This window comes from Hyalella azteca, unplaced genomic scaffold, assembly GCF_000764305.2.
Source record: "Hyalella azteca isolate HAZT.00-mixed unplaced genomic scaffold, Hazt_2.0.2 contig15685, whole genome shotgun sequence".
In the NCBI taxonomy this organism is placed as follows: Eukaryota; Metazoa; Arthropoda; class Malacostraca; order Amphipoda; family Hyalellidae; genus Hyalella; species Hyalella azteca.
The window spans coordinates 4,840-76,928 of NW_025945527.1; the positions used below are offsets into that span (position 1 = coordinate 4,840).

The 72,089-nt window shown below is 38.2% G+C and overlaps 2 protein-coding genes across 2 annotated transcripts; both read right to left on the minus strand.

The window, feature by feature from the left end:
- Positions 1-14,042: 14,042 nt before the first annotated feature.
- Positions 14,043-16,762, minus strand: LOC108666834 (blastula protease 10). Its single transcript, XM_018153764.2, has 5 exons — positions 16,638-16,762; positions 15,954-16,049; positions 15,305-15,443; positions 14,737-14,891; positions 14,043-14,168 (listed from the first exon to the last, which is right to left on the minus strand). Exons 1-4 carry the CDS (start codon positions 16,729-16,731, stop codon positions 14,744-14,746), a joined length of 477 nt encoding a protein of 158 aa, XP_018009253.1. The 5' UTR covers positions 16,732-16,762; the 3' UTR covers positions 14,043-14,168; positions 14,737-14,743.
- A 438-nt stretch (positions 16,763-17,200) lies between these two features.
- Positions 17,201-27,023, minus strand: LOC108666833 (hatching enzyme 1.2). The gene is made up of 8 exons (XM_018153763.1): positions 26,989-27,023; positions 25,388-25,488; positions 21,849-22,005; positions 21,143-21,339; positions 20,363-20,430; positions 19,162-19,288; positions 18,262-18,397; positions 17,201-17,328 (listed from the first exon to the last, which is right to left on the minus strand). The coding sequence occupies exons 2-8, from the start codon at positions 25,478-25,480 to the stop codon at positions 17,201-17,203; spliced, it is 906 nt and encodes a 301-aa protein (XP_018009252.1). The 5' UTR covers positions 25,481-25,488; positions 26,989-27,023.
- Between the last annotated feature and the right edge of the window lie 45,066 nt (positions 27,024-72,089).

Consider the following 72,089-nt stretch of genomic DNA (forward strand, 5'->3'; position numbering starts at 1 on the left):
TAACATGTTTTCAACATCCATGACGCTAATTTGTACAATTAACATAAATTGTATAGAATAAATACTGGAGACTCTGAGGGTATTATTGCGAAATGGGCCGACGTCGCAGACTCTACAATAATAAAAGAGTCCTAAGCTTGCATCGAATTCAAATCATGAGGGGAAATAGAATAATACTCAAGTTGCAGTATATAATACCGCAGACGAGAATATAATAAAGTTACTTCCAGACAAATCGTGCCGACCCATTGAAAAAAAAACGGTACAATTAAATAAATGTTTGATATGAACAATACACAACTATGCTCTATATCGTGTAATTTCCAGCTTTATGCATCATCTTAATCCATGTTACCGAATGCACCATAGATTATGAAGATGAATTCATGATAAACTAGGACGATTAGGCGTCAAGATGGTTAAGTGATGAGGCCCAATGAAAGTAGGAGGAATGAACGTTAGCAAATGGAAAATAAATAGTTGAGTGGGATACAAATTAATAATTGAAATAAGTAATAATGTCACTAGACTGCTTGAATCGCAGATTCACTAGAAATTTCACTAGATTCACTAGAACGTTTTCAATAAAGAAATGCTGAATTTTTGTGGCGTTTTCTTCGCTTTTAAATTTCTAATTGAGATAATAGATATATATGTATTCGATTATTTAATACCTTGTACAAACTCAAAAATAAGTGGTGCTATAATTGATTATTCATTAAATATCAGCATTGTCATTGATTAGATATTTTAAAAATTCTACAAGAAGTTTTGCTCCGTTTTAATTTAATAGAGACGAAAATATTATGCTGAGATCGATAGTCGAGTTGGAGAAGAACGGTGAAGCGATAGCAGGAAAATTCGTCTGGAAGTAACTCTAATTATATTCTTGGCTGCGGTATTATTTGCCGCAACTTGAGTATTATTCCATTTCTTCTTCTAATATGAATTTAATGCATGCTTAGGGTCCTTTATTATTGTAGAGCATGCGACGTTACCTTCTTGGTCCGGCCTAACATTAACGACGTATTTGACGCGTTAATTGTTCTTGGCGATGTTGTTGAGGGACTATACTTTCCGTCTCTATGCTTATGCTCTAAATCTCGGTCATGAAGGTTCAGATCATATTGAAAAGCACGGAGTTTTCACACTTGTATTTTACTGATCTTATCTGTACAATAGCGTTATGAACTCGTATAGTCTTCTAAAGGATGAAACTTAACCCAAGAATCAATTATACCCTAGGTGGTACATAAAACTTGAAGTTCGGAAGACTCTAAACTATAAATGAGAAATTGCTATCACTGAATCATTATTTAAATTAGTACTATTCCCTAACAATATTGCCGACATTTACGCCACCTTATGCGCTATTGCGCTTATTCTTTTACTGCTACCAATGACTATAGCTGGGCGGCCGGCCATTTCTGCAATAACTTGCATTTTTCTGCACCTCTGAACAGCAGCGATCATTCCGCTTATATGTTGAGCCAATAATTCAGGAAGTTATTAATATAAATATATTATATTACCTTCGAAGTTGAAAGTTATATTGGACCTAATTTTGGTTTAAATAAAGCCTGCAGGCATCTGACGTTGAAACAACGTTGATTATTGGTCGATTTCAGAATAAAATGTTGAACAACCAAAATTAAACGTCATATCAACGTCGAAATAGGACAAACACTATAGAAGCAACATGAAACAATTTTAGTTCAACGTTGAAATAACGTCGATATTGGTACCTTGAATGCCTATTTATTTTAAAACGTTAATTGTTAAATTTAAGTTAAAAGTTATATGTAAGTTAAATTTATTTTAAAACGTCATTGTAATAAGATGCTCATGTATAATGTAACTGTCACGATAAAATATGTATAATGAAATCCGGTTGCAACGTTTCACTGCAAAGTCAGTACGACGCTTCAAGAATAACGTTGCTTCATTTTCGATTCTAAACAATTTTTTCACTGCGTTGAAAAAAGTTGTTTCTTCAAAGTTCATTCAACCAGAGAATTTGACGGTGCAGCAACGTCGTAGTAGCAACATTTATTCAATGTTGCATTGTAACGTCAGTACGACGTTTTGTGAATGACGTTGCTACAATTTTCATTCTAAACCTTTTTTCAACGCGATCCCAACGTCGTAACAGGTAGTTGTTTCAACGTCGATTCAACCAGCGAATGCCTGCTGGAGACATATCATAGCACGTATCTAAATCTCATATCTATTTATTTGTCACTTCACAGAATGAATTCCGGAATTCACATCCATCTCCATCGCGCTCACTACGTATATATAACGTAATACTTGCGTGCCACAGGTTGCCATCTCGTCTGGGTATTTCTGCTATGCACAGTGTTTGGTCGTTAAAAGTTAGCCTGGGAAATGCAATTTCGCTACAATCATGCACCGCTTTAATTGGAAACATTTGTTTCAATTTATAAAAATAAAGTATTGATTTGTTTAAACACATATAGATTCATTTTTAAGGCTTTTCTTTCTCTAATTACAGTTCGCACTTACAGAAACTCCACTGAATTTTCAATCGCTCAATTCTCTACGCAATACCAGGGATAATCCAAAGGATTTCCAATAACACTTATTTTCCCTTTTATATTCGTGTGATTTCCGTACAACCCACATTACCGAGAGATGTTCTCATTTCCGTACAATCCATGTTACCGGGAGATGTTCTCATTTCCGTACAATCCACGTCACCGGGAGATGTTCTCATTTCCGTACAATCCACGTTACCGAGAGATGTTCTCATTTCCGTACAATCCACGTTGCCGAGAGATGTTCTCATTTCCGTACAATCCACGTTACCGAGAGATGTTCTCAGAGGAAACAATGAAGGTCGGGGACGCCACCGAAAGAACAGGGAGGTATATCCATGAGTCGGCCAACCTCCAGGCAAAATAACAATTGAAATGAACCGCCAACCGCAAGTTTTCGTTCTTTAATAAATGTTAAATCTATTAGACTCCGCCCGCCTACCGTCTGCCTCGAGTACCTCTTCTGCCTGTACGGCTAAATCGGTGAAAAATTGAAAAAACCTGCAGAATATTTCAGGAGGAGTGGCCAAGTCTTCAAGTCGTCGGTGATGAGGTGTGGGCTGTGAGGCCGTTTTTGGGAGAAGGCGCGTCTGGCTTTTGGTGTAATCTGTTTCATAAGCAGTAGCAAGAGCCCTTACGTCTTCAGTTAAGATCTGCACTTGATTCACGTCACGAGGCCCGTAAGAATCTCCGCTGAGACAATTCAAAGAGTAACAGCACGTGTGGACAGCGTCATTTCATTTGCCCCGTCATGGCAGAAGTTACAGTGCATCACGTCGCGGATTATCTCGTGAATGTAAGTTTTTATCATCTTATATCAAATGGATAGATAGCATAGTGATGATCGTTTCCTTTGTATAAAACTTCTCTTTAGCTTCACTTCTTGTTGTTTATTTGTCTGTTACGAATCTTATAGTCTATATATAACACGCTTCTACCTGTCCAGTCGATCTGAAATTTTGCACACTTGCGTAAGGTCGGATACAATGCTTGAATCAATTGACAAAATAAATAATATAGAAAATGTAATTTTTCTAATATTAAAAAAAATATTATTTTATCTAAATATCGAAAAATAAAAAAATAAATTCATTGTACTTTAGTAATATCGGAGACACTGGCCTCTTTAGAAGCGCTGTCTTCAAAAAGTAATTTTTAAGCGCATAATATTCTGTTAGTTTGATTCGTCACCGCTCATTTGCTTCTTATCTTGACTTAATTTATGATAATTGTGCCTGAGTGTCATTATAAGTATGGCCAATGCGGCGAAGCAATGAAATTGCCAGCATTAAAGTATTACCACTTCATTATTTGTTTGCTGTTAGTTTTCTCTTGTAGAATTATTCCTGTTTTGACAGTCACTATTTCGTTCACAGCCCCAAATTCACCATTACGAGTACCCTGACCGCATCACGTTTACATACGACATCAACCAAATTAGGCAAGATTTGGCACAGCAAAGGTGAGTGAAAGTAATCATAATATATTAAATATTTGTGAACGTTGATTTGGGTGTTGTTGGGAGCCCACCTCGGTAGAGTGGATACCGCAACTCCCGTAGAGGACCTGACGTTGTAACTTGATCGAGGCTCGGGCTAAAATACTGCACATTTCCGTGCAGTTATTGCATTCTCAATAATTAACCGCGGAGTCTTCTAACATTATAAATAAATTCTAAGTTCAAAGTCCATACATAGGTCCTTATTCTTGGGTATAATTTCAATAGACTTTCAGCTAGTGACATGCATATGCCTGTAGTCATTTTGTCGGATATTTTCTGACCAAAGTATTTCAGAATCCTACTTCTTTCATACGCGGCGTGCGTTTACATTTTCCTACATTATTCACTGAAGTTTTCCTCTTCCTCAAAAGGCATGTTCGGATCATGTTTGAAGAACATGTACCGAACATGCCCTCTGGAATATCGCCCATATGCATCTCCTACTACTCTCATTTTAATTCAAAAACAATTCCCTTTTACTTTTATTATTCCAAAAGCTATAGTTCATAATATTTTAACATTTTCAGATGCTTCCTTAAACATTTTAATAAAATCTCTTCTCTACTTACTTACTCTTTGCATGTATTTCCCTGCAGATATCTTATGCTTTTACACAATTTTCATTAATGAAATGACAATATGACTGTCGTGTCAAAATAACTTTTGAATTTGTCACTATATTAATTTGCTTTTCTAATACTGTACATCTGCCATTCATTTTAAGCGAGTTTTTACTACGCTTCACTTGCATTTAGCTTTCTTTTCTTACATTTTCCATGAATTTTTCTAGATATCATCCAATTATCTACGGGAAATATAATCTGCTGTTCCTGTTTCCAACAATCTTGATGAATCCATTTAATTCATTTCACCAATGTGTTCATGGAAAACATTAGTTGTATTGCGCATTCATCAGATTTATGCAGTTCCATATCTTTCATCTCTCTTTCTCTCTCTCACTTTTCACGCATTCTCCTTGCAGTTTCATTCCTTCACACCTGTTGTACACATTACCTATTCGCTATCGTTAATGTTTAATTTTTCCGCTTTACATTTCTTATTCATATCCTAGACATTTTTCATTCACTTTCCAGACATCATAATTACATTATCCAAATATTCTTATCGTCGTTTCGTTTCTATATAGATTAAATTTTCATCAATTTCCTGCAAAGCAGATATGTTTGTTTGTTTGTTTGGCATGCATTTTTAATAGACCTCATTATAAATTTACAACTTCGTATTATAATTATACCACAATTTGCACAAATCCATACAAATTTTGCTGTGAATTTAATATACATCTTTCCTGCACTCAATTAACATAAAATATGAATGCATCCAACATATGTTTGACGTTCATTCTACATCGGCGTGTCTTTCATTTTGCATTCAAATATCAGAAATATAGGAAACATTTTAAATAAATTTCTCGTTCATTTTACAACAGTTTCCATACATTAACGTAAATAATTTATTGCTTGCATTAGAGATTTCTGGATGATATTTCCATATATTTTCATTCATGATCTACTTAACATCATGTGCAGTTCATTTATTAACTACCATTAACATATTTATTCAAAATACTTCATATCGAAACGCGGTATAACTTAATTGAAAAAGATCCCTGTTTCATTACCATCCCTTTGATGTTCAATAGAGTTTTGAAGCCCTCATGATTAGATATCAATAACAACCCAAGCGCCATTCGTAGTGCGCATTTCTTGGCATGACAGCAAGGCTTGCGAGGACTGCATTCTTCAACGTACTCCTCATTTCTGCACAGGATTCAAAAGAACTGCAGTCACAGGCCTAACAAAACCTTGGTGCCAGACCCGACTGCTCGGAAGAAGTCCAGGACGCCTGTCACCGCATCACAGCGGCAACACACCGCCGTCACCGCATCACAGCGTTAACACACAGCTGTCACATCACAGTGGCAACGCACCGCCGTCACTGCATCACAGCGTTAATGCACCGCTGTCACATCACAGTGGCAACGCACCGCCGTCACCGCATCACAGCGGCAACGCACCGCCGTCACTGCATCACAGCGTTAATACACCGCCGTCACCGCATCACAGCGGCAACGCACCGCCGTCACTGCATCACAGCGTTAATACACCGCCGTCACCGCATCACAGCGGCAACGCACCGCCGTCACTGCATCACAGCGTTAATACACCGCCGTCACCGCATCACAGCGNGCGTGTAGAGACAAGGAGTTCAGGGAACGCTGCGTGTTGGTGGGGCGGTGCTGCTTCGTTTGTATACTTGAAGAATGTCGTCGCTGGATCTGAGGGCATTTGTTTTGTTGGATAATATTATCTCTATATGTAAATATGATACGCCCCTGTACGTTTGGAGGCGGCTGATATTTGCTCTATGAATATTCTAAATATATAAGAAAGAACCTGAGTAATTGTGTTTTGTAACCCTATAAAGCATAAGCCTTATTGGACGATAACATGCTAAGTTATTATTAATATTATTTTGACTCTAGGAGCAACATCGTTCGGTAATTTCACGATGCCAAGTAAATCGGGAATTAGAGATGTGAAGAGGAAGCGCAGTATAATAAGAGGAAGTTCAAAATGGAGCGAGAGGACAATGAACCCGTACACTAGAAAAGAATGAACATTCACATTTGATTGTCAATTGATTAACATATCACTCAGGTATTCTTATTCTTCACTCGTTTTGTAAGATCCGAAAAATAACCTAAAAATTGTCAAACAGTAATTGAGTGCAAGTACAGGGTGTTTCAGAATTAAGTAACCCTTTTAATTTGTTAATAAATAAAAAACTAAGAACGTTATGAAGTTGAAACTTGTTTTATTTAAAAGAAGAACATTTGTATGGTAATATTGTATCCTAGTTTTTAAATATAATATCTTTTAATTGCCCACCACAATTGTTTTGACAAAATAGGGCTCTTCTCTTCGTTGCTTTCATAACCTTCATTAGTGTTTCTGACGAGAGTGCAAATTTTTGATATCCGCAAATTTTCGATAAAGATATTTAAATGTGTTTTTTGAAGGATCCTTGTTTTGAAATGGATCCTGTAATCACGTTGAACTTCTGTTATTGACATCGTTATTGACTGTAGCGATAATTTTTGTTCTTTATTCTTTGCTGTAGCGAATCATGATGAAAATTTAAGGCTTGATAATTAAACACAAATTTAGCAAGCTATACAGGATAATGACGTAACTATGATACAATATTACCATGAAAATGTTCTTCTTTTAAATAAAACAAGTTTCAACTTCATAACGTTCTTAGTTTTTTATTTATCAACAAATTAAAAGGGTTACTTAATTCTGAAACACCCTGTATATGATACCAAAGTATATGATTCCAGCAATCTGTCGTTGGCAAATTCAAACACTGATAGGTATACGATTGAGCAGCGCATCAAAGTTGTTCAAATCTTTACGAAAATGGGCGGTGCATTAGCACCAAATGCATTTAGAGCACTTAGTGAATATTTTGGTCAGCATAATCGCCCAAACGAATCCACAATCAGGCGTCTTATTCACAAGCTTGAACAAACTGGATCTGTAGATGTGAAAACACCTGAGCATGTCCGTAAAGTTCACAATGCAGAAATCATTGTTGTCGCCGATAGTGTGGCTGAAGAGCCCTCCACATCGACTCGTCGGCGTGCTTAACAATTAATTGCACATGTCATGAGGAGCGTGCACGCTCCTCGCTGATCCGTATTTTACATAAAGACCTGAACTTGCATGCTTACACCCTAACAAAATTCGAGGACCGCCTAGGCTTCGGCCGAATATAGTCACTACACTCGGCGCAAAGTTATTCTGGGTCAGTTGGCCAACTGATCGCCATCAGCGTCTAGTCAGAACCTCCTGGCCGACTTTATGGTCTCCTGAGAGTAGGGCAAGAGTTGGCAGAATCCCCTCAGTCCCCTCACCAGGCTCTGGTAGCCGTCTGAATCGGGGATCGGAATGTAGACCAAAAAGCGGACATAGAGAAGCTGATTTACGTTCGGTCCGAGTCCTAGGCGGTTCCTAATTCAGGCTCGCCATGCAGGCTCGCCAAATTTTGATAGGGCAAGGTTCAATTGACCCAAGAACTGAAGCCTATACGAACATTTTATTGCGTCGTGAATGGGCCGATTGGTGGTTTGAAATGGCAACAGTGAATGATGAATTTTCGACGAAAATCATCTTCACTGATGAGGCGCATTTTTGCGCCAAAAGTTTAATGTCAATTGGCTGCCAAGATAATGTGATTTGATACCGTTAGACTTTTTTCTTTTGGGTTAGTTGAAATTAAGAGAAGGCGCATGTACTTCGCTAAGCCAGCAACAATTCAAGAGCTAAAGGATGAGATAATTTGACACATTAATGAAATCGAACCACAATTATGCCACAGCGTCATTGAAAATTGTGACCATCGAATCAAGGTGTGCCAACGAAACAGTGGCGAACATTTAGCCGATATTGTATTTCACACATAATTGACATGAACAGTAGTAACATTGTAAAAAGTAACAAAATATTTCATAATTACAGTGTGTTTTGTTCACAATCCACTTTCTGCGCTGAAAATGGTTCTCCCATTGTAAGCAACTAAAAATTATTGAATATATATATATATTTTTTTTGAAATCTCGCAACTTGCAAAACTTTTAATCTTGTCCAAGCAGTTCGTTTCAAGCTATTAGGCGTTTGTAATAAATTACATTTTTTCGTCCTAATATTAAGTAGACGTCTTCGGCCCAACTCCGCACAGCATGGCAACCTGTGGTCCGAAGAACAGCAATTCTTGCTACATGAACGCCTGTCTGCAGCTCATGACATCAGACCCGGTTTTGTGTAAGACTTATCGAGAAGACCGCCTACCTGCAGATCGCATGCAGTAGAAAACACCTGCAACATACGCGTTTTATGTAGCTATAGACCGTAGACCGCTGTTTTGTGTGGTGCTAAATCTATTGCATTATCAAATTACGCAACATTAATTTCTAAGTCTAATTTAGTAAACTTCACAAGTGTTCACCAAAGATCGTTGAGAACAAAGCTAGTGTTCCTATGCCCTTAGCCGACGAACTCCAATTGTGGCCCCGACAGTCGGCAGTTCTTGAAGAATAGCCGCGGTGGCCTCAAGAAGAGCGTGGCAGCGGTGGCCTCAAGACGCGCGTGGCAGCGGTGGCCTCAAGACGGGCGTGGCAGCGATGGCCTAAAGACGACAGCGGTGGCCTCAAGACGGGCGTGGCAGCGGTGGCCTCAAGACGAGCGTGGCAGCGGTGGCCTCAAGACGGGCGTCGCAGCGGTGGCCTCAAGACGGGCGTGGCAGCGGTGGCCTCAAGACGGGCGTGGCAGCGGTGGCCTCAAGACGGGCGTGGCAGCGGTGGCCGCCGATGCCGTAGCCGACGTGCTGTTCATGTCGGGGGCCTTCGAGTCGGGGCGGCAGTCCGACTGCCTGGAGTTCTTGCTGTTCCTGCTCAACGGGCTCAGCAGTGAGGTGAGTCGGAGGGGCGGGATGGGCAGCAATTGGTGATGGGGAAAAAGTTTGTTTATTCAACTTTCTTTTTGGAAATAGATAAGACGTTTTTATTGATTTCTTTTGATCTTGGAAAATAATATTCAACGAAATTAAAAAAATATCGCCGCAGAATATCCGATTGGGAGCGCAAGATGAAAATCCGCCGCCGCATGGAGGGGCGGAGAGAAAATTATCTCGGGGGCAGCCGATGGCGGCATCAAGATGGCGGCAGACAAATTCCTTTGTCTGACCCTGCCTCTTGATGGATGCTTCTCTGTTGGCGATGCTCTTGTACGAAGCAGCCAGCCTCGCTTCATGAGCGATGGCAGCAGCGCTGAAACCCAAGATTGTGGCCATCTCATCTCTTCTATTGATCGCTTGAATATTTATACCATAACCTCTTATATGGCACGGTACAAAAGTTATGGCAATACATCACCGTTGAAGAAGAACTAATAATCCAAACTGGTGAGTATTTGTGCTGCTGACTGAAATCATATCAATCTTGACCAGGAAACTTCTGTTATATCAACACCAATTCTCGAGCATTCAAGACGACCCAGCAAACTTTAATTTTATTTCTTGGTATTTTTTTCACTCGTGGCGGACCATGACCACTACACAGCGGGGGTACGTGGTACGTATGAAGCTTCGTACTATTGCGACAATGGCAGTACTTGGTACTATTGCGACGATGAGACGATCAGCTGAAGTACTCGACACTATAATGTGTTACATCGGGTGCCTGCGTCATTCCGTATTGTCTGCTGTACAGGCGAAGACTATAGCGTAGCACTGTGTTACATCGGGTGCCTGCGCCATGCCGTATTGTCTGCTGTACAGGCGAAGACTATATAACGTAGCACTGAGTTACATCGGGTGCCTGCGCCATGCCGTATTGTCTGCTGTACAGGCGAAGACTATAGCGTAGCATTCCATCTGCATGCACGAGGATTTTGAGCAGCACCGTACGGACTGGCTGAGGAGGCCAGTTTTATAGCCTCGCCTCGGTTCGAGTGAAAACAGCTACCGTAGATAATCTCAGCATGCACGTTCCATATGCTCCGTGTAAAATCGGTTCCAGTGAACGTTTATTACTCAATTCAAACGTTCTGTGTATATATAAACAAATAAAATAATGTCCGTCAATGCAGGCATTTGTCGTTTAGCTCCACCGTCCATTCTATGTGCACCCTTAATTATAAGCGCTTGGTTTTTAATAGTTATTGCGCTACAAGTCTTGAGGCAACAAAAAACGAATGGAAAATTATATGCAATTGAAGTGCCTCAATTTATTCTACTGTTAGTTGATCTTTCCCGTTCATACCGTTAGCCTGGCAATGCAATTCCCAGATTAAATTACGCTCTATTTTAACTTTACCATGTTCGTGATCAACGCGAGCTTAAAGTGGCCTGCGCGAAAATTTGAACTACGGAAGTTATAATTCTTCAGCTCCTAAGTATTTGCATAGGTCTAAGGAAGGAAAAATATATTGGATTGAAACGAATTATCAGATTTCCAGGAATGAAATAAAGATTTCGCAAGATAGAAGCTAGTTGAACATATATAAAATTTCGGGCGTTTATGAGGCCATATAAAGTGAGTTCCGAGGTATGACGAGGAGAATGGGGCTCCTGGCAGCATTGAACAAGCTGATCGACACGCTAGTTCCCCGAACACATACCGAGCAGGAGGCTGATAGTGTTTTGTACCTATCATACAGTTTTGACGAATAGCCAATTATATCTAAGTGATGGCCCAGGCGGGAGCGCAGCCGTGCACCATGATTTTTTGCACCATTAAGCCCTGAATCGAACGACGTGGATCTCTCCGGACATCCACTAATCAGCCGTGAACCACTCGGCTTTGTCTTCCTCCGGCCTCGCATAGAACCTGCCGTGCACCACCAGGCCTCGGATCGAATCTGACTTCCGGGCATCGTTAAATTACGTAATTTTACGTTCACCGCATCTGAGGTTAGGTTTAAAATAGGCTAGACTCCTGCGTCTCGAAATAATTTTCTCGAAATGAACCGGGACAGACGAAACGAGACGAGAAAATTTGGGAAAAAAATAACGGGACAGAGGGTAAAATTTGCCCCGGAATAAACGTATGAACCGAGACAAGACTGCTGTCCCGGACTTTAAAACTTGTGTCCCGGTAAATTATGAACCGGGATGAGACAGACAGCTATGAAACGAGACAACGAGGCGAGACGAGTTTTGTCTTAATTATTTAAGCCAAAACAAGTTTTTCTATTACGATACGAATCATTTCGATAACAAAGGTTGAAGAATGACAAGTTAGCCCTTTATTGTTAATTGGGCCATAGACAATTACCAGTTAAATTGAGTTAATTGCAGATTTAGCAAAATTTGTCTGACTAACTGATATGGCAGTTAATTAATGTTCCGACAAACACCGCAAACCTGTCGATGTATGCATGGCGTAGTATTGAGTCAAAAATGTTAATCTTAAGTCTTAACTAAGACTTTGATGGCACTTATGGGAACCGTACGAATTTGAGTCGAGTTTATTTCGTGTTCGGAACGAGTTCAGGCGCTGTACGTGGAGCGCATAGGGAGTAGGGACGCAGTGTCTAGATTAGTCGGCCAATTAGTATAACCCTCGTTATCTTGATATCTTCTTTACGTTATTATTTTAGTTGAGTAATAAATTAATCTTTCAAATCAGCTTTTTAGAAACGTTGGAAGCCAGAAGGAAGTTAATTATTCATGGCTCTACTAATTAATTTTATTGATTGGTTATTCATTCCCAACAGTTTGAGCGTTGAATCAATATGACGTAATGTCCCATCACATTAAGCTTGCAGCGTAGTCAATCTAATGTAAAGCAAGCGAATTAAGGATTCCTTAAGGCTTGGAAATAAAGTAAAAGTACAATTTGCAAGTTTGATTGCAAGCAAAAACGCGGTTAATTATTCATTACTGGATACAAAAAATTTCATGTTACTGAAGAATTTCAACTTATTTTTACAGTAAGTAGCTTTGCCACTCAGTTGATTAAGGTTTTCATATATTTCATAGATTTAAATGGTGAGCATCTGTTTGATAATCTGAAAGCTATTATGGTCTTAGTAGTTTTCATCGCACAGTTCTTGGAACTCGGTAACTGGCATAACGCAAGCAACGTAATCCACAGGATGACTATTAATACCGATAAAACGGGTACTCAATTAGGATTAATAAATTGAAAATTATTTAAAGGTTTTGCATTGGTCTTATAAATCTAGATAGATTTCTTGATTAATGACTGCAACAACAGTTGTGGTGCCCTGTCCATACTAACATCTGATCAACAGAATTATAATAAATGTTCGTATATTTATAGCGATATTGAATTGAATTTTTCAAGATCATAGTGCTTCGTAGGTGAAGAAGCAATATTTTAAAAATATTCATTTCTACATTTCGTAACGCTTAATCGTGCATTGACAAAATCCGAATGAATTTGACTATTACTATCGGAAAATAATTCAATGACTTAAGATTTAATACATGTCTATTATCCAAGCCGTTCGATAACTGTTATTCAGGGCTGATGGGTTGATATGCAATAAATAAAGAAGAACTCAAAGTCAATCAAGTTTCCAATTGGAACATTAGTAGCAGCAATGTTTCTTCTACACTTAGGTCTCCCGACCATAGTTCCCCTCCAACTTAAAGAGGGGAAATACAAAAAGATTTTTCTGTTTATTTTAAAATTGTCTTTCCTCTCGTGGAGAAATCTTTAGTTATTTTTTTAAAATAATCCTCATTCTTTTTCTAAAAGTAATTTACATAAATGATAGACTTTAATAGAATAATTAATCTCTCATAGAATTGGAAGGTTGTCTCAATCGAACAATGATTTCACCATGAGTGAATTTTATTTTTTTACCATCATAGGTAAGGCAGAATTTAGAAAAATATTTTCATTTCCAAAGTTTTGAGTTGTAGTTTTATAGACTCTTTGATTGATCATTTATGCTTTTAGCACAATTATCACATCAATTTTCGATAATGATTAATCATTTCCGTTCTCATACTTTCTCGTGTATATTTATTAATAGACTTATGTGAAACGTTCACTCGAAGTTCGATTGAACCAGTCGTTACGATAGCTGATTCGCAGAATAATAATAATAGAAATAGTAATAACAATAATAAAATAATAATAATAACAATAATAGTATAAGTAATAATATTATTAATAATAATAAACAATAATAATAGTAATAATAACACTGATAGTAAAAATCTTAGTCAGTCATAACGAGGCACTCAATATTAAAAATTTACGAGGTTTTCATGAAATTTTCTAGCATAGGATAAGAAAATTATTTATTATTGAAGTTAAAAACTGTACCTCGTTATTTCAGATATTTATGTACTGCCACTATGCCAATTATGTCATTTTTCATGATTGAACTAGGATAATGAAAGTCCAGTCAATAATTGCAACTCATTATTATATTTTTGAGGTAAAACTTGTAGTTATTGCACACAATTTACGGTAATTATCCAAGTCATCGTCCCAATAGGCATCTCTTCTCATGGATTTCAGTCAGTAGACGCACCGTCATCAACTTAAAAAAATAATATAAATTAGTGTTGCTGGAATTAATTTTGACTAATTGGAACATTTGTCTAATTCTGCTTTATTTAATTTGTTATTATAATTCATTATAATGCTAACGCACGACTATTGGCCAAGAAAATAGATATTGCAGATTTGAATTTCGTTGGCCCCGTTGGACAATAATGTAGGAATATAACAGGAAAATACTTTCCTTAAAATTTATTTTGAGAATCCACGGCGGGCGCTCACTGCATGGGTCATAAAATTTGTCGGGCATATTCATTTAATAAAAGGAAAGCACTTCTCGAATAATATTTCAATGATTATTTTTAGCGCCCAATGTACAAGGAAATTTCAGAAGTTTACCGCTACAGTGTTGGAGACAGATATTGTCTTTACAAAGGTAATTAAGACCGGAAAAATATTTTTCAAAGGTTTGTTTCAATTATTTTAATCGAACGGTGTTGGAAATAACTAAAGATTCATGTCATAAAATTAAACGGATGCAAATATCCGCCGCACAATAATCAATATATCATCTTTATGCATAGAACCATACTACATAGAATGCGTACCTAGCACCTAGCTGCATTTGGGAATGGCCTCGGTGGTGAAGGTAGCCTTGTATCCAGCTTCCGGCATTTTAGGGTTTCTGTTCTTGTAGTGGAAGATCAGCTCCGACTTGTCACTCTTGAAAACTGTTCCCTTTGCTATTCCTTCACCACAGAACCTGCATCAAGTGGAAACGAGAATCATTTCATATTTCAGCAACAACAGTTGAGTCACGATTCGTCGCAATGGATTTTATTTAAACAGTTTATCACATTAGAATATTCGTTTATATTAAACTCCCGTCATAGCTACACTTCAAGCTCGAAAACTTGCGAAGGGCGTTTTTGTGACCTTATTTTAGTTCAGTGATTGACTCAGAGAAGTAAAAAATGCAGTTATTCAAACACAAACATGTATAAAAGTAAGGAATCACAGATGCAAAAATTTTAGTATTTTTGGTCGGCTTATTTCTCCTTTAGTAATTTGTATATATTTTATTATTTTTTAGTAATTTGTATTCTGTAGTAATTTGTATTTTTATTTTATTATTCAATTGCATTTGCAAGTAAAAACTGCTTGTATTTCCCGTACCATTGGCCATTCGCAACGGAAACGTCAGTGCGGATCTCCAAGGAGTTGTCGTTGCAGTCGTCTTCGAGCTGGAAGTCCGTGAACGTGACCACGGCCCTTTGGCACTTGGGAGCGCGTATCACCTGCGTGCTTCGCATCGCTGGAAAACGAGTACAAATATGTCAGGAAGTGCATTTATGCAATAATTACAGTGGTGTGTCTTATGATGAAATACAGATTACTTTGAGTAATCTTTTGTGACGTGTCCATCCATTGTGACGCCTATTTTCGTTAAGTGTGACGAATGATAATACGCGCTAGATTGTTTAAAAAATCTTAGCCTTCAAAATCGAATATTTAATTACGATATTTGGAGCGATATTTATTTATACCCTGTGATATTAATTATTTCAATATTGATGTATATTTTTATTTAAATTTCCATGATTGTCAATCCAATGCTTCGAGAAACGCAGATCCCCGAATTCAACATACGCAATGATTTTTTTTAAGAACGAATAACGAACATACTAATGAATTTAGGTTCTATTTGGGCTTCACGAATTTGGGATTTGACACCAGCGTCGGTATGATTATATCATCAATCAACGAACAGCATAGAAGAATAAATATATAAATATTTCAATTCGCATTCATTTTTTGAACGTACCTCCCAGACGGAGAGATTTGGGGTAGCCAGGAGAGGTGACTTCTCCTGGCTTGGTGATGTTGGCGCTATGTGGGGTCAGCTGCTTGATCAGGGCGTCTGCGGTGAAGTGAACTTATGTTAATGATTTTAGAGTAAATATTCGAGTGCTTAATCACTGCTTATGGGCATCTCTGAGTTTGAATGGAAAACTAACATGGGATCATTTAATATCTCAAGCCTAAGATTTCCGGATATTACATTCACAATGATACCCTATTAAGAATACGGGAAATTTGTTGTGATGGTGACTTGCTCAATTGCTTGTTTATTCAACACAATCTGCTGTCATGGACATGAAAGCGGAATGAGGATGAGAATGATAAATACCAATTCAACCTAACTGTGTAGATTACAAGGAGTGCGAGTTCTCATTTCTTTGATTAATAAAAACAGTTGTTTAAACACATGAGCAGACTAACCTGCACGTCCACCTGTAAATTCGCGTACAAACTCTCTCGACCTTTGATTATGCACTAATCATGCCATTTGATAATGCATGTGTCATAGAAGAAAAATCTTGTTTGGACCTCTCTTCAGGGAAACGGTTGGATTCAATTTACGGAAATAAAATTTTCGGTCATTTTCTCAAAATTTAAGCTCGGTATTAAGCGACTATAGTTTTCTAATAATTGCTTCGAGCCTCACCGTTGTAGCTCATGACGAAGTTCTCACATTTTGCGCCTGTCGTGCCCAACGGACAAGCACATTTGCAGTTCTTCTTGGTGTAGCCGCCGTTCATGCAGGGTTCAGATGACAGCTTGCACTTCGCCAACCAGTCATCAGGCACACATAGAAAATAAATAAGTACAGATATCTTTTCCCTTTTTGCACATGAAAAATTTTACTCACTAAATGAAAAGCGGTTGTGCAAGTTCTTTCCAGCTTACAATTCCAAGTAATCCATGTTGTCGTTGTTTTTCCACCTGACCTAATAAACTTTCAGAATCCTAGCATAGTCTATTCGCTCTAGTGATGAAGATGAAAATCAATCTCTATGTAAAGGAAAATATTGTAGTGGAACATTATTTATAATTAGAGAATATGGAAATATATGATCATATATTAGTACAGAATAGGAACATGAATGGATTCATATAGAATACTATGTTACAGATCATGTGTCGAACACATCACCGCTACAAAATATACACTGTACAGTATACAGGCCTCACCTATGCAGCCGTACATTGTGTTCACGAGCTTCAAGTTCATGAAGGTAATTTCACTGCCATCGCCGTTAGAGTGCCCAACGGACAAGCACATTTGCAGTTCTTCTTGGTGTAGCCGCCGTTCATGCAGGGTTCAGATGACAGCTTGCACTTCGCCAACCAGTCATCTGGCACACATAGATAATAAATAATTGAATTGCTTAAGAGCACGCCGTATTATTACTGAAGTTTCTTTTACTATCCTTCAGAGTTTGTGGGTTTGTGTGTGGTTGAAGCCTGGCCGCTGGGGCGCGTAACCAGAATACTTGGTATATTTCCAGAATATGAAATTAGTTTTTAGTGGAAGAATAGGAAAGGATTACAGGAAAGGATCAGATCAAAATTTAAATTCGATTCTTCAATTAGTGTACGTGAATGAAATTAAATGTTCAATTTCATAATATTTTTCCGATATTATGAAACGAGAGTAAAATGAAAGTCATATCTTCTATTTAAATGTTGGCTTTGAGGGGTATTTATATTTTCAATTATGTAGGAATAATTGAAATGAGAGGATTAGGATCATAAAATTGCAGGAACTTCATAATTAATTTATTAAATTTGCAGGAACCTCAACCTTTGCAAATTGACGATATGATTCCTTGTTTAATTCAAGATGAAATACAAGTCGAGGAAATGGGCTAAATTAAAGCATCATCTTTTGGAAATTTCTTAATTCCGTCCATGAATAAGTAGAGATATCTTTTCCCTTTTTGCACATGAAAAATTTTACTCACTATATGAAAAGCGGTTGTGCAACTTATTTCCATTTTACAATTCCCGAGTAATCCATGTTGGCGTTGTTTTTCCACCTGACCTAATAAACTTTCAGAATCCTAGCATAGTCTATTCGCTCTAGTGATGAAGATGAAAATCAATCTCTATGTAAAGGAAAATATTGTAGTGGAACATTATTTATAATTAGAGAATATGGAAATATATGATCATATATTAGTACAGAATAGGAACATGAATGGATTCATATAGAATACTATGTTACAGATCATGTGTCGAACACATCACCGCTACAAAATATACACTGTACAGTATACAGGCCTCACCTATGCAGCCGTACATGGTGTTCACGAGCTTCATGTTCATGAATGTAATTTCACTGCCTGTGCCCATGGCGCCCATAACTGTTTGAAACCGAGGGTCTCTAGCGAGCATCACGCGCTCAGGGCCCTGGGAACCAGCCTGGGCAAGTCAAAACCATAGAAAATTAATTTAAATCCCGCATATTGAAAAAACAGTTTCTTGAGTATTGATATATGGGATATGTTTCCTGCAAATAACATGTATCCATTAACATACAAAAAATAGAGTGAACTAAGTAGAAGCAGGGAATTATATTTATGTATTATTCTCAAATATTCAAAATTAACTTATACTCCGAAGCAAAAAGAATAAATACTTAATTTGGAGCTTCAAAGGATCAGAAAGATATATTTAAATGGTATTCGACCTTCCATCGAAAAAATTCACTGTCGTTTCCTATATTTCATGCAGGAAACAATACTGAATAATTTTATGACATCTTTTGGAAGTTATGCTTTGCAAGTGAACTATGTCAATAATGTGCCTAAAAACAATAAAAAATTCTATGGCATCTTCCTTTTCATCAAGGTAACGAAATATTTTATTGGGATAATTGCTGTTAGAATGATCGTTTAGCTGCTAAACACGTTGAAATCCAATTTTATTATTGATATGAATAATAAAATATTTTTGCTTTTATATGAACATATCCTTATGAACATATCGTCATATCCATATATTTTATATGAAGATATCCTTTATATGAAGATATCCTTTTATATGAAGATATATTTAATATGAAGAACAGAATAATAAATTGAAAATCACTGCACGGAAAACTTAAAATGTAAAAAAATTCGAATTGGAAGCAACGATTATTCGGCAAGAACATTCGGCACTGCAGCCAATTTTGGATGTCTTACAGTATCTTGGTACTGCATGATGGAGTAGTAGTCGTAAGGGAGGCCGAAGTTGACGGTATTATCCTTATTAAAATTAACTTCTGCGCCAGGCCTAATGTTAGCTGTAACCACGATGATGTTGTCATCCCTGAAAACAAGTCCACAATCAATTTCGAAAACTCTTGCTGCACTTCCTTCCAATATAATCGAACCAAAATAGAAATTTCTACACAATTCTATTTATTTATAGTGCCAAGAAGTGCATTCCACGTTCATCTGTGGAATAGTTTTGTCGATTAAAATTTTCTTTCTTTATAAGATGGGCCTTTAAAGTGATTAAAACAAACGCTTCTGACTAAAATTTAACTTGAATTCTTGCAGCGATCCAGGTGGGGCGCTGCCGTGGGCTACAAATTAAACTCTTAACAAGCCTTGAGCCAATGTCCAGCCCAGCATGCAATTATATACTACCCTCTGATTGCTTCAGAGCTGGGAATACGCAGACTGCGCTGGAAAACCGTTATCTAGTTCGTTGAGACGCTGCCCAAAATTTTGACACGATGATCTTCAGGTGATACTTGAACGTGCTCGCTCATAAGCAGGGCTTAAGAGCGGTTATGCATCTCGAATCACTTATACTCCGGCCTAACCTCTACTGGCCTAACCTATTCACGCTATTTACAACCTTCTAGCAACTATTGATTGGCTCCAACTGCTCACTAGCTCCGCCTCTCTAACTTTCTGCAGCCAATGTGGTTACGTTAAATTCGGCTCGGGCTTGTTTTGAGTGGGGAAATGTTGCAACGTGAGTACTGAGTAGATTAGGCCATAAGATTTTAGGTCGGGAAGGTTAAGCCAGATTCAGTGTTACTATGCTTTTCTTAAGCATGCTATAGCGTTGATTGTGAACATACAACGCTATAGATTTAAGCACTTAACATGTTTGTCTGCGCAATATCAACGTTTCCGCAAAACTAGCATTTCCACGAAAAAAAAAACTCACAGTAGCTCAAAGCCTATGTGTAAACCGCAAAAGATACATAAAGCTATTCAAATTCACATCACTACGGCGTTCAGCTACCACGGCACAAAACAAATCTCAGCGTAAACTACATTAGCTACACCAAAGACCAACTCAGCGTAAGCAACATTAACTACACCAAAGACCAACTCAGTGTAGACTACATAATTTCATTCCTTGCTCGGCAATTCCAACACTAACCTGTCACTGCGGGACTGTTCGTGTAGCAGCCCCATCGCGTGTCCAAGCTCGTGGATGATTCCCCTGAGCTGTTAATCGGGTACCATGCGTTAATGAGGTACTAACAGGAGGATGAAATGCAAATAAGACACTGTTTTGTAATCGGAGTTCTGGAAGGCTCCTGTCTATTATGCGTTCTTGCATAAGCAACAAATTATGTCAACATAATCTACTGTATATCATCTGGCAACCACTGACTCGTGAGAAGTTGTGAAATATTCATAGGAAAATAGGCGTCCTTGGTCATACACAAAATTTGTTGTACATAGGCGTCCATTTATATTACAAAAAATCCGAAATTTTCAAAATATCGTTATGCGATATCAAACTACATGTACAAAAATTACTGCAGTTTATTAGGTCAAATGAGGAACTCAAATAACCTGTTAAATCAAAAATTATACACAAATTGCATTTGTAGTAAAAGACAGTGTTTATCATGAAAATCAACGATACAAGTAAGTACTTTCTGAAGCGATATTTTCCTACAATGATGTTTATTCGTATTTTTTACATAAACATGCGATGCTAATTACGTTTTAATATCGAATATATAATATACCTTGAATATAATTATTGGTGTCAATAAATATCTGAAACCATTTAACCCATAAGAAGAGCGTAGAAGCTAATAATTATATATTGTGAAAAAGCAAAGCGAAAAAAGTTACAAGCTCTGTACAAAATTATTTCTTATAACCTAGAACAAAATTTGAATAAACCCTTCTATGTGGGACGCACATTACATGCAGAGCCTGCGATGCTGATATCCGTGATCTCGCCTTGCGTGTAGCCCACGCTGGACCAGCAGCTCTCCTCTATCATCAAATTGAGGTACTCAGCCGTGGTGTCAGCCGCAGACAACTCGGGGAACTCTAAGCACGTCTTAGACTCCCAGGCGCTGATGCCCAGCTTCACCAGAGTCGCGTTTATCTTCGCTATTAAATTCAGGAAAGGGAGTTTGTTTTATTGGGTTCGTTGAATAAGGAAGTAGTAACATTTTTGACTGTGGAGTGTCTAACTTTGTCACTAATACACGATTGTCAGTCGAACGTTTGTAGGGAGAATAACTCGTATGATTTTGTAGTAACAGGATAAAGCAAATTAAAGTTTGTTCGATGGACAAAACTAATTTGAAGGACAATTTTTTTTCAAATGTTGTCTCAGATATCTGAGAAGCCGCTGATATCAACCCTAGCATGTAATGTTATATGAGGATAACTTACTCGCAATATACATATATTAGAATATCTCAATTTGTTTATCTTAATTTTTTGGCACAAATAAACGAGTGGTTAGTTAAAATTATTTCACGAAAGAGAATCACTATTAAATGAAGCTAACGTTGATTTTCTAAGTTGAATCGAATAAAATAATAAGATGTGTTAACGATTTCTATTGCCACAGTAACTATTTATCACAACGTATTCAACATGTATACACTCACGATCTGCTATCTTGTATGGAAGTTTGACAACTCCGTTCGTTTTCGGCCAAAGCACTTCTTTAGACTTCAAGTTCCTAGCGAGCAAACTTTGCCACTGTGCCGCGGAGTAGAGCATGTCGCCGACCAACACAGACCCGTCCGCTCGGTTAGGCACGCCCTTGTGGTATCAGACATTTAATTTACTGGTTAGTAGGTACTGATGCGATGTTAGCAGACCGTTCAAACATCTAAACAAGTAAGAAAACTTCAAAACTAAGGGTATTTTATTGTAAACAACTTATTTACGGCTGGATTTGAGAAAGAAAATCCAATGAATATATAGAATTATTTGTACACGCTCTTTACTCATAATTCTTAATATACGCAGGCTTCACAGTCTATTGCAGTTTATGGCACTATAAAATAAATATTACACAAGTTTCACGCTCTAAATTCGCCGCTAAACATTCAAGCGATTTCATACAAATGAGAATTTTTTCTCGCGATTGAATGATTAAAAAAGTTGTTTTTTAATCTCAAGGGGATCGGCTACCCCTACGGAAAACTTCTACAGTTATTATCCGATTGTCATGAAACTTCACATACATACGTAAAATGTAAAAAGAAAAAAACATTTTGCTCATATGAATTTTTCGGAAAAATTGATAGAAAACGTGAAATTCATAGAAAACGGCTAAAAAGGGGTACTTTAGAAAATCTATCTCCTCCCACAAATAACATCCTACAACATCGAGACACGTATCAATCGATTCGTAAAGACCTGGGTCTATACTTTCAAAAAAAGTTTGGAGATCGTATGTTCATCAGCCAATCATTGATGGCCTTTCAAGCAAAATCCACCAATCATAGACAAGAAAATAGAGCGTAAGTACTTACGTTCACTTAGCGAGTTTTGAAAGTATGGCCCCATATCTATTGACTCTAACATCACTTTTTTCATTTTCCATCTAGTTTTTTTATTGCGTTTTTTCTTCATTTTTCCCATTTTTTTCTCATTTTTCACCCCTCCCCCCCCTTCTCCCCCATATAAAAAACGAACCAGACCGAAATTCAAAAAAGTGATGTTAGAGTCGATAGGCCACCCCCGTTCTATGGGGCGTGGTGCAGTAGAAAATGGAGGTACAAAGATGGGTGTACCACCAATCGATGCGTAAGAAAGTGCTCTTTCAAACAAGACTATGCCCACTTTAGTGCCATGATTGGCTGCTTAATGCCAGGCCTTCCTTTGTGGAGTGACCAGCGCGTCATTTATCCTCGTAGAGTTTTGTTAAGGGACCTAAAACCCGCCTTCCTTTGAGGAGCTGTCAAAAAGTCATTTTTCGACGTACAGGGACGATACTTATACCGTTCGATGCGCAAGAAAACAACCTTTAAGATGAGATAAGAAACAGAAAAACTCAAAATTTTTCAAATTTTAGGGTAGCCGATCCCCTTAAAAAAAGTCCCTTTTGTATTCTGTGTCTAAGATAAATCGCATTTATTGAAAGATGGTGACTTAAATCGAAGGACATCGTCTTGAAAACTAACATTTATGTTACGCGTTCTCACTAGTATTTATTACTTGACCTGCACGATGTACAGATGACGATGTACAGATGTAACAAAAAGTTTTAAACAAAGAGAACTGAAGCATCAAATATCATCAACCATAGACTCTATATATTCAACAAAAATTTATTTTTACAAGCATTATGGTTGCCCGGGCACCATCCATTTTCACAACCATTAATCGAACAGAACATCAGAATCTTACGTCTGTGCAGATCAGTGGTTCCCAAACTTTTTCAGGCTGGCGCCCCTTTTGGCTCCCTAGTGAATTTCTAGCGCCCTCAACAGACACATATGAAAACATACGCCTATTTCTTGAAATTTAATACGCTGCATTTTAAAAGAGAAAGGTTAAACACAAATATGTATTTCACATATAGAACCCCATTTAGTAAACCAATATGTTTTTCAGCTGATTTAACTGTTCCTGCACTAGAAACCTAGGACGTCTCGGGCAAATTTGCGGCTGGACTCGTGGCCGGTCTCACGGTAAATCTCCAAATTCAATGATCAAGGAATATCTCTCAAACTAATGAACGCAGCTCAATGAAACTTGGAACATGTATTCATCAGAACCAAAAGGTGATGTTTAGCTCGTGCAAATGTTTAAATTGCACCTTCACTCGTGAGTTATATTGCGCAGGCCGAAATTCGCAGTGATCAAAGAATTTCTTCCTAACTACTGAACAGATTTGAACGAAATTTTGAATGTACACTCCTAACTACCAAACGGTGATTTTGTTTTCTGTTCAACTTGTAAAATTTGTTTCGATTTTGCCTTCGTTTGCGATTTTTTTTTTCATTTCACCGTCATTCTTGATTTCACAACTCCTTGTAGTAGGCCCGTATCGCCGGGTAATTTGTCGCTTAAATTAACGGCGATCAAGAAATTTCTTCTAAACTACTGAACAGATTTCAACAAAACTTTATATATAAATACCTAACCTCCCAACAGTGATGTTTAGCTCGTGAAATTTTTTATATTTCACTTTCGTTATCGAGTTATTCAGATATAGGAGAAACGACCGGCTTTCTACCGAGAGCCGTTCACGTATAGCCGTATAACTCGCAAACGAAGGAAAAATAGAAAAGAATTGTAACGAGCTAAACATCACCGTTGCTGAGGTTAGGTATTCAAATACTAAGTTGCGTTCAAATATGTTCAGTAGTTTGGAAGAAATTTCTTGATTACTGCTAATTTAAGCACGTATTGCTGTTTAAATCACGAAAGAAGGAGAAATGAAAAAAAAACTCGCGAACCAGGGCAAAATTGAAAAAAATGTTCACGAGTTAAACGTTGCCGTTCGGTAGTTAGGACTGCAAATTTAAAATTTCTTTCGAATCTGTTCAGTAGTTTGGAAGAAATTCCTTGATCACTGTGAATTTCGGCCCGTATTGCCATATAACTCACATATGAAGGCAAAAGTAAAAAAAAATTTACACGAGCTAAACATTACCGTTATTTCCTAATTTATACGTGTACCAAGTTTCATCGACTTACGTTCATTAGTTTGAGAGATATTCCTTGATCGTCGAATTTGAAAATTGGCCGTGAGACCGGCCGCGAGTCCGGCCGTTAGTTTGTCCGAGACCTAAGCCCAGGAGAGGTTAAAAAACGGATCTGGGCCAAAAAATCATAACTGGGAGTCATGTGCTGCACGTGTTGTGTACAAATCGTCAAACAATAGTTCGAACTTTTGACTTCGAATTCGGACTGTCACCCCCCTACCGCCCCCTATCGCCCTATTCTTCCTTACCGCCCCCTATCGCCCTCTTCTTCCTTACCGCCCCCCAAATTCTTTCCACCGCCCCTAGGGAGGCGACATCGCCCACTTTGGGAACCACTGGTGTAGATGAACGCCTAAAATTGAAGGATTGTGTACCTTAAAAACAGTTCTTTTCTAGCTGTTTCAAAAATAATTAAAAAATGGCTTCATTTTCCTTGAGAAAAAAAAATATATTTCCGAAAGGTTAGAATAAATAGACTGTACCATTGGCGCGGAGATGGTCTCCACAACGGCGTAGCATAAGCACAGCGCCAGGAGCGATTGATAGGCCTTCCCTCTTGCCATTTTGAACGCCATCCGAGTATCTGTTATGAATGAAAACATGTCAAAAGTCGTAATATTTCTTCTGTAACATCTACAATGGAAGCCTGTATAGTGTACAAGCAACAAGGGACGAAAAGAAAATTTCCTCGATTTACTGGAAAAGCGTGCCAAACTGCGTTTAGAGTTAATTTAGAATTATACAAAATATTTTTTATCGATAATATTATTCAGACCAGTTCCGTCATCAGTTCAAAAAATCAAGAATACGAGTAATCAATCAACCGACCAAATGTTATGAATAATTTCCAATTAATTAGTCGTACATTTTATTCAGTTCAGATTGAGACGCGGTGGAGATCAGTCGTGCGGTATAGTCGCTCCAGAGCCTGACCGAATTTCAGTTGCCAGGTTTTGATTGCTTTCATAATTTAAACGAAGAGCAGTGTAGTAGAGGTGTAGCTCTGTGGGTTAGAACCTTTTATGGGGCCCAACAAGTGAAGTTATCAGCAGAGCACCAGTCAGCTAGAGAATCAGTGTGGTGTGAGCTTTCTTTAAAAAGTGCTATACAGAAAAGACGCCTCGGAAGCGTGAACGTCTCAACTTTGCGAAAGGCGACTATGTTAAACTTCGTGAATCAGTGAGTGCAGCGAACATTTCGTACTGTATCACGAACATGAATGTGGCGGAGTCTTGGTCATTCATCAAGAACATAGTTATGTCTGCAGTTGATGCGTGTGTACCTAAGATAAAGCTCGGTGGAGTCAGAAAAACACAGTGGATGAACCTGTCTCTTATACACATCTAGATGTGTATAAGAGACAGGCTATAAACTAAAAAAACTGCGGTTCAACTTATCCACGCGACAACATTTCTTCTCGCTTCGAGTCACTGACATGTGGAACAGCCTCCCTGAAGATATTGTTGACGCTCCGAGTATGAACGCGTTCAAGAACAGACTAGACAAGGCCATGCATGAGCATATGTTTAGTCTTAAAATGCCTCGTACCCTACGGAACAACTGATATCTAGAAGCGATTTTTAATCTACCGTCCGTTGAAAAGATCTGATCAAAAGGCTAGTATAGTCAAGAAAAGTACAAGAATCGGCGACAGGCCTATCCAGGCCTATTCTTTAATGCCGAAGATACTATACTATATATACTATACTATTATGTCTGTATTGTTTTAAATTTTATCATTTTCTTCGCTTTCAAATTATTAAGTCAAACATACACACGTTCGTATTCAAGCGTAAAAGTCTCATTCTGGTATAAGGTTCTCTAAATTTATAAGACACATGAACTGATCATCAAACGCTTCCGACATTCCTAGTAGAATTTAATTATAATTTACTGCCATAATTTTTATTTCGAAATTTTGTTAGATGACATTTCTTGAATTTATTTAATCACACGATTGGATTGAAAATATGTGTATATTGAATCAAAAGATTGAATTGAAAATATGAGTTTATTGATTCACACAATATGCAGTCTTACTGCGCAGAGAAATGAACAAACGAAAGCGTATCTTACACCGCACCTTGACTGGCAGATAGAAGTCTTGTTCTGAGGGCTAGCTCGCCGCCTGTCCTCCATATATACGTTATTTGAGGGTAGGAAGGGAAATGGAAGGGGACTGCAGGGCGGACTAAGAGAAGAGGATGTGGGAGAGAAATGTGGGGGGAAAAATATGAGATGAGTCACGATGATGGGGAGGGCGAATTACTAAAGGGAAATTAAATAGTGAGGAAAAATGAGCGGTAAGCCTGTAGGTGCTTAGGAATGAGGCTATTAGCGTTGATGAAGTGGTTGCTGGATTAATACAAAAGTATATTAGATTATAAGATTTTATCATCGGAGACGTTATATGAAAATTTTTACATTAATTTTATTTATTCGACCAATTTGTAAATTTATATTATTATTATGTATTATTATTGATATAATTATTAATATAAATATTATAACATTAATTATAGAAACCATTAGTTTCTTCTGGGTGACGAAGGGAATTACTTACGAAATAATTTTATGTATTATTATTGATATAATTATTATTATACCTATTATAACATTAATTATAGAAACCATTAGTTTCTTCTGGGTGACGAAGGGAATTACTTAAGGAATAAATTCTCAAAAATTCCGCTTATTTTATAAAAATAAACAAAATCTCCCGCTAATTTACGGATTTAATTAAATTTTAGCTAAATCAGGTATTTCAATCGGTGTGTGCTCTGTGCTTTTTGGTCATAAGATTTTAATTTGAGATGAACAATAAAATCAATTAAATGTACGGTAAACAAAAATCCTTAAGAAATTCAGTAAAACATAAAAAATTAGCTTCCACAAAAATGTTATATTCTAATTCAAGCATATAATAATGTCTTGAGTTTTATTGGAAGATATATTTTTTTCGGTCAAAATTATTATAGAAAAACTGAAATAATTTTTGACTTAATTTTCGATGCGTCGCATCCCAAATTATTTTGAAAATATCTGCCTCAAATTTATTAAAACTGCTGCTGCTGCTAAATTTTATTTTTCTTAATCGAAAATACCCCACAATACAAATTACTCCCATTAATCTTTAATGGCCAATTTCACAGAAATTTCTGTTTAGATACTCCGCAAATGTGATTTCATCTTGGTCACACATCAATAATATATTTATTTAATGTTTAAATTCTTTCATATTATATAGGATACTAAGTTTCGTAAATATTTCTAAACATGTAGATAAGCGATGGCTCCATGTAATAGTGTAACAATTTAGTATGATTTGGATAGTTTGCATAACATTCTGCATGTAAAATAACTCATGAACTTAAATGAGGATAAATTATTCATTCAGATATTACAGAAGTGATTCCATTATTTTTTTGGTGAAATACTTTTATACCTTCATTTATTGTTTCATCTATTGTGTTTAATGAAATGACGTGAACATTATTTTTCAGGATGACCTAATTAAGTCAAAAGTGAATGTTACGAATCCATTTAAGCATTTCTTTTAGATTATTAGCGAAATAATTTGCATTTTGCATACTTATTCCTGCGAATGTTTCCATAAGGAGTCGTTCTTAAATCTATTACATGCGTGCTGTAAAGTATAATAACTAATTTTCCAGAAGTAGGGTAACATACTGTATATGGGGCAGCGAGCCCATTGCGGGTCATGGGCCCATAGCGGGTTTCTCGCTAAGTATGGCAGATATTGGTCCGTGTTCTCTACCGCCGGTCGACAGTTTCACTGGGATGAAGTGTACGGATTTACGTTTTGCTAAGGGTTTGCGTTATTAAGTTATTTGTGAAAAACTGTTTTAGCCCAGATAAAATTTTTTTGCTGCTAAATAAAACGGTTTTGATTACTTAACATGAAGCTTTTGAAATTACTCTGAATTATATTTTGAAAGTAATATTTATAGGGATAATTTTGAGATCAAGTTTAGACTAATAGCTTTTAAAATAAAATTTTGACACGATATAAATTGAAATGATACCTAGTAGGGCACGCGGGCCCACGCGTGTCACGGGGCAAAGCGCCCATGGTGAAGTCTTGTGTTATACATCATTAGATTTGTCTCAATGACCTTTCCAAAACTATGACTAACTTTTTGAAATAACAAATTACACTTCATATTGAACGATTTTTTGATTTACCGACTCAAGGCAGCAGGTTTAGTTTCTAGTTATGCGTATTTATGACCCCTTATCGAGTTATTGACTCTTGCCTTGCCAAAAGTTGATTTCAGTCAACACCAATGAGCTAAAAGTTGATGAGTTTATATGGAGTTGGCTAAAATCACGATTAGGTACGAATTCTCTGCACATAATATCTGGATTATGGACGAAACTGGAACGAAGTTTTTTTCTGATTAACCAAATATATTTTTTCTAGTAAGGATACATTTTTTCATGTCAAGGACAAATTTTTTATCGCAAGGATATATTTTTTCAAGTCAAGGAAATATATTTTTATGTCAATGAAATATTTTTCTACACGTCAGTGATAGATTTCTAAAGCCAAGAGTATATTTTTTCAAGTTAAGGATATGATTTTTTGAGTTATTAGTAAATGATTGAATGTCATATTTTTTATTACATTTTTCTTATTTGTAACTGTAAAGTGTTGTTTTATCATATTTAAACGAAAAATATGCAATTGTGGTATAGGGTCCAAGGGTGGGCCCCTTCCCCAAGCCCATGGGCCAATTGCCCCAGGGGTGGTGCAATGGGCCCATTTTGACCTTTTTACAAAATAGTGTTTCATTAAAAATTTAATAACTCTATAGGCGTCTAATTCACATCATACATCCCTTATTAGTTGTACCTTTAAACAAAACAAAGAACCACCTCGTATCAATTAAATCTTCATCAAAAATTTAGTTTAAAAAAGTGGGGGGCGCGCAGCCCCATGTTGCCCTATAATTCTTCCAAATAGTTTGACGCAATGCTTGGTACATTTTTCGCACGATTTTTACAATCGTGTAGTAGGCACAATTTTCGTTCAATTTGTACAACTGTGTAGTAGGTACAATTTTCGTTCAATTTGTACAACTATGTAGTAGGTACAATTTTCGTACAATTTATAAAATTGTGTAGTAGATCCGATTTTTATACAATTTGTACAGTTGTGTGTGTAGTAGGTACAATTTTAGTACAATTTGTTCAATTGTGTAGTAGGTATAATTTTCGTACAATTTGTTCAATTATGAAGTAGGTACAATTTTCGTACAATTTGTTCAATTGTGTTGTAGGTACAATTTTCGTACAATTTGTTCAATTGTGTTGTAGGTACAATTTTCGTATAATTTGTTCAATTGTGTTGTAGGTACAATTTTCGTACAATTTGCTCAATTGTGTTATAGGTACAATTTTCGTATAATTTGTTCGATTGTGTTGTAGGTACAATTTTCGTACAATTTGTTCAATTGTGTTATAGGTACAATTTTCGTATAATTTGTTCAATTGTGTTGTAGGTACAATTTTCGAGAGAACCTTAATTGTTGTGAGTCATCGTCGATACACAAGTGTCTCAGACGTGCGTGATTTGTCTCGCTTGTTCAGTTCAAAAAGACGACTGGCTCATGTTGGCTGTGAAAATATTCCAACGTTTTAAAACAAACTCAGCAGAGTAGTTATCTTGCACCGAGACGGCAAAATGTTGTAGGATTCTTCACAAATTGTAAGCCAATATTTAGGGGCTGACGATAACTTAGATTGATCGTGATACGCGAACAAATGCCGGAGCTCGAGAGACAATGACACAGCCAAATAATCACAGAATGTAGCTTTGACGAATATTTGCGATTTGTATTCACAATTGCAATTTATTGTGACGATACTACGACTCACTGATAATAAAATTTTCAGTATTTTGTAAAAATTCTTAACTCGCACAACTGGATAATATACTGATGCGTGTAACGCTTTAAGAACATTCAAGCTTCAATTGATTTTTTTACTAAATTATTATAGTATGACAGATTTTTATAACCCGGAGTTTCAGAACTCAATATTTCGTGTTAAATTTTGAAAATTCAGCATAATAAATTCAGAAGTATGATATTTTCTAATTTTTCTATATCATTGCGGCCTCTCTGAAGATAAATTGTTCAGAAAATATTTGAAATCCGTCGCCTTTGAAGGGGATTCATTAGAATCTCCGTCAAATCCTCTTCAAGTTGTCCATGCAGAAAAATAATGATAGTATAAAGAATTTTCAAGAAGGAGTTATTAACTCCGTCTTCAATTGTAAATGATGTGATGTTTAATTGTGTTTTTTTAGAGAGTTTTTTTAGTTATTTTTCTTTCGATTATTTGTTTGATATCGAGCGATATTAGGTCGATTTTATTCTCGATCTTTACCATTATGACTGATCTTGATAAAGTTTTGTTAGAATGAATATATTATATTACTGATTGTGAAATCCGATTACATAATTAGGAATTTGTTGCAACTTAATTTTTTAATATATTGTGAATGTGAAATAAAAGTTTCTGTCATTATCATTTTTTTAATCCTGAAAGGTAATTTAAATACACTTAATGCGTAGTTGCGGCCATCGGTTAACAATAAAGTTTTCTTGTGGCCTCCGAAGAAGTTTCCCCCTCCTTGTACTGCAAGATTATTGAAGTGACGCAATAAAAATTTTGGCACATTTGGGTAGAACATCCTGCGGAATTAATTATTCAGTATAATATAATATAATATTATATTATATAATATAACATAATATAATATAATATATATGTTCTGCTTCCATTAGCCCATTTTGGTCTGTCGCCGATTCTTAACCGCCAGGCGAGCCGCTTTCGGCAAACTTGCTGCTCAAATTTTGGTTAACTCAATCACTTAGCCATTCCGGTCTTGCTAAACCTAGATGCTGAATTACCTCATTCTAAACTCACAATCAAACTAATAAAAATTGAAACGCATGAAAGTCTTTAAATAACATTGATTATTAATCCGTTTCAGATTTTTGTTTCTCTCAGACCGTGAGGTTGTAGATGATCTTCTTCCTCAGAATTAATAGAGAAGCCTAACTAATCGTACAAAGAACACAATTGAATCATCAATATCTCATGTCACTCTGCAGGTAATGCAGACTTGCTCATAGAGCACGAAACATTAGGCATAACGTTAATTTTTTTGATTTGGTTAAATTCCGCATAATGAGGCAAATGTTTATTATATTATCAATTGGTTAGTCCATTGTTTATCCTTACATAATTTTTGGGATATTTGAGCTAAAGAACTCAAGTTATTTGACAGCGTGTAACGTCGTTATAAAATAACGGAAAAATTCGGAGTCAGAAGACTGAAACAACGCGATGAAGGAAGGATTCATGAGTTCGATTCCGGATCGAAACGCTTGTAGGTTCTTTTGGTTGAACGGATTTTCTATGATCGAAATTTTGTCGATCATAGAAGGAATTTTGTCGATCAAAATTTTGTCGAGACAGAAAAAACTTCTTAGCTGTTCAGAAAGGTTTCCGCAAGAAGAATTGTTAATAATTAACAGGCAAAATCAAGCTCTGGTATCCTAATTTGCTAATTTGAGGAGCCTACTCATTGTATATTGCCGGATATAAATCTTGTAATCAAATTATTATGACGTAGAAGTTTTAGAGATTTAGAAACTGTATTGTTAATATAATTGTTTTGAATTGATTTTTGCTTATATATTTATTGAAATTTGAATCTGAATTTAGAGATTTAGGTCGTTGTGATTGGGAAGTTGAAGAGATATAGTATACTCAGTGTAAATTCACAATTGCGCATTATATGAGTGAATATATGGCTGGGGAATGGGTGTGACAGATTGGTTAAGAATTATCTGATTTACTTATTCATTATTCGTTTTATTTTAACAACTTTAAACTTTAAATAATCCATTTCTTTCTTCTATGATGAGATGTTCAAGACCTGGTGCAAAGAATTTCATTTTTCCCAATTTTAGGTTACCCATCAGAAGGCTCAGTATTCATGGCTTCTCTATTCATTTAGAATGATGTGGGACGTAAGGTAATGACTGATAAAATTCAAAATTAATTGGATATTTTGAATGTTCTTTTGTCTGAAACGAAAGATGCAATTAAAAGTGTTTTAAAAATCATAATATTGAAATTTTAACATGAAATTTTCATGCCAATAGTTTTCAACGCTGTATCCATGATACGAAAATCTTGTTCTTGGATGTCTCCTCTATGTACAAGGATGCAGCGTACAAATTAAGCGGTCCTCGCCGTGTTGGCTGAGAAAATAAGGCTGAGTCACAGAACAACCCGGCAAGAAAATTGCGCCGGCACTGAAAAGAAGATTTATCGCAGGCTTGACAGCAATAATCTAGAGTCAATGTTAAGGCACGGGAGACCCAAATAATTGATCGCGATTCTTCTACACTGACGTTAATGACAAGTTCAATAGAGGATTTCGCGACGTAAATCTTCTATCGAGACAAGAAATACGTATGAACTGTGAACAATAGCCAAGATTTAATGTTTTTAACTGTGAATTATATCTTTTTCATGTTAATTCCAAATATATGCAGTATTTGTGCAATTTTTTTACAGAATTCAGCAAATGATGCATCACCTACCGAATTCGCATAATGTAAAATTATTAGGTACAATTATTATTATTATTTTAGAGTGTAAACGATTCGTGACGGCGTTGAAAACGTTAAGAGGTAAACAAAATAATAGACATAAACAGAAAATTTCAATTCATGTGTAACAGAATATAATTTATGTGAAGACTATAACGTATGTATATGATTAATGCAGCTAATTGTTATCAATCATCAAGGGGAAAATAAAGATGACTCATGATGCGTGTCACTGACATGCGTGTTGTTCACGCATGTCAGTCATAAGCGAGCCAGCACTCGTTGAACGACGACACTTTATTTTTTTTTTTTGGGGGGAGGGAGTCTGCCTCGCTTGTATCTCAAAAAACACACACTTAAGAAACACTGTCGTATAATACATTGATTCTCAATTAATAATCAAACCTTTGCTCAAATTTTATAAATTTAAAAACGGACATCACGGTCTGCAGGAAATTTTTGTGTTAGCTAGACCCGATTTGCTTGAATTCTTTCAACAAAAATTCAGACAAGATGCAAAATTATCTTAATTATAACTATAGCAGAAAAATTATTTTGGCATAATATTACATTCAAACGTCCACATTGTGTGTTCTTCTACTGGAAAAATTAGTAACTCAACCAGGCGTGGCTTATGGTGAAAAATACACGATTTAAGTTCATTTCTCTTTTAATTATGTACTTATATTATGAGTGTCATTTACGGACTAATTAAGTGAATATATTATGAAGAAATGGTAAAAAATATTTTGCATTTACGTATTATTAAAATAATGTGTTGCGACTGATAAAACTGACATCATTGATGTTTAAACCAACAGAAAAATATTAAATATCAAAGTAAATATATTTTGAGATTTCTAGGAAAGCTAAAACATATTTTATTCTAGGAAAGCTAAAACAGTGTCCATTATACTTGGGTTGCAAGAAAGGTGTTTTTATTTTCTGGATTCCATCTACATTAAGAGTCTCATAACCATGGAGAATCTTTTACATGAAAAGCTGCTGCCAAAAACTGATCCCTCTAAGAAGAAGAAACCTGACGATAACTATCGTGAAGCATTAAAAGTTAATATTTGATCTAATTCTAGATTTATTCCTGTAAGAAAAATATATAATGAAAAATTTCCCGCAGCAATCTAATACCTAATCATCAATTACCTGGAGATATGGATAAATCAACAAAAATAAAAAAGAAAACTAAAATAGAACATATTTTCCTTGAAAATTTTCTTTATGGCACGTTTTTTAAAATAAAATGAGGAATTTTAAATCGAGATGTAGGAGACTGTATTAGCGTGCGTTCAGCTTGTTGGTATGAGAAGAATAATAAATTTAATATTTTACCCAATAAATTTAACATTTTGTGGTTACCTGAATAATGCAATAAGCAGATGACTTGCTTAGAAATGATTTAGGATCAAAATATGAGAACTATTCTGTTAGATCTTTAAAAGAATTTATATATAAGCTATTTATATATTTTATGAAGTATTGAGCTTCATTACAGATTCGATTGGGTTGAGTACATTTTTTTAAAATATCTAGTTGAAACTATATTATAAATTATAAGTCTGTTTATATTAATGCTGGATTATTATTAATAACGGGATTTATGATAAAATATATTCAATCCGGAGTGAATAAATGATAATATAATTCTCAGAAAATTCCACTTAATTATATAATATAATAAATATAATATAACTAAATTGCAATGTCTAAGTTGAGTTTGAGTTGAATATTGGAAAGTTCTATTAACTGATGTTTGATGTTGATAGTATTTTCCAATATATTTCAAATTTCTCAAATTTATACTAAAGTTAAACCATGGGCTCAGCCATGTTAACATTACACTAGACTTTTCACATTTCATTACAGTACAGACCTACACAAGCAAAATTATGAATGCCAGTATTTCCTTCTCTTTAGAAAAATTTTATATGTAAATTATTGTCAAAGAAGTACGAATTTTGTGAAGGAAAAATCGTTCAATTGGTGCAATTTTTTGGAGAGATCATGCAAACAAAGCCTTAATAACTCACAAATATTTCAACGAAACTAACTAGAAGTTATCTGAGTTTAACATGCACGGTACATCATAAAAATATAGCTTCAACAATTGAACTTTTAGCAAAAAAGCATTGATCTTTAAGAGCACGAGACAAATATGTTATTCAAATATGAAAATTAATCGATTCAAATCAATTGAACAAATGTGAACTATTTGCTCTACTGTTCCATGTTAATTAACGCAGGTTGCAAATTTGTTGAGAAAATCAGCATACATATTAATTAATATAAATGTTGTTATACAAAGTGGTAACTGTTTAACACGACACGTTTTAAATAGATTTTTAAAATGATGTCCTAATGTCGTGATGGATCATACACTCATACAGCTATTATCGTGTTGCCATAAAATAAATATACCTATGAGCGTCCTCTTATTAAATTATTGATGCGCAAAAGTTCATCAAATGTCTGCGAATAAAAGTTAGTTTACGGCTAAAATATTTTACGCTACAAAAACTAAAAAAAATTAATGATGATTTAATATCAGTTAATCCTAATAGAGATGAATTCTCAGACAATCTAAAAATACAACAAAGTTTATCGGAGAATCGTAATATGGTCGAAGATAAATTTTATACAAATTGCAGAGTAGAAGAGTGTGCAGATATTGTTATAGTTCCAGAGAAGTTAAACGGCTCAGCACCAAACACTTGCTTCGATTTCTATAAGACGGGTTTTATTTTTATAACCAAAAACTGATTTGAGATTTTTGTTAATACATGGATACTTTCTGTACGGACAAAACTAAAGGAACTTATATATTATGGTTTGTCAATCCACAGTATCGAAATCAACCTCACTCCGGGTCTGTGCATAATATAAATTAAATTTTCTGTCCATTGAATATGAAAAATGCACGCACTTTTTACGTGAAAATTGTAACTGTTCGAAATTTCAAGGATCTAAAATTGTTAATGATAATAATAATAAATATTATTAAATTAAATTTACCTGGATTGGAAGTGTAGAAAATGACTCGAAATTCTTGTCAGTGTCAGGCCTCAGTAAATGAATGTTGAGTCCTAGCATATGTTGCGCGATTATAGAGTATTATTATTGATTGTTTTATACATCTTGGAAGTTCTCAGTCCTACTTTCAGGACTTCGACGATTAAAATATTATTTCTTCAAGTAGAAGATGAGCTTTATTTACATTTAACTTTATTTAAGGTGACAATAATTATTCACCTCAGCAAGGCTAAGGTGGATTTCAATAAAGGGAAAAACTGTTTTCAGAAGTTAAATTGAAATAATTATAAAAAATTGCTTTTATATGAATTTTTTCACTAGCTATATATCCTTAACAACCATGTATCCTTCCCACGGTTTTTCTTCTTTGTAGTCTCCTCAATACACGTGTTGCTTACGATAGTGACATGTGTTGTGATCAAATACACTGCACTTACATTGTTGATTGTGAAAATATTCCAGCGATACGAAACAAACCCGGCCAAAAAATTGGACCAGCACTGTGTGGACAAGTAATCGCAGATCAACAGTCATGATCATAAATCAGTAGTAGAACAAAGGAGATCCAAATGATGGATCGATTTCTTTCAACAAAGAATTGACAGGGAAGTAAATAGCGAGGTTCGATGTGAAAAATTCTGTCCTCAAAAACATGTACGATTATGTGGACTTCAATCGTAGTTTTCAGCTTCAAACTTCCAGTCTTTATTGTTAAAGTATTTTTCTATCCATGCGAATTTCTCGCATTAGCTTTACTACGAAAGCTACAATATTAGCTTCATTGGGTATGAAGGCGTAAACGATTCGATACGACGTTGAAAACGTTATGAATTTAACAAACAATATAAAGAAACAAAGAATATCAACTCGTGTACAAAAGAATGTAATTTATGAGAAATATATAACATGTGTACATGATTAATGCAGCAAATTGAGGAAAATAAAGTGGACTCTGGATCTTGTTGTTCTGATGTTGTTCACGCACGAGTCATAAGCGAGCCAAAACTTGTTGAACGACGACAGATTACTTCTGGGAGGCCAATTTCTGCAGAATTCATAAGAAAATTCTGCCTCGCTTGTATCTCAATTATATACGTTAAAAAATTACTTGTTAAAGACAACACTTCTAAAGAATCCAGTGTTTCCAATGTTACAGATGTACAATGAATTTCTAATTTTATTTTAAAATATTAAAAAAATTAATTTTCAAATTTTTTATTACATAAATTTTTTTCAAAATTATTTATTCTGTCAATTGATTCATGCATTTCCTTCAACTTCACACAAGTGTGCAAAATTTCATATTAATTGGACAGGTAAAAGTGTGTCAAATATCAATTATAAGATTTGTAGCTGACAAAATTATTTTTTCTGTTTTTTTAATATTGAAATAAAATTTTTTTTATTCACAAAATTATTTATTTCGTCATTTGATTCATGCATTGTCTCCAACTTTACGCGAGTGTGGAAAATTTCAGATCGATAGGATAAGTAGAAGTGTGTTAAATTTTGATTACAAGATTTGTAGCAGACAGACAGACAAACAAAAAAAATTAATTTTTCAAGTTTTTTAATATATAAATTTTTTTCAAAATTATTTATTCTGTCAATTGATTCATGCATTGCCTCCGACTTCACACAAGTGTGCAAAATTTCATATCAATTGGACAGGTATAAGTGTTGAAAATATCAATTATAAGATTTGTAGCTGACAAAATTATTTGTTCAGTTTTTTTAATATTGGAAAAAAATTTGATTCCTAAAATTATTTATTTTGTCATTTGATTAATGCATTGTCTCCAACTTTACCCGAGTGTGCAAAATTTCAGATCGATAGGATAAGTAGAAGTGTATTAAATTTCGATTACAAAATTTGTAGCAGACAGACAAACAGACAAACAAGAAGTGAAGTTAATGAGAAGTGTTGTAATAATAATATACGTTTAAAATTACTTTTTAAAGACAACACTTCCAAAGAATCCAGTGTCTCCAATCTTACAGATGTACAATGAATTTCTCATTTAATTTTCGAATATTAAAAAAATTAAATTTTCATTTTTTTAATTTATAAATTTTTTTAATATATAAATTTTGTTCACAACTTTTTATTCTATTAATTGATTCATGCATTGCCTCTGACTTCACACAAGTGTGCAAACTTTCAGATCAATTAGACAGGTAAAAGTGGGTCAAATATCAGTTATAAGATTTGTAGCTGACAAAATTTTTTTTTCACTTTTTTTAATATTGAAATTTTTTTTCATTTTTAAAATCATTTATTTTGAAATTTGATTCATGCATTGTCTCCAACTTTACACAAGTGTGCAAAATTTCAGATCGATAGGTAAGTAGAAATGTATTAAATTTCGATTACAAGATTTGTAGCAGACAGACAAACAAACAAACAGACAAGAAGTGAAGTTAAAGAGAAGTGTTGTAAAAAGCACACATAAGAAACACGGTCATGTAATACAATGATCTTCAAGTTATAATCAGACCAATTGCTATAAAATTTGATATATTTAAAAACGAGCATCACGGTCTACAGGAAACTTTTGTGTCAGCTATACCCGATTTGCTAGAATTTCTTCCAACAAATATTCAGACGAGATACAAAATCTTGTCTGAATATCTTGACGCTATAACTGTAAGCAGAAAAATTTAGTTGGTTAAAATATTACATTTAAACTTCCACTTCTGTTCTAATACTGGAAACATTAGTCGCTCAACCCGGTGTGGCTTATGGTAAAAAATACATGACTTTAAGCACATTTATCTTTTAATTATTTTCTTATATACTCAGTGCCATTTACGGACAAAATGATCAATTTTGTGTTTCACTGCCTTCGGCTTTTTTCGTGTCGTCTGTTCTTTGATGGCCATCATATTTTTATTTTGTTTTATTCGCGACCTCTGTTTTTTTCAATTAATGATAAAATTTATTAAGTAAAATTACATAAGTATCAATTATATTCACAGTGAAAGAAGTTTAACTATTTTATTGACCTTTTATTGGGAATGAAATGAAAATAACAGAACGTTTAGAAAATACTGCGATGCACATAAAAGTAATATCAAGAAACAATTTATGTGCTTATATAATCCTTGATCATTATATACTGTATGTGCTTATATAATGATCAAGGATTGGCGGCAGTGTCATGCAATTGAAAGTAAGTTACAAAAATAATAAGGAGGACTAGAATAATTTTTTTTCAGCAGAGGGTTATTTTCCAGTTCCCACTGCAATTGTTGTTTCAATTCTATTTTCCTTTATTTCTCGTATCCATTATTATCAGTCTCATTCCTATACATCTCCATACATATGTTGGTAGAAATTTTCACACTTTGCAGTTTTTTCCGTTGCATATTCCCAATCATATCAATCACTTCTTCTTATTTGTTCATTCCATTATAACCTGTCTGTTTCAAATCCACATCCCATTTCCAACCCATACCTTGATTATTAAAGTAATTTAATCGTTTGAATTGAATGATTATTTCTTGTCTAATGGTCATAGTTTTTAATGCGTTTTAATCGTAATAAATGTTTTGAATTTTATTCTCGCATTAGTTATGAGATTGAATTATTTTGCTTGTGAATTCTTTATTTAGCAATAGGGTTATTTATGTCCCATTTATTTTTCTTGCAGCGTCACTGAAGTCACTTTAGACCTACCCTGTGCTCCCTATAAACTAAGGTTTTGGCCTAGAACAGCCAACAGTATTCTTAACCCTTATTAGTGGAACTGCCACCTAAAGCCACTAATCATTCAATGCCACACTCTTCTCAATTTGTTTTGCTGTACTATCCCTAAATATAATTTTAATAGAGAATTCTTTCATTTAAACTACATTAACAGCTTCCACTGTGTAAGGACTATTTCTTACAAAATAGCGGGTTTTCCATAACGTAGTGTCAAGACCGAAGGTTACCTCGAAGGTGGTAGTGTTTGCGACGAGTTAGTTAGCCTCCTGCATATTCAGATGCGTGTCCCGTATGTTAATTTCAACCTATTATTCATCTGTGCTGTAAATAAACTGTATTTGAATAAATGCTTGTGGGAACAAGTCCTCATTAATACTCCGACGAAAACTCTTTACAAACTGACTTGGTGAAGAACCCGATCAAGTTATTACACACTGTTTAATTAACTCTGAAGTGGACAACGGGTTTGTCCCGCCCGCTATAGCACGGTAACAATACGACAGTGTTTATGATGCACTACGTGGAGGAAACACCTTCAACGAACTTTTCAAATACGTTTCAATCGTGAAAGTTGTCTACCAATGTTTCCAGCAGGCTGTAGACCCTATAGGCTGTGCTCTCGTCCAGACTCGTGGATTCGGTGTTGAATCATTGCACTTATTAACGCAAAACATAAATTCTGAAATGGTTTGCCTAACATCTATTAGGGCATGAACCTATATATAAGGCGTAATTAATTGGAATGAGTTTCAAATGAAAAGACAGAGTCTTCAAGTTTACGCAAGAAGTTATTGATTTATTTTCGAATGATCGGGGACGAGTGTGTGTTTTGTGTGGCATTCGCCTTGTGATTGCTCCACTGCTGACGAGGCATGAGATTGCTACACTATACTGGCGTGACTTATATAGGATTGCTTAATACTTCTGAAGTGGCATGAGATGGCTGCACTGGTGTTAATTCTTGTTTCGAAGAATCAAGAACTCGAAGCCATAGCCCCTGGTGTTGATTCTTGTTTCAAATTCTAGTAATCCTTCTGAGACCTTGTATCAACCGAGGGTATACCTGTATACTTCAATTAGGTTACCAAGCAGACGTCGATAACAGAGGCTTGGAAGCTTCATAATCTTAAATCTTTCTTCATTAAGCTTTGGCCGGGGTGCTCCGTTTCATAAGCAGTAGCAGCTAATTAGAGCCCTAACGTCTTTAGTCATGTTCTGCACTTGATTCAAGTCACAAAGAGGCCCCTCAGAATCTCCGCTAAGACAATTCATATATTGAAAGTCTGCACAGCGCCTTATCGTTTTGCCTCGTCATGACAGACGTTACTGTTCATCATGTCGCGGATTACCTCGCCAATGTGTCTTTTTCACCTTATTTCAAATGGATAGTTAGCACATTGATGATCGTTTCCTTTTTCTGTTTGTGTAACCACTCATTAATGCCTCTTATCCTGTGACTTATTGATGGTAATTAATTGTCCCCGAGTGTCATTAAGTGTGGCCGAGGCGGCGAAGTAATGAACTTGCCAGCATTAGAGTTTTAGCATAATCTGTTTGATGTTAGCTGTCTGTTGTAGAATTATTCCCGTTTTGACAGTCACTATTTCGTTCACAGCCCCAAATCCAACATCACGAGTACCCTGATCACATCACCTTCACATACGACATCGGCCAAATTAGGCAAGACTTAGCAAAGCAAAGGTGAGTGAAAGTAATCATATTCTATTATATATTTCTGTGTTGTTGGGAGCCCACCTCGGTAGCGTGGATACCGCAACTCCCGTAGAGGACCTGACGTTGTAACTTGTTCAAGGCTCGGGCTAAAGTACTGCACATTTCCCTACAGTTATTGCATTCTCAATAATGAACCGCAGAGTCAACATTTTAAATAAATTTCAAATTCATATTTCATAAATCGGTCCTCATTGTTGGATATATGTTTGATAAACTTTTAGTGCCATGCATATGCCCGAAGTAGTTTTAAATTAGAAGACGATAGATGAATGTATAATATTGCTGAGAATAATTGGATAAATTCTTAATAAAATAATTTACTCTCGAAATCATCTTACAAAAGTAAAAAGTGAAAGGAAAAATATCCTGTTTTAACGCAAGACACAACGCTTCAAATGACCACATCAGGGCTGTAGTCATTCAATGGACATGTTGAGATTTTGACGGTTGCTAGATAAATGAAACTTAGTAACGATGGGCTTCAACATGTAACGCCAATAACTTGTAACGTCAATAGCTTGAAATAATGTTTAACTAAATTAAATAACTGAATTAAACAAGTTGAAATAAATCTATCCCCGCAGATGATGCAATCGGGAGCGCAAGATGAAATCCGCCATCACATGGAGGGGCGGAGTGAAGTTTATCTCGGGGCAGCCGATGGCGGCATCAAGATGGCGGCAGACAAATTCCTTTGTCTGACCCTGCCTCTTGATGGATGCTTCTCTGTTGGCGATGCTCTTGTTCGGAGCAGCCAGCCTCGCTTCATGAGGCGATGGCAGCAGCGCTATAACCAAGATTGTGGCCGTCCCATCTCTTCTATTGATCGCTTTGAATATTTATACCGTAACCTCTTATGGCACAGAAAAAAAGTTACGGCAAGACATAAACGTTGACGAAGAACTGATAATCCAAACTGTTGAGTAATTTATCAATAGATCAACAGCCAATCTAAGAACACTATTGTGCCCGAACTGCGTTGCTGACTGAAATTATATCAATCTTGATCAGGAAAGTTTTGTTACGAACTCCAATTGTCGAGTATACAAGACGACCCAGCAAACTCTCTTTTTCCATGGTTCTTAAGTTTCTTATAATATGTTTACGATGCAACATGAACGTCTTGGGTCAGCATAGATGGAAAAATATACTCAAATGATCTGCAGTTGTCGGCGCAGATGGCGTTAAGCAGAATATTCTGTACAGCCAAGTAATGATAATATAATGATTAATATTGCGTACAGCCAAGTAATGATAATATAATGATGAATGTTTATCTCGTTGCAGAGGCGTCGAGCGATGAGGTGGGCGAGGGCAGCGCCACATACGAGCTGCTGAGCGTCGTATGCCACAGCGGCACAGCGCGGCACCAGCGCGGACCATGGCCACTACACAGCAAGGGTACGTGGTACGGACGGTGCTTATACTATTGCGACGATGGCAGTACTTGGTACTATTGCGACAATGAGAGGATCAGCTGAAGTACTCTACGCTAATATGTTTCAACGGGTGCCTGCGTCATGCCGTATTGTCTGCTGTACAGGCGAAGACAATAGCGCAGCATTACATATGCAGGAGGATTTTGACCAGCAGCAAATGGACTGACTGAGGACGCCAATTTTAGCCGAGGTATTCTCGCCTCTGCTCGATTGAAAACAGTAACATTAGGCAATCTCAGCACGTTCCATATGCTATATACGTGTAGAATCGGTGCCAGTTAACAGTCCAATCAGTGCAGTAATTATTGCCGAATAAATACTGCAATACAATATCCATATAAATTCATTTTCCATGCGTATATTTGTGTGTACATATAGTTTATGCAATTGAGTAACGATTCAATTGAAAAATCAATATGATCTTCGTCCATGCAGGCGTTTGTAGTTTTGCTCCACCGTCCATTCCATATGTTCACCCGTAATTAAGTAACGTCCCAAATTAGCTTATTTCTGAAACGCGATAATGAAGTCTCGGGATTATAACTGTCCCCGTGCTGTCACCCGGCGCTTGGTTTAATAGTTATCGCACCACAGGTATGTTGGAGCAAGATAAAACGAATAAAAAACTATATGCTTGAGGGCACGTTCAGACACTAAAATCAACCTAAAGGTAATGAAAGACAATAAAGAGCGGACCAAAATATTGGTTCCATTACGTCTATACCCGTTCAACCTCGCATAACCTAAAGAACGTAGCTCCATTCCTGACATAATTGCCTTTGGCGTGGTTCAAGGCTGTGCCACAATAGCGATTCGAGAAAATTTGAGAAATATTAGCAAATAGGAGGTACCAGGCGTCTTCAGCAGCACCCCATGAATGATCAACAAATTGAGCAAATACGTTGCATTATGACGCAAGTTTGTTCCAAATCTGCAGTTCGCTGATCGGGCACAGGGCTGTAGAAGTCATTTCTTGATTACTTATAGAAGCGCAGACTTGATAAATTATAAGATTTCTTCTACATTATAGTAGATACAAGATTCCAAAAATTTCGCTCTCAAAAATTAATATCGTGTTACTGGCGAGGCAACTTTCGCCAGTTTATTGGAAAGGTGACTGGTTCAGTCGATGGTTGCGAATTGAGACGTGGTTTCAAGCTGTTAAAGCAATGTTCACCCCTGTCGTTCGCAAGCTACAATGCTAGTCTCGTTTTTAGCCACCAAGTCATTTCAGGGTCAATTATAAAATTTCCTGGCAGTATAGAACATGCCGATCGCCACGCTCTATAGCTAATCGAACACATACCGAAGCAGGAGGCTGAACGTATTTTGTACCCATTATACCGTTTTGACGAATAGCCAATTGTAGCGAAGTGATGGCCCAAGCTTACCAAGAACCCAGAGCGACCAAGTGTCAGATAACGAAAGACACATATCTGGTGAATTACTCGACAAGGTTAACAGCATCTGCACAGGTAGACTGAAATGAGAGTAAATCACGCACTGTAGCGGTAAGATCCACGTCATTCGAAGAAACGTGCGGCGTTACCGTCGCCATACACTTAATCTATAGGTTCAATATCATAATAGACTGGATTATTTGTCCGAAAAATTCTAAGCTCTTATCGTGACTCTATGAGCTATTTCTTGTCAAAAATTAATTCGGCACAGGACATGCACATAATCGCTCCGACGCTCAATGCCAGGACTAGATAAAGAGTGGTATAACATCGCCATAATTTGTTACTAATTTTTCTATTCAATGTTTAGTCCACTGATTGTTTTTCGTTCGTTTTGCTATTTGCGAAGGGTTTGCTTGACTCTGTCGTATATCAGGTTTAGATTTGACAAAATAATCGTAATTCCAAACGTTTAACAAAGCCATACGGGTAAATTTGTCAAGATGCATACCTAATTTGATTTCAGTCGTGAAAATGATCTGAAAGCGCATTTCCGTTACTATTTCGTCTCTCCTTATCTTATCTGTGACGAATGAAATAAAATTTGAAGGAATGTAAAATGGAAATATAGCTTGTGACATCGCCGACAAAGTTTCAGACGTTTCTTTGACATCAACGAAGGTAGCATGAGCTCGCCTTCGCCGTGAATCAGTCTTCACAGTTAGCTGGAATGATAATTTTTCAAGAACTCCTTTTGGTCTAGTAAGAGTTAAACGACTGGTATGAAAGAGCTAGACTCCCATATGTATCGTTAATGTAATTACAAAGCTTTACTCGGGACCTAAACTTAAGTTAATACGTTGGCTCCGATTGCTTCGTCTTGTACTCATATATCGTTTTTGTATCATTATGAAACAAAGTTGCCAGACTGTCTTTTTTCCGGACCAATTCCGCGATTTAGTTGTTTCTATTGCGTAGGCCGGCTAAAATTTATGATTTTTATGATTGGAGTGCTTCCTTATTAAATAAAGAAAATGAAAAGTTACGCCGGAACCCACAAATATACTATTATATATTCAGTTACAGGCCTTATTTGGCCTTTTTTGTTCGCGGACTTGGCCGTTTTTTCAACACTGGCAACAGTGTTCAACAGATCTGGCAACACTGAATTATGTATCACAACGTGTTTTTTCAACAGATCTGGCAACACTGAATTATGTATCACTACGTCGTGGAGAATTACATGTCGTGGTACGCATATGTACCACTTGAGACTCAACGTGTTAATCAAGGAACGCTTAAATTCCATCGTGCCCCATGATCCCTGGATGACGTTCTTGTGCTTACAGCGAAACAGACTCGTCATATCGTGGGACGTGGGTGACAGGCTTGAGCCCATTTGGTCTCAGGGACGAGCGCGTCATATCGTGGGACGCGAGTGACGGCGAAGGCGTCCCGCGGCGTCATATCGTGGGACGTGTACAGGCGAAGGCTAGCGTAGCATTCCATCTGCATGAGGATTTTGACCAGCCCCGAAGGGTGTCTGGAGAGATCAGCCGTAGTACCTGAACGAGTAGGCCAGCAATGTATTGATTTCGAGTAACTGTAAAGGTTCAAGTTTTGGTTGCCTCGCTTTTGTTTCGTTGAAAACAAGAACGGTAGATATTCTCTACCGGATTTATGTTCTCATATTGAATCAATGCAAGTGAACATTTCGGGCCAATTACTGCAGTAACATCTCAATTTAAATTTGTCTAGCTCATTTCACTCGCCTTGAACATTTGTCTGTTGGTATAGAGGGGAAATTCACCTGTTGTTTTACAACGCATTTACCGAGAACAGTTTGTAATTTAATCTGGCGTAGCTGCACGCAATTTTTAACTTGAAACGATGTTTGTGAATTTATTGTATATACTGTGATGTATATTGTTTATGCATTTGAGATCAGTTCGTCGTGAAATATTTATGCGTTTGATGCTATCACTATACTCGTGTATAAATTAATACACAAATAAAGTGTGTTGTTCGTCAATTCAATTATTTGTCGTTTCTCCCGTCCCCTTGACCATATTAATTGGTTACCAAAAGAAAATAAACTTTCAGTAATGACAGAGAACCAAAAGTAAGCTGTAAGATTGAGGGCAACCAACAACAAATGCAATGCAATCTGTTGTGGACTCGGCATCAGAGAGATGTGAAGTCGGAGTTCCCTGAGACCAACAGATCGGTGCAAGATCTGAGCTCGCGTGTTAGTTCGGCCGTCACCAAGCCTTGGCCATGGAATCACCTTAGCGACAGTAGTGGCTGACACGCCTCCTTCTTCTCTCGAGAACCTGCATTTATCTGACACGCGAAGAGAAAATAGGTTATATATTATATAGAAACAAATAATAAGGAAATTGTCAATGGAACTAATTCTTTATTGATCGATCAAACAAATTTAAAGGAAAAACTGTCACCGTGAACTGACACTTGTATATGCTCGCAGGTAGGTGACCTTTGTTCTGAAATCTGCATAACAATTCTCGAGCTGCGTGGCGCTTATCCTGTTGTTCTGACGTAAGAACCAAGACTACCTACCATTTGTGAAGAAGTTGGAACTCTTGGCCGATTTGACATTCGTACTTTATTAAAAGCGTCTCGAATATTGCCTTGAAAAATCACAATAACATACCACGCGTCTTTACAATTCTCCGAAAATAATAGACAAGAAGATATAATAGAAATAAGGATGATCGGCAAAATCAGTATGTTTAGAAGCTCAAATAATACGCGTATTCTGGAGGACTCCAAGACGTACAATAATAATGATAAAAATTTAGTGCAAGTCTAGAAGTTACATAAAAATAACAAAAAAATATTTGTACGGAAGTAGTGGTTTGAATGAAGTTTCTTCTCGTCTGCACAAGGGTAGCGCAGCCGTGCACCAACAATTTTGTGCACCAATAAGCCCTGAATCGAACGCCTTGGATCTCTCCTTACCTACACCAATCAGCCGTGCACCACTCGGCTTCGTCCTCTTCCGGCCTTGTCCACCACCTGCCGAGCACCACCAGGCCGCGGATCGAATATGACTTCCAAGCATCGTTAAATTACGTAATTTTACGTTCACCGCATCTGAGGTTAGGTTTCAGATAGCATAGTTCTGTTCCAAAATTTATCGTCCTTTGACAAGTGGCCGTTCGACCGAGGGCTGATTCGACCCACGGCCTAGATACGGACGGCTTGAAGTGTTGAAGGCTATATACGTTCCGGAAGGCAGGAATCATGATGGTCCATTTTATCCAGGGCAGTGGTGGACTTCGGCAGGCGACCCCTGCACAAGTGTTCTTCGCCCATCACGTCCAGTACGCGCATGACGTGTAATTTTTTATTCGTACGCTAATGACTAATAGCATGGAGTCGCGGACCCAGCGTTGCCAGATGGTATATTTCTATACCAGATTTGCACACATCTCGTATTTTCAGGTGTCTCGTATGAATATTTTAGATCATGTATATATGCCTAAAATCTGGTATTTTCTGTCTTACTGCAAATTTACTGCATTAAGTTCTACCTCTGTAGTTTGAACTTCCGCCAGCGTAGGCGTGGATTATATAGATTACCTTCAGAGCGGCGCGACTCTGAAGGCGACTTCCCGCCATGTTTGGAACCGCAAGTTTACCGCTTGATGAAATAACCTTAATCTAATTGTTAACATTTAACAAAAGTTCTAATTGCAATATAAGCACGACAGTGATGATCCTTGATAAAAAAAAGGCTTGATTGATTACTGATCAGTGATGATATGGCCTCGGACGTGTGAGGTTTTCGAACCTATCTCAGCGACACAAGCTCCACCATTTTCGTTTGGTAGTTTTAAATTCTATAGTGTGCCACTTATTGGAGTGCCACTTGAATTCTGAGATGCCATTCAATATTTCACTGATCTTGAAAATCATAATCCATTCATGGAACTGGCTGCCTACTGCATCACTTGTCTACTTTGACCTGTCTCAAATGCATTCTTGGAGCGAGTGTTTTTACAAGTCACCTTTGCGAAACACAAGCAACGAAATAAAATTTTAACTAAGGTACTGGAGACTCTTATCCGGACTAAAAGCTATCTGCTAAGCCGCAACAAGTGATCAAACCCGAAATGTTAGCTAAATGCTATATACAAGCATGTGCAAAAATAAACAAACTGAAGTTGACCTGTTTCTGTGGCTTGCTCATGGTGAGCGAAGGGAAAGAAGTGCCACACTGCGATAAAAAAAGGAAAAAGTGTCAATGTAATCAAACACAGGTAAAGAAAAGTGCCGGAATGTTCCAGAGGGAAAAAATATAACGTGTTCAATTTGGCTAATTATCGTCAAGCCAGAGAAATGCTCAGTACATAAGATACTTTTTCTGACCTATGTTTCTGACGAATAGTTTCATTAAATTTTGAGGTATTAGCCTGTTTTTGATTAATAGAACTCTGGTATTTTGAGCTAGGCAATCTGGTAGGAGCGCTGTAGTACTCAATTCAATGTCGTCACGGTCGCGCGTTCGTTAATAGCTGCTGCTGGGAGGAACGCTACAGCTGCGCTACTCCATATGCAGATTAGTTATACGTGTTATACATTCCTTGTAAGTTTGTTGTGAATTTTATCTATGTATCACCAGCTAGTGTAACGTAATTTCGTTCATCTCTCAAGATTAGGGTAAGGCAACCTAATTCCACCTTAAGTTTTCCAATGCAGACTTGGCTGCCATAGCTACACGGAAGTTCAGCAACGTAACTAGTCATAAGTGATGCATCTGGCAAGATTATTATTTAATAATACCATGTCAAGTTAACCCGAATCCTTGAGTAATTGAAATGCACTTTTTCGGTACATTTGCTTTCCTATTTATTTGCGCGTTTTCTGTCCAGCAGTTTAATAAAACTGAAAGAAAGATGGTAAATGATGATCTGGAAGCCTTTATTTCTAATTGTTCTTGTCTGGCTATAATTGAATGGCCTTTAAAATTATAGCCAGGACATTTAAACTGAATATGGATCAAACCATCTGATCCGCGCCCTGAGTCTCGAAGCCGCTGCCACGTAATCGAGCTCGCCGAGCTCCCGCGTTTCCACGCAAGCCGCGTTCCTACGCCGCCATGTTTGTTACGCACTCGAGCCTTGGCTTACTCCTTCGTTCCTATGCGTTTAGATGTTTTGGTAGCAATGGAGAAAGAAGGAGCAAAACAAAGGATGGATCTAATGTAAAAAACTCCTACCTTCAGCGAGAGACCGGTAATTAAGGAAATTGTTCGACATTAACGATGTTGATCCATACGAACTACGAAGTGCCGGCAAAGCAGTGGTGTGCAGATTTTGCAAGACTGCCTCCCGGTTCACACGGTGATTTACCAAATTATTTGGTGTCAGACAATACACCTTGCAAGAATTCAGGGAATACAAGACGGCTGGAGCTCAGCAATTTGAATGGGTGCAGGAAATGTACACCCACAAACCAGCCTGCTGCAACACTGTCAATGCTGCCAAGATGAGGATAATGGATCATGACAATCAAATCTATTCTGTAAATATTATAACTTTTTATTCTTACGTAGCTTATCTATATAGTGGTAAGTAACAGATTTTGCCAAGGGAAAAGTGTCTATTGTCCAAGTATAGTAACCCCAAAAATATATAGTATCGTATATCATAAATATTTACGGCTGGTAAACAGATATGCGATACGTATATCAGTACGATACGTAAAGTGATACTATATACACGGCTGGTAAACTGGAAAAACGCATTCCATTGTCAAGTTTTCTATTTCAATAGTCGTGAGAACGACTGGTGCATCAAACAACGGCGCGGTTGCGTTCCATCTTCAAGCAAAAATTTCAAAAAGAGACAAGCGCAGTAGATTGAACACGTAGGAGAAAGCTATACCATGCTACAAATAAGGCGGCCGATCCAACAATGCATCTCGGAATTCGGTGTCGTGATGTCATCCTTTCGAACCCGATTATCCGACTAACGCCCATACTTCTCGATGTAATGTCTGCCTCGCTACGCTCCTTTCCTACCACTAGCAGCCGAGCCGGAGAGCGAAGCCTTCGGAGAAGAGTGTACGTGCAGTGTTGCAAGTCATCACTGGAATCAACAAACTTCAAAAGGACGTTGATTAACTCCACAAAGAGATCAGCAGCAGGCTAAACGTTTTCTCGAATGTCAACACCGTGCTCAGCTTGTGGAAGGATTATAAACAAGCCGATGATGTACTACTGCTACTTGTTAGCAGTTCCGGTGCCTCGAAAGCAGCTGAACGTGTTGATCTTCGCACCGGCACTCGACAGAAATCTTCAGCAATGATGAAGAGTTTGAGCTAGACCGCGGGTTTGGAGACAAATGTCGAATTCCAGTCTCGTCTCTCTCTGGACTCGTCCTCGAGCATGGCTCTCTCCCACGAAGAAAGACACCATCTATTGGTAGAAATTTTGAAGGCCTAATCTGTTGAGGAAACTCGAGAGATGTTAGACAAATTGGAAACCCGGTTGCTTGAACATCAGCTGCAGACAGAGAAGAAGAAAATCGAACGGGAAAGTCTGCTACGCGAGAATCAACTTGCCGAAATGAAGTACATTTTTGGATAACGATGAAGCCGACTCGGGAGCAGGCAGGAGGTGCTCTCCTGGCTGAGAGACGCATCACCTGTGGTGTTCGCGTCGCATGACTAAGCGGGCAGAAATCGTCAGCTGCCGTGCGGCGTCAGACAATTCAATCCTGGCAGTGCTCTCGATCCATTGGCTCGCAGCTTCCATCCCTCTGGCGCTGTGTTAGACCAACGGGTAGAGATAGGCATTTGCTAATCTCCGACCTGAAAAAGCGTCCAAGTCATCCGTTCGCTGGCGAGACTCGTCTGTTCTCAAAGTGGCTGTCTCCACTTCGACATAGGATGACTTCACTGCATCTCGACCCGTTGGATGAATTGGAAATCCTTGAAGCTCACACATTGGAAGGATCGCCGCCCATGGCAGTTATTCAAACTTTCGGTTCAATAATTGGGGCTGTTCCCATATTTGCCTTGCAGACTGAGTATGACGAACTGAAGAAACGGTTTGGTTCAGACGTGGAAGTGGCAAGTACCCTGTACCGCAGTTAGTTGAATTTTTCAGCAATAACTGGATATGAGAACGATCTCGATTTAGCGGTGAAGCTTTGAGATTTTTGCGACTCATACCTGATTGTTCGAAACACTTTGGACGACACGCCAGAACTCTGGGTAAGAGCCAATTAGGAAAAAAGCTATCATTTATTTCTGAAAAACGCCTGGCGTAAGCTTCGTCAGGCTGACTATAGTGTTTCTTGTGGACCATTGTTTACTCAATTTACTCACTTTGTCAAAAATAGAATGGATATATTGTGCAAAGATTTGCTGGTCTCTCGGCAAACCGGTAAGTTTGTGCCCAAATATGCATCTCATTCGGATGCGGCCGTGGTTCAGGGGCCATACTTTCAAATTTCGCTAAGTGAACGTAAGTATTTACGCTCAATTTTCTTGTCTATGATCGGTGGATTTTGCTTGAAAGACCGTCAACGATTGGCTGATGAACTTACGACCTCTTAACTTTTTTTGAAAGTATAGGTCCAGGGCACCAAATCGGTTAGAAACGTGAATACTTTAATAACCGCTGCCATTTCTGGTGTGGTGGATGAAGCAGCTCCTTCCTCAGCGGCCTCGGATGAGGATATTTACAAATGCGTACTGCGCAGAAGCAATACGCATTATATCTTTGCTAACTGCGACCTGTTCCGGACGGCGGATCAGCGTATGAAGCGGCAAGTAGTAAAGAATAATCTGTTGCCACTGTCTTGGTCGTCATTTTGCCGCCGCCTGCGAGGCAGAGGTTAGCTGTGGTATATGCAAGAGCGATAATTAAATAAACATGTAAACCTGATGCACTTGGAGAGAAGAAAGGCCGTCTCGGGAAAGCGTCCTGCGAGGTCGAACGTTCACATCGATAAGCCCAGCCAGCGCGCCTGCGCCGCAAATCCTGCCATTTCTCTATGTACATCCGTGTGCGGTATGGAGCGCCCCAGAAGCTGCAGCAAAACATTACTCGTGGATGTGCGTAATTCGGTCACATGCAAGTGCCACAGTGAGCGCATACGCGATCTTTGATGAACAGTCGGATCAGAGCTTTGCTGCGCCTTGTCTATTTGACTTCTTTCATATCGATTCTTCAGTAGAATCTTACAGTCTTAGTACGCTCGCCGGTTTCTCGGAGAACATTCATGGTCGGTTAATTCCAGGTTTATTGATTGAAGGTGTGCGTGTTGATAAGTATTTCCCCCTGCCAGACCTTATTGAGAACGATATAATACCCGATACGAAGATGTTAAACGCGCATCCAACCCTCTGTGCATTTACAGATATTTTTGTGCCTCTATAGATGAGCAAGCGTCCGTGATCCTATTGATTGGTCGAGACGGTGGCGTGCACCAGGCAAACGTCACACTTGTCATTCGCTACACGGTAACATTGTTCACGATCTGGTTGACAAATTTGTTATGGATAGTAATAGGAAATTTCCCACTAGGGAAATATATAAATTTGGAAGAGTCATAAGTTTCGAACAAGAAACAAATGTAAAAATTTGAGATACCGCTATCTTCATTTTTTAACGTGGTTTAAAGTGGATAATATAAAACTGATTTTTTTTAATACGTTCGCTGGGGTAACGCCACCATCGGACCTCAGACGAGGCCTATTATGGCGGACATTTCTCGCGATTTTATGCCGATTGTTGTAGAACATGTTCCGCACGCGCTGGAAGATCCTCTGCGTAGAAGGAAGAGGCTCTCCTTCCTCTTGTGTAGCAGCGGATCCAACCCCAGCTTCAGCACCTTTGTCTTCTCCAGCATCATGAGCCACTGATCCAACACTTGGTGGATTGTCCAAACCAACGGCTGAGGGCGCCTCAATACTCGCTTAAAGCCTCACTTGGAGGTTCAAAGCTAAAGTCCGTCAAGTCAGCCGCTGATGAAGGGCATCCACACTCATGCCACTTGACTCAGCGTCAGTTGGCGTTTGCACGCTCACAGCGTCAGAAGTCGAGGGTGCATCGACACTCATTGCTGAGGCCTCACTTGGCGAATCAACATTTATGACACTTGAGTCTGATTCCGCCGGGTCTTCAGCCGTCTGAGCATTTGTTCGTTTCATTGCCGATTTAAGTGGATGGCCTTTTCCACTTCTGCTCGTTTTCCCTGTTGGAGGGATCGGCCTACTGCTCTGCCTGAAGCAGGCAGTACCATCATTTTCTATGTAGATGTTTTGTAGCTGTTCAGGGTCATGGACGTCCGGACCGTTTTCTTCGTCCTGACTCACTTCTTTTGAGAGAATGGGTGAACGGCCACTCGGTTCCCGTCTAACACGTGCCGCGTCACGCGTTGCGTAGATGTCGGTAATAATGACGTCATCTAGCGCATCGCTTTCAGGGGCATCAGGGCAGGACCTTTCTGCTCCCAGAATAAGCGAAGAGTCTACAGGGACATTTAAGCCCAATCCAGGACGACCTCCAACTTGATCGAGCAAGCCGCGTATTGATATTTCTGGACACGTGAGTAACGACCGTCGCCCCCCCCCCTCCACGGTATAAAACCGATAGCCGGTATTATAGGAGTGGCACATCACTAGTGCCATCTCACGCAGCAGTTCGGGGTCGGCTGACCTGTCGTTACGTGACAGTGTCACCATCGTCTTCCGATATTTGCGGAGGGCAACTCGGGTTTGGTCCGTGATCCCGGCCATATTGACTAATACCGTGTTTGTAATCACGCAATGGACGTGACGAGAAGTGGTCGTGCCACTTCGGTGCTAGAGGAACTCACGAACACCTCCGCCTGGGGCGATTCGTCCAAGTTATACGCGGTCTGTAAAGCAAGAAAGCACGACATGCCGACAGCAACGGGGCGTAGATCCCTGTCATCAGGGGAGGTGACAGAGGATCGAGGAGGCGTCTTGTGGCGTCGAATTTTGTACAGACAGCCTTTTGGCGTCACCAGTTCAGGCGTTCTGAATGACTCCATTGTAAAGGTAGTCATTTCTAATGACCTGCGGCAACTTTGAATGCTGATCATGGTCACTAAGATGCCCAGAGGCATCTTGGCCATTGAGATGAAAGCGTTTAGACGAAGATAACACAGTCACTGAAAATAGCGTGCGCTAAGACAGTATCTCGAATAGGCGTGCGTGACGACGGTAATACAGTCACCAGGGTTCAAGTACAGTGTGAGATAGCCCATTGTGGTGTTTTTACAAGCTTGCCAGGAGGGCCTTATGTCAATAAGCACCTCGGGAACCTCTTCACTATTTCGTGATAACATAGAATCTGAGCACCCTTTGACAGAAGTCATGGATTGCTGTGGACCACTTGAGGCGGTTAACAGCCTCGTGCGGAATGAGCGCTCGCACATTGCGCTCCTCGATTGACTCGTAATGTTCGAAATTCCGTGCGTCATAAGACAAAACTTTGCTTTGCTGTTTGACGAAATCAGCGATGTTGGCAACAGAGTAGTTCCCAACTTCCTCGGGCGTTAGTTGTCTAAAACGATGCAACCCATGTGCATATGACGTGACCATAAGCAGCGGCGTAAGCCGACTTCTGTCGGTCGCGCCTTAGTCTTCACTTGTGTTGTTGAAGTCGACCTAGCCGGTCACGGTTCCGGTCGCTTCCTTAGATTAAGAGGCCTTAGTTCAAGTGAATATATTTGAAATTTAGTGTGGAATTTAATGTGAAATTAAAGTGGAATATTAGTAAAATTTGAAACTAAGTTAATTTGCATATAAATAGTTCTTCGATAGGATCAGCACGTTACGATTTGATCATGGGTCTGGTCGTGACAGTTCATGTGGTCTCCTTTCATTTACAGCCAAACAGATAGCAACCTGTTCACGTATGTTTGATAGTTCACGTATGTGAGAATTCATGAATAGCCCTGTTGAAATTTAACTATACGCCTTCGAGCATTGGACTTGGCAGCACTTTGTCCGACGTCTGTCATCCGACGTTGTGTCCTCCGACGTGTGCCGTCCGACCATCCGACGTGTGCCGTCCGACCATCCGACGTGTGCCGTCCGACCATCCGACGTGTGCCGTCCGACCATCCGACGAGTGCCGTCCGACCATCCGACGAGTGCCGTCCGACCATCCGACGAGTGCCNGTCTAGGGTTCGCGAGGTTTTGTCTCGTACAGAAGCCAGCGATCTTGCCCTAGCCCTTACTCGGTCCGTTGAACTGAGGAAAGGCCCCGGTCCACCCGAGTTCACGCGACAGGAGTTAGCCTCCCGAGTTTCTGGAGTGCTTGAAGAGGCAGGATCCAGTGGAGTTTGCTTAGGTCGGCCAGAGCGGCGTTTGCCTCTGAGGCATTTTGGTCTTGCGCGGTCGTCTGAGTCGGACAGCGACTAAAGTATGAATCAGTCTGTAGTCAACCGAGTGTTAGTTCAGTTCAGTTCTTTACGCGTCATAAGGCGCACAAGGCTTGGACGTCACTCCTCCACTGGGTCCGGTTTGCAGCTGCCTGCCGTGCTATGTTCCACGAGTTCCAGCCTGCTCGGTTTCTCTCCTCTTCTACCATTCGCCTCCAAGTTGTTTTTGGGCGTCCTCTCTTCCTCCTTCCTTCAGGTGCCCACCCGAGGGCCACAGCACAGTCGCTTGCTCTGTCCTTCCTCAGCACATGTCCCACCCAGTTCCACCTACGTCTCCTCATCACATCACTGATTTTTTCCACTTCTGTTATATCAAGAACCGACTTGCTTGAGATGTGTTGCTGCCATCGGATCTTGCAAATCTTCCGTAAGCATTTGGTCTGAAAGATATCTAGTTTTCTTTCTTCTCCCCTGGTTAGTTTCCAGGTCTCACATCCGTATAACCAAACTGAAAGAACCAGGCTCTTGAACAGGGAGGTTTTGGTCTTTCTGCTGATGTTTCTGGCTTGCCAGATGTTTGTTAGTTTTTTGAATTGCGCGCTTGCCATTGCCACCCGCCTCCTCACATCCACTGTGCTCCCACCATCCTTAGTGACGTTTGCACCCAGATATGTGAAGCTCTCCACTTCCTCCACTTCGCTCTCTCCAGCCCTCAGCTTGTTGTTGCTCCCGCTGTTGACCGAGTGTTAGTACTCTAGGCAAACATGCATTGAATGGTTAGAAACTTAACTTGAAGCTTGCATTTGTTTAGTACTGAGGCTTCATCAAGATAGTACTGAGGCTTCATCGCAGTTGATTTTGTTGATATTAAAGGTTTTTGTTTGCAATCATTTTGTGATAAATTGGGGGAATTAACGCTACAGTCATTCAGATTACAACTTGCAATGCGTTTTATACTTAGTATATTCTGTGACCAATGTTGACAGCGTGCGACCGTAAGGAAATATTTGATATGTCATGAATGTCAGACGTAAAAATGAATTTTTGCCGCGTCTTTTGTTTGTATTTCTCATCGAGATAGAGAATATCTCAGACTAAGGAACAATATATTGTCTGTCGTATTCTGAGATCTGTATTATTATGAGAAAATGAGAAGTGTTTAGCGCGGCAATGTTTGTATTTGTATTGTGCTATTGCATTTTCTTGATTAAGAACATATTTTTGTCTATAATATGGCACGAGTGTATGACAAGCAGAAATAAGTTTCGAAAATAAGTCTTATGATTGTGAACGTTTATATACATAATTGTATGCTATCGTGTTGATGAATGTCGCTCGAATCAACAGTTTAGTGTTTTGTAGCAAATATAATCATTACATTTTGTCATCGGGATATTTTCTATTTCATGTCTAAGAAATAGGTATTCGATTGACTGGTATTCCATAATTTGAATAGGTTTAATATCTTTTTTCATGTTGTTTTCGATTGATATTTATTCCCGATCCGCTCCGACACGTGCCATTGGAGCGGCACGCGCCTGCAATCATTATAGTAATGCGGTATAGCATCTCTAGATCCTGGTTAAAAAAATTATAATGTATGTATTTATTTTTTGTCGCCACAAAGTAACTGTTCTGTTTCAATATGGCTTATTCAATGATGTTCTCTTCTCAATAAATTTGATTTATCTCTATTTCATTGATTACGTATAATTGGTGTAATTACGATTACGTAGTAACTAGTGACGCAATAAGTGACTTTCGTGACGTAACTACACAGAGAGAGACTTGTGCTGATCAAATCTTGCAATCGAAATTTCAATTTCCTTTTTATAAAGAATAAGAACAACACAACTTTTCTAATGTACTTATAAATTTAGCTTATGGTTTATTTATTTCAACGGTTCAAACAAAAATTTATAAAGTCCATACAGTATAGTCGTTTCACTCCACTACCACTACACTTTGATACAGTTGTTTTGATAGCGGAAGCGTATAGTCGTGTCACTCCACTTCGCTACGTTTGTTAGTTCTGGAAATCGCCGCTTAAGGGGGAATGACGCTGCGATCGATTACAGGAACCAATTCGAAAATTAATTTGTTTATAATAGTGATAAATACGCCTGGAAACGTGCAACAAATTATTGATTATTGTATTGCCATCGGGAGCTGAGCTTCCCTAAAAGTTTCAGAGCGCTAGCTAGCGGGTTAGTTGGTGAAATATCGATTGCAAGATTTGATCATCACAAACAGACAGACAGACAGACAGACAGACGGACACGAAAGCGAGCTAAGAAAAACGTGGTAAAAAAGACCCAGCTACCCACTGGTGGGTCGTGTCGCACTCAACGTGTTAATAATGTTAGACAATAACCAAAAGTTAAGCAAGACGATGTTGATAAATGCTCATAAGCGTCAGCTACATATTATGTAAATACATTTATCGCACTATATATTACGAGTCTACACTAGACCGAGACTCCAAATATTAGTATATATGGGTGCTACATTTTTATAATGTATATTGTCGTCAGCACCAGCTTTATTTCATTGCACGTCAGAGGCGCGTACCCAATGCATTAATTTTGAAAGAATCTTTTTTTTAATCATTTAAACGTGGCATCTTTATATGTTCCAACGAAATACATTAGCTCCTTGATACATCTAGAACTGCCAGCTTTTAGTTGCTCTGAACGCATTCAGTTCATTACTAGCAAACGAAATTTTTCTCTGAACGGTTAGCTTGATCAGTGGGCTAGTAGCAGCGTTTAATTACACTATTTCTCGTGAAGAATCGCGACCCCATTTATTTTTTATTATGAAACTTAATTTTTTAAGGCGACAGTTCATCGTGAAGCTCGACTTGGAACGGCTAGAGAATTGAAGTGATTTGGAATTTCATCCTTCGGGATAGGGACTATATATGATCAAACTACAGTACAATATATAATTTCTATTGTTACTGGCGGGCCTCAAAAAGTTGAAAAAATAGTAAAAAGTCTTGGTGTCTCCAATTTTTTTATTTCACAATAACTGCAAACTGGTTTACGTTTTAGTATAAAAAACATTTTTTGAATTAGAGAACAGTACACTTCAATGTATAGGTAATTGTTTATCACAAGTGCAGAGTGAATAATATGCGTTTAAAAAATTACTTTTTAGAGACAACACTTCTAAAGAATCTAGTGTCTTTGTTGTTACACATGTACAATGAATTTCTAATTTTATGTTCAAATATTAAAAAAATTGTAAAATTTTTTAATATATAAAATTTTTTAAAATTTATTTATTATTTATCAAAAAAATATTTATAAAAAAAAATATCAAAATATTTATTCTGTCAACTGATTGATGTATTATCTCCTATTGCACCTGACTGATTGACGTATTGTCTTATGTTGCATCTGACTGATTGACGTATTGTCTTATGTTGCACCTTACTGATTGATGTATTATCTCTGACTTTATGCAAGTTTGCAAAATTTCAGATAGACGATAGTTTCAGGTAGAAGTGCGTCAAATATCGATTATAAGATTTGTAGCAGACAAATAATTTTAAATTTTTTTGAATATTAAAAAAATTATTTTTAAACATATTTATTCTGTCAATTGAATCATGCATTGTCACCAACTTTTCGCATGTGTGCAAAATTTCAGATCGATTGGACGGGTAGAAGTGTGTCAAATATCGATTAAAATATTTGTAGCAGACAGACAAACAAGAAGTGAAGTTAAAGAGAAGTGTTGTAAAAACACCTTCGTACCTAGGCCCGATATGCAAAAATGGCTCCTTGATGTCCAAAGTTGTTAATGACTAATGAGTCATAAAATTTAACGAGGGTATTTATTGAAAAAGATTATATTGCCCTGGCAGTGGATTTGTATCATTCACTTCCTGATTTACGATGTCCAAAAATATTTCTGGGCAAGAAATCAATACAATTTAGTTCTGGTAAGCATAATTCTTCAATATCTCATCGCTCCCATGAATAATGATGAGAAGTTTTCAGTTGACATGAAAAATTGTCTCAATTTCTATTTGCATATTTTATTCATTCAACCAGCTGATGAACACTGATGCAACCCTCATGAGTTTCAGGAACGAGTTTCATAGCCAGTCATGAGTCATACTCAAGATGAATCTTGTCACCATTAATTTTAATACGTATTGTTGAAATCAATATTATTCATGAACTACGACTAAATATATTACTCGAATCCCGCTACTCAACGTTCAACTGTTAAAGCCATTCATGTCTTAACTGTGCTCCGTACAATCTACCGCCGGTCCTAACGACCATGAGCGAATTGCTGAGCAAACTACCGTGTATGCAAATAGCCCACAATAGCGACGCCTCTTACGGTGCAGGCCTCTGATGCGAGAGATGAGGCCACTAAACACGTCTCCTGGGAGGTCCGTGAGCGCGGCTGGTTTTTAGCACAAACGGTAGCGCTGTAATGGCGTCTTCGGGTACGTATAATTGCTTTTATTATGGGCTTCCAGCTTTCCTAATTTATGGGAAAACGAAATGTATTTCAATCAGAAACTCCTACTTTTCGGTACCTTATATGTTCGTCATGACGCAGGATGAAAGTATGTATACCATTGATTAAGTTGTTCCTCATGTACGTTCATCAGCATTATAGGATACCAAATATATTTCCAATTAATATAATATAGTAAGAATATTTACATAAATATAGCGTTCGGAAGAAGTGCAATGAAATTACGTGGCAGCGACAGGAGGGGCGCAGCGCTCAGTCTTGTTAATAAGCGAAAACTCAACGAGCCGGAAAAATGTCCTCATAAGTAAAGTCTTACAGCATGAGGACACTGCGCAGAATTATCAATCCAAATTCATTTTAAATAATTGTTATCCATTATCTTGGTACCTAATTAATGATATTATTTTAAAAGTGTCATCGTTCAATTCATAAATCATTGAAGTCGTCAATGATTTATGAGAGGAGGTGAGTCTTCAGTAAAGGAGTCAGGTTTAAGCTGTTCAGGAGTTGAAGACATCAATTTCAAACAGTGAAATCAACACAATTTTCTAAATATAAATAAATTTCAAGGTAAAATTCACTCCTAGCACTTGACACGTCTTTGAATTTCTGAACAATGTAATTTCTGATTCGATAAAAACTTCTCACGACAAGATTTCCCTAAAATACCGGACTATTTAATTCTCTATAGACGCTGAACGCTGTCATCTTTCTTTAAACTTTCTAAAGCATGTGGAACGAATAAACTAATGTTGCTTGTTATAAACTTGAACAATGAATACAGTTTATCACTAGATTCGAATAAAAAAATTATTTAATGTTTTCAATAGCCGATGTTGAAGAATTGCGGCTTCTTGAATTGAATTATTACGAGGGATCGACATCAATTAAATAAATAATATGAGGAGGTGAACTCAATTAAATAATTAACACGAGATCGCGACCTTAGATAAATAATCAATACGGGGACGCGACCTCAGTTAAATAATTAATACGAGGACGCGACCTCAGTTAAATAATTAATACGAGGACGAGACCTCAATNATACAATGCCTAAGACCCTGACCTAGTTACATTATAGGTCTTGTATCGCTCAACGGCCGAGTAGATTGAGTCATGCCATGTTAAGTTATTGATCACTCTTAGGCTCGGCTACCGCCTGCGCACATCGCAGCTCATTAGGTCGCCCCTGCGTACGTGGCGCCGTTACCCGCATATTCATGAGGGCATTTCGGCCTCCCACGCACTCACAACGCTTCCCACAAGCTCGGTAGTTTCGTGAGCTGTTGAAACTCCGGCTTGGGATTGCAATTCCATTTCGACGACCAAATCATGCGCAATGCGCCATTTTATCTTCTACTGTCTTTTCCCTCTCTTCTTCCTCCTTCTGGCCACTCTGCGCCACCTCTTGTTCTCTTCCACTCTTTCTTGGTGGCACCGCAACAACAACAATTTCGACGTCGATTTCATCAAATAAGAACATTTTTTCATCAAATAAGAACAACCTTACACGATACTGTGTACAGAAATAGGAAGAAAAAATATAACTCAGTTCTCACTGCAGTGAGTAAAAGAGAGCGCATTTTCTCGTTGACGAAAACGTGGTCACGGACCGACAGACAGACGGACAGACAGACGGGCGGACGGACATGACGAGCACAATAGCGCCTTTTTCCATATATGAGAAAATGCGCTAAAAACAGTCTTGGTGGTATTTCCTGTAGTGTTTGATTGATGAAATTTGATCCGAGAGACACCGGTCCGAAACACATTATTTTGATCCGAGATAAACAAAAAATAAACATTTGATCCGAGAGACACATTATTTTTTTATTTTTATTTTTTAACACGTTTTTCTTAGCTTAGCTTCGCGTTTGTTTGTTTGTTTCTAACATTGACAGCGAAAATTAGCCCACTTCTGATTGTTCTAGAGATCTGAAATTCGGCATGCAGGCTATTTCCGCCTAACAATTTCAGATACAATCATAAAAACTAGTAATTAGAGACCTAAATTGGTTTAATTGAGTAAAGTATATATATAGTATATATATATAGTATGACGTGCGGACGCTCACGTTATAGACGAGCAGGCGCTAACGCTGCGTATCATCGATACGTGCGTCAAGTCATACTTAATCGAGTTTTAATCGTTTTTCTTGTGGACTAAAAAGTAGAAAATAAAATACTTAAAAAAACTTTAAAAAAAACACGTTTTTCTTGTGGACTAAAAAGTAGAAAATAAATTATGGTTCGCCCCAAAAAAACGTGGGTCGGGCTGTACGTTCACCATCAAATTTAAAAAATTTAAAAATCTGCCCGACACACGTTTTTTTGGGGCGAACCATAATTTATTTTCTACTTTTTAGTCCACAAGAAAAACGTGTTTTTTTAAATTTTTTTAAGTATTTTATTTTATAAAAGGCCTCCCACACTCACCATTCCAACAAAAAGGAATTAATTTTATTAATTAAAAACAGGGAATGGTTTCATGTCAATGATCAGGGCCCCGACCTTAACGCCTCTGATGGTGGCCTACATTACCGATAAAAATTTTGTTGCTGCAAAATAAAACTTTTTTTGATTACTGTAGATGAAGCTTTTGAAATCACTGTGAATTATATTTTGAAAGTAATATTTATAGGGATAATTTTGAGATCAAGTATAGACTATTAGCTTTTAAGATAAAATGTTGACACGATATAAATTGAAATCATACCTAGTGCGGCAACGGGCCCACGCGTGTCACGGGGCAAAGCGCCCATGGTGAAGTCTTGTGTTATGCATCATTAGATTTGTCTCAATGACCTTTCCAAAACTATGACTAGTTTTTGACGAGGACGCGACCTCAGTTAAATAATTAATACGAGGACGCGACATCAATTAAATAATTAATACGAGGACGAGACCTCAGTTATGGTTTACTGCGTCTCACCCACGCGCTAATTCTCTGCCCGCGCCGCACTCGCAGGATTGCTGCTCTCAATGTTACAGAAGAGATGGGCTCTTGAATTTAAAGCTTTTATCTTCCATGTAAACTATCGGCAGCAAAAAATGTTGATCTGTGAATAAATTTGTTATATTCAAGCTAAAAAGTTATTATATATAGGCCTCGTAAAAGTCGGCCTCGTTGTGTTTTCGACGACAGAAATAACACGCAAAACGATCGCTGCCAATGCAATGCATCACCAATAGAGAAAGATTTTTTGTGGATTACTACAGAAAACTGTCAAGCCAGCGGAAACTTGAATTATACTTCTTTCAAAATTCTCACTTGAGGTAGTAAACTTTTCGAAGCAGTTCCGAGTACCGACTTCATTTGAGATTTAATAGCTTTCCATTAGGGATTTAGGTACAGAATAAGATAAATACGTCAATGAAATTCATTTTAAATACTCCGTTGCATTTGTTTGCTAAACGCTAATTTCAAAGAGATTATTACTCTATGATAAATATTGGACCAGGACCTCATCAGATGGTATGGAAGCCGTGCCAAGCACTGGCGTGAGTAAAAGAGGAATCTTGCACAAATAAAATATTTTTCCTAATATATGGTCCCTTCCTATGGAAGAATTTGTGATTCTCGTTGATCGGGTTCTTCGAATATATATTCTAAGCCAGTTAAGAAGGCGATAAGAATGTTCTCGACAATGCTGAAATTTGGAGAAATTCACAAGATTTCCGGATATTCTAATGACGAATTCGATAACGGAAGCTTCAATCCTAATCGCATCAAGCGATAAATTGCGCGCAAGAAGTGTAGATCATTTCAAATAAATCATGCGAAAATTCCTGTTAACACTTACGGTGGTCCAACTTCAGTGGCTGGCCGATAAGAAAATATTTTATGCATACAATGCCTAAGACCCTGACCTAGTTACATTATAGGTCTTGTATCGCTCAACGGCCGAGTAGATTGAGTCATGCCATGTTGAGTTATTGATCACTCTTTGGTTCGGCTGCCGCCTGCGCACATCGCAGCTCATTAGGTCGCCCCTGCGTACGTGGCGCCGTTACCCGCATGTTCATGAGGACATTTAGGCCTCCCACGCACTCACAACGCTTCCCACAGGCTCGGTAGTTTCGTGAGCTGTTGAAACTCCTGCTTGGGATTGCAATTCAATTTCGACGACCAAATCATGCGCAATGCGCCATTTCATATTCTACTGTCTTTTCCTTTTCTTCTTCCTCTTTCTGGCCACTCTGCGCCACCTTTGTTCTCTTCCACTCTTTCTTGGTGGCACCGCAACAACAACAATTTCGACGTTGATTTCATCATATAAGAACATTTGTTCATCAAATAAGAACAACCTTACACGATACTGTGTACAGAAATAGGAAGAAAAAATATAGCTCAGTTCTCACTGCAGTGAGTGACAGAGAGCGCATTTTCTCGTCGACGAAAACGTAGTCACGGACGAACAGACAGACGGACGGACATGACGAGCACAATAGCGCCTTTTCCATGTATGAGAAAATGCGCTAAAAACAGTCTTGGTGGTATTTCCTGTAGTGTTTGATTGATGAAATTTGATCCGAGAGACACCGGTCCTGTTATTGTTGGTAGAATGCAATCCTACCATTGTTGTGCGAATGAGGTCCCACTTTTTCAATTCATATTTCGAGTGAATGCCATATATTTTAAACAATATGCATTAGCTCCTTGATTATCGTCCTTCAGTTTCACTCTCGGTCATGATCATTAGAGTTCAACTTGGAGTACTATGGCCATGAATGACCAATTCATGTATATTTTTCTGGAACTGTTCTGTTATTGTTCTTGTTGCAATACGATATTTGTTAAAACATCTTGATATTATGGCGCCATTCTCTCTGTTATCTTGAAATGTTCACCAACTTAATCTCTACAACAATTAACACAAACAACTGAATCTCAACAGCACGGCCTGTTCTTATCCTAGTCCTGAAAGAAGTTAAATCGAGTCAGCGTTTTTATTGACGTTATTGAATAACTGAAATGAATAATTTATTAACACAATTTGAACGAAGCATAGGTGAAATGCATGCGCTGAAGTAAACCTCGATCTAGTGAGGTGAGGGTATATTCATAGTCACTCAGGGCCTATACTTTCAAAAACAGGTAGGTGATCGTAAGTTCAGCAGCCAATCCTTGACGGCCTTTCAAGCAAAATCCACCAATCATAGATAAGAAAATAGAGCGTAAGTAATTACGTTAGCGAGTTTTGAAAGTATAACTGGAATTAGGTAATTTAGGGATACCCCAGGTATCGCTAAAATTTGTTGGTGCGATACCAAACTTTTCGAACCCCTAATCATTAATATATTAATACATTTGTTATTGACATTGAACCCCTAAAATAATACATTTGTGCACACAAACCTATAATTAAAGAATGAATATTGATATTGTAGTATCAACTTGATAATCCGTTTTAATTTTGGAAAAAACAAACACAAAATTACGCCGCAGGTCAAATCTTTAAAGTTTACATTATTTTCGTGGCAATGTTATTATTCATTTTCAAAGAAAAATGGATAACGAATTGCCAAAAAGTGTGTTTTGACGCCACCCTCTTGTGCACATACATGTATATGATTTGACTAGCAAAAGACATCACAAAGTCCAGCTCTCTTTGAAGTCTTACAATTCTGACAATAATGCAGTGTTGCGAAAGGATGTATAGATCGTAATTTTAGCATTTAAAATATTATACATATGTCCCAGATTTTGTTGTAAAACCAATCGCGTACAGGCTAATGAAATAACGTGTACGTAAAATGATCCTTAAAATGCGAGTTTTCAATCGCCATGAAAATACAAATTGACCGGTGAAGTCAGAGGAGAGAAATTTACTTAATATTTCAGGTTATGTTTTACGCCACGAGCAAGCTATATAGGGCTAAGCTCTATCGAGATGTGAAAAGCATTGCTACATAGTCTAGCATAGGCCTAACTTAGCTGCTATTTATTGTGTGACGCTTAGATAATGGCTGCGCCGTTAACTGGAATTAGGTAATTAGATATTTAAAAGACCCTTACTTTTCAGCGCCTCGCTTAACAGTAGGGTAACATGGGGCAGCGAGCCCACTGCGGGTCATGGGCCCATAGCGGGTTTCTCGCTAAGTATGGCAGATATTGGTCCGTGTTCTCTACCGCCGGTCGACAGTTTCACTGGGATGAAGTGTACGGATTTACATTTTGCTAAGTGTTTGCGTTTTAAAGTTATACGTGAATAACTGTTTTAGCCAAGATAAAAATTTTTTAGCTGCGAAATAAAATTTTTTTGATTACTGTAGATGAAGCTTAGGAAATTACTGTGAATTATATTTTGAAAGTAATATTTATAGGGATAATTTTGAGATCAATTTAGACTATTAGCTTTTAAAATAAAATGTTGACACGATATAAATTGAAATGATACCTTGTGGGGCAACGGGCCCACGCGTGTCACGGGCAATGCGCCCATGGTGAAGTCTTGTGTTATACATCATTAGATTTGTCTCAATGACCTTTTCAAAACTATGACTAGCTTTTGAATTACAAATTACACTTCATATTGCATGATTTTTTTTATTTGCCGCCGCAAGGCAGCAGGTTTTAGTTTCTAGTTATGCGTATCGAGCTATTGACTCTTGCCTTGCCAAAAGTTGATTTCAGTCAACGCCAATGAGCCTAAAGTTGATGAGTTTTTATGGTGTTGGCTGAAATCACGATTAGGTACAAAATCTCTGCACATAATATCTGGATTATGGACGAAACTGGAACGAAGTTTTTTTCTGATAAACTAAATATATTTTTTCTAGTCAAGAATACATTTTTCCATGTCAAGGACGAATTTTTTATCGCGAGGATATATTTTTTTCAAGTCAAGGATATATATTTTTATGTCAATGAAATATTTTTCTTCACGTCAGTGATAGATTTTTTAGGCCAAGAGTATATTTTTTCAAGTTAAGGATATGAGTTTTTGAGTTGTTAATAAATGAATGAATGCCATATTTTTATTACATTTTCCTTATTTTCAACTGAAAAGTGTTGTTTTACCATTTTTAAACGAAAAATATGCAATTGTGATAAAGGAATCAAGGGTGGGCGCCTTGTCCCAAGCCATGGGCCCATTGCCCCAGGGTTGGGGCAATGGGCCCATTTTGGCACTTTTTACACAATAGGGTTTCATTAAAAATTGAATTACTCTATTGACGTCTAATTCACATCTTACATTCTTCATTAGTTGTACCTTTAAACAAAACAAAGAACCACATCGTATCAATTAAAACTTCATCAAAAATTTACTTTGAAAAAAGTGGGGTTGCGCTGCCCCATGTTGCCCTACATTAGTCGCACCCTGGATGTTGACATCGTGAGTTCGTGAACATCAGAAGTGTTCAACAAGAATAATGTCAGGCTCTTGGTAATTAGTTAATTTGGACTCCAGACATTATTTCTCAAAATTTATAATACCCAGTCAAAAATCAAAGGCGTATCGTCGGCGCATCGCAATAGATTTAGGCCGAGACGACGGACGGGGCGCCCTCGTAACATCGACGTAGTGTCCACTTTTCAAGCGCGATGGTTCACTCTTGAGCTGCACGCAGCCTCGGGATGTGTCTTAAGACCTGTTTACACCAGGGGCAACGATATGGGCGGTGTGGCGCGTGTCAAGCGCTTGCTGCAGCGCCTGACGCTCAGAACAGTTCACACTTATTTTTGTACGCGGTAGAGAAGACCGCGAACTTTGAAGAGATTAGCTGCCAGTTAGACGTCAATGAGGATGGATGCATCCGAATTTGAAATCTGAGCCATAGTTCTCGGGTGTGCTGCTGTGATTACATTCACGGTCTCCTCAGCGTAAGTACCAGAGATGTCCGTAAGTACCAGAGAACAGGCATTCATGGTCTCTACAGGCTTTCATGGTCTCTACAGGCTTTCATGGTCTCTACAGGCTTTCATGGTCTCTACAGGCTTTCATGGTCTCTACAGGCCTTCATGGTCTCTACAGGCCTTCATGGTCTCTACAGGCCTTCATGGTCTCTACAGGCCTTCATGGTCTCCACAGGCATTCATGGTCTCCACAGGCATTCATGGTCTCTACAGGCATTCACGGTCTCTACAGACATTCATGGTCTCTAGAGGCATTCATGGTCTCTATAGGCTTTCATGGTGTCTACAGGCCTTCATGGTGTCTACAGGCCTTCATGGTCTCTACAGGCATTCGTGGACTCTACAGGCATTCAGGGTCTCTACAGACATTCATGGTCTTTAGAGGCATTCATGGTACCTAGGGGCATTCATGTTCCCTATGAAGATCAATTCGCCAAACGAGTGTGGGAGTCCAAACGAGTGCGGCGTTCGTTCACAGACAGCCGCCTACTAAATGTAGCGCACTAGCGCTTGCGTTGCAAGAGGCGGGACGACTGTGTATCGCTAGTGTGTCAATCGCTTCGTTGCCCGCCTGAGGCGCACGTAGACGCTGCACAGAAGGGCGGTGAGGCGCTTGACGCCCGTGTGTTGCTCTTAGGGTACGGCCAGACTAAAAGCGGGAAAGCTGAAGCTCGCGGAAGCTTGGAGCGCGCTGACGCGAGCTGGCGCGTGTAGGTGGCCAGACACAGCGCGAGGTGGCGCGATCAGCCGTCAAAGAAAATTTGGACAAGTAAAAGAAAATTTTCAACTATCGCCTTTCTAGAGTCCGGCGATGCGTTGAGTGCGCGTTTGGCATTATGACCGCAAAATTTAGATTACTAACGAAGTCTATCGAAACAAGTGTTGAACATGCACAGTAATTGTAAAATCCATTTGTGTTTTACACAATTTGATCCTAGCTCGAGAAGGCATCGACACTGAAGCAGCACCAGGTGTCGAGGATCGCCGTGAAAAAGTAAATACCAAAATACCAAAACACCAAAAGCTGAAAGAAATACTGTAGCCCGAGATATGCTGTCAATGTTCGTAACACACTAACTACTTATTTACTTCTCCCGTTGGGAGTGTTCCAGGGCAGGCATACATCTAGAATCTGGATTATAAATATAAGGTTACTACTAGTACATATATAAATGAAACAAAATGATGTTTTATTGACCTTACCCGGAATACTCAATGCATCACAAATCTGCGATCAGCTGTCATCGATGTACTGACGATCACTGTGCTTGGCATGCGAGGCGTCCCAGATAGCAGTCACGGCTGGGTGGAGGAGATCGAAGCTTCGACAACCATCCTCGACGACGTCTCAAGGGCAACTATACGCGCGTGCTCGCGCTTGTATATTTAACTCGACAAATCTACAAGCTTCGCGCCTCAGCAAGCGCCGCGGGTGCTGGCGTGAGAACGCGTCCTATCTGGCCATGGGATTGTTTGAATATAATATGGTCGCTTCAGCGCACTTACGCTCGCGTGCGCTTTCTGTCTGGCCGCACCCTTAGTGCAAACGGGTCTTTAGGCGCACCGCGCGCGGCAACGCCTGTAACATGCGCGCCGCGAGCACGACACTCCGGCGTAATATCCATGGCCACCTTTCTATATTCTATATGTGGACAATTTGTGAGATTGGTAGATTAAAGTAGACATCCATGTAGGGAAGGTGAAACATAAAAATAACTGTTTAAATATAACTGTAAGCAAACTGAAGTTAGATGGCTGATATTCGTGCTGTAGTCGTGGACATGTGGTGGCAGCTGGCACGGAACAAGAAGGGGCGCAGCTGTAGGCCACAAATTTTACTCTTAAATAAGCCCTGGAGCCAACGCCTAGCCTCACCATGCATTAACTTTACTCAGCCTCAGATAGAAGCCGCAGACTACGCTTGAACTCCGTAATCCAGACAAGCGACACGTACACTGCCGAAAGATAATAGCGCCGTTGGTCTTCAGCCACTGCTTAAGCCTGCTCGCCCATAAGCAGGCAGTTCCTCATCCGGCTGTACCTACTCCGGCCTAACCTCTTCTGGCCTAACCTATGCACGCTGTCCCGGCTCACAGCGTTCTTGCTGACAATGACGTTCTACCAGTACACTTGGACCGCCTTTCTAACTTCTTGCAGCCAATGAGGTTAGGTTAGGTCCGCTCAGGTTTGTTTTGGGTGGAGAAAGGTTGCAGCTCGTATAGGTTAGGCCTGAAGAGGTTAGGCCAGATAAGGTTTGGCCAGATGCAGTATGGCCATGTTTACCTTCGGCAAGCTTATTTTGTGGCTGTGGACATCTGGCGCTATGGCTTTGAGCACTTGACTTCGTATGCCGTTATGCGCTCTAGCATTCTTACCTATGGAAAGGAATATGTACTAAGTTTGAAGTATGGCAAAGCTAGCCTCCGGCATGCGCCCCAACAAGAACAAGTGGTAACTGGTAACAGCTTAACAAGTAACAACTAACATGTTGACACTAGTAACAGACTGAGGTTGACAACATTACACCGAAATCTTTCGTGCAGTTTAATTCTGTAATTCATATTATATATGTATCATGCTGGTTTTTAAATACTATTTAAAACTATTAAGGAAAATCTAATGACTTTATCTATAAATGTAGCGGTGCCGCTGTAGCGGCATAACCTCGTATCGCTACTTAAATATGTAGCGGGCGTTACCGCTACCGCTACAATTGCTTAAATGTAGTGCCGCTACCGCTACTGAAAATGTAGCGGCCGCTACATGTAGCGTGCTACTGCCCCCCTCTGCCGAAGAGTCGAGCCGGCATCGAATTCTTTTTGATTGACTTCTGCAAGTTATGGCGCAGGAAACACATCAGTCACCTAAGAGGAGCTAGAAGCAATTTTGTGGAGTGTTAAATTGTACTTCCCAAGAATTTTCCTGACATCCTTCAATGTTGCTATGGCTTGCTTGGGCGAGTTACTTGCTGCAACGCCGTCATCCATGTAAAATGAGTTATGTATAAAATGTTTCGCCTCTGTACATGACGCATCATATTCATTCTATGTAGTAGCATAACGAAGACCAAATATAGCTATAGCTGGACTAGGAGCATTGCCAAACACGTGAACGGTAGTTCTGTACTGTATCAGATCGTTTCGTGACTCGTTATCCTCGTGCCAATAGAACCTAAGAAAGTCTCTGTCTTCCTTATCCACGCTTAAGGCGTAGAACATTGATTCTATGTCGGCCATGAAACCGACTTCTCCGTCACGAAAATTAAGGAGCACGTTTTCCAATCGGTTGTTGTCAGTTACTTGAAGAAGTTTCGAATTCAGACTTATGCCACAGTATTTCGCGGAGCCGTCGAAAACAATGCGAACTTTTCCCTTTTTAGGATGCGTTACGGGAAAGACGGGTATCCACCATGCCTTGCCTTCGGGAGGCGTTTGTTCGT

Bases quoted from the DNA above. Each gene is read 5' to 3' on its own strand.
- LOC108666834 (XM_018153764.2), bottom strand. From the start codon at position 16,731: ATGAACGGCGGCTACACCAAGAAGAACTGCAAATGTGCTTGTCCGTTG. The intron at 16,050-16,637 runs GTGAGGCTCGAA...ACTTCACCGCAG, and splicing joins CTTCGTCATGAGCTACAACG to ACGCCCTGATCAAGCAGCTG. The intron at 15,444-15,953 runs GTACGTTCAAAA...CTCGTTTTCCAG, and splicing joins CAAATCTCTCCGTCTGGGAG to CGATGCGAAGCACGCAGGTG.
- LOC108666833 (XM_018153763.1), bottom strand. From the start codon at position 25,480: ATGGCGTTCAAAATGGCAAGAGGGAAGGCCTATCAATCGCTCCTGGCG. The intron at 20,431-21,142 runs GTGCGTCCCACA...CCCGATTAACAG, and splicing joins TCGCAGGCTCTGCATGTAAT to CTCAGGGGAATCATCCACGA. The intron at 19,289-20,362 runs GTTAGTGTTGGA...ACTTGTTTTCAG, and splicing joins GAACAGTCCCGCAGTGACAG to GGATGACAACATCATCGTGG.